The sequence below is a fragment of the Zingiber officinale genome, chromosome 1A (genome assembly GCF_018446385.1).
Source record: "Zingiber officinale cultivar Zhangliang chromosome 1A, Zo_v1.1, whole genome shotgun sequence".
In the NCBI taxonomy this organism is placed as follows: domain Eukaryota; kingdom Viridiplantae; phylum Streptophyta; class Magnoliopsida; order Zingiberales; family Zingiberaceae; genus Zingiber; species Zingiber officinale.
The window spans coordinates 190730880-190800627 of NC_055987.1; the positions used below are offsets into that span (position 1 = coordinate 190730880).

General features: G+C 36.5%; 7 protein-coding genes across 13 annotated transcripts; 3 read left to right on the plus strand and 4 right to left on the minus strand.

Moving 5' to 3' along the window:
- Window positions 1-1336: 1336 nt before the first annotated feature.
- On the minus strand, window positions 1337-2238 carry LOC122008678. Its single transcript, XM_042564505.1, has 5 exons — window positions 2175-2238; window positions 2026-2090; window positions 1854-1943; window positions 1677-1772; window positions 1337-1375 (listed from the first exon to the last, which is right to left on the minus strand). Exons 1-5 carry the CDS (start codon window positions 2236-2238, stop codon window positions 1337-1339), a joined length of 354 nt encoding a protein of 117 aa, XP_042420439.1.
- An 11114-nt stretch (window positions 2239-13352) lies between these two features.
- Window positions 13353-15164, plus strand: LOC122013731 (anthranilate O-methyltransferase 1-like). 4 transcript variants are annotated; one of them, XM_042569961.1, is made up of 5 exons: window positions 13353-13519; window positions 13621-13732; window positions 13825-14232; window positions 14315-14584; window positions 14675-15164. In XM_042569961.1, the coding sequence occupies exons 2-5, from the start codon at window positions 13643-13645 to the stop codon at window positions 15020-15022; spliced, it is 1116 nt and encodes a 371-aa protein (XP_042425895.1). In that variant the 5' UTR covers window positions 13353-13519; window positions 13621-13642; the 3' UTR covers window positions 15023-15164. The 4 variants fall into 4 exon arrangements, with proteins under 4 accessions (XP_042425895.1, XP_042425904.1, XP_042425910.1 ...); XM_042569970.1 differs by having other exon boundaries at window positions 13360-13519; window positions 13621-13736; XM_042569976.1 differs by having other exon boundaries at window positions 13415-13523; window positions 13621-13736.
- Window positions 15165-19133: 3969 nt separating this feature from the next.
- LOC122038849 (pre-mRNA-splicing factor CWC25 homolog) lies at window positions 19134-22683 on the minus strand. Its single transcript, XM_042598804.1, has 4 exons — window positions 22447-22683; window positions 22065-22200; window positions 20504-20665; window positions 19134-20215 (listed from the first exon to the last, which is right to left on the minus strand). Exons 1-4 carry the CDS (start codon window positions 22632-22634, stop codon window positions 19337-19339), a joined length of 1365 nt encoding a protein of 454 aa, XP_042454738.1. The 5' UTR covers window positions 22635-22683; the 3' UTR covers window positions 19134-19336.
- Window positions 22684-29312: 6629 nt separating this feature from the next.
- On the minus strand, window positions 29313-33267 carry LOC122038850 (ADP,ATP carrier protein 1, mitochondrial-like). 2 transcript variants are annotated; one of them, XM_042598805.1, is made up of 4 exons: window positions 33168-33267; window positions 30356-30878; window positions 29889-30260; window positions 29313-29779 (listed from the first exon to the last, which is right to left on the minus strand). In XM_042598805.1, exons 2-4 carry the CDS (start codon window positions 30860-30862, stop codon window positions 29483-29485), a joined length of 1176 nt encoding a protein of 391 aa, XP_042454739.1. In that variant the 5' UTR covers window positions 30863-30878; window positions 33168-33267; the 3' UTR covers window positions 29313-29482. The 2 variants fall into 2 exon arrangements, with proteins under 2 accessions (XP_042454739.1, XP_042454740.1); XM_042598806.1 differs by having other exon boundaries at window positions 33107-33252.
- Window positions 33268-39219: 5952 nt separating this feature from the next.
- LOC122013755 (transcription factor bHLH130-like) lies at window positions 39220-41160 on the plus strand. Its single transcript, XM_042569984.1, has 6 exons — window positions 39220-40039; window positions 40110-40318; window positions 40403-40531; window positions 40620-40685; window positions 40759-40827; window positions 40896-41160. The coding sequence occupies exons 1-6, from the start codon at window positions 39601-39603 to the stop codon at window positions 40953-40955; spliced, it is 972 nt and encodes a 323-aa protein (XP_042425918.1). The 5' UTR covers window positions 39220-39600; the 3' UTR covers window positions 40956-41160.
- A 1825-nt stretch (window positions 41161-42985) lies between these two features.
- LOC122038852 (G patch domain-containing protein 11-like) lies at window positions 42986-46547 on the plus strand. 3 transcript variants are annotated; one of them, XR_006127956.1, is made up of 5 exons: window positions 42986-43140; window positions 43244-43783; window positions 44737-44802; window positions 45472-45707; window positions 46139-46516. XR_006127956.1 is itself a non-coding variant. In XM_042598808.1 (4 exons), exons 1-4 carry the CDS (start codon window positions 43042-43044, stop codon window positions 45529-45531), a joined length of 765 nt encoding a protein of 254 aa, XP_042454742.1. In that variant the 5' UTR covers window positions 42986-43041; the 3' UTR covers window positions 45532-46547. The 3 variants fall into 3 exon arrangements, 1 of the variants encoding a protein (XP_042454742.1); XR_006127957.1 differs by having other exon boundaries at window positions 46154-46516; XM_042598808.1 differs by having other exon boundaries at window positions 45472-46547.
- An 88-nt stretch (window positions 46548-46635) lies between these two features.
- On the minus strand, window positions 46636-49357 carry LOC122038851 (squamosa promoter-binding-like protein 14). Its single transcript, XM_042598807.1, has 3 exons — window positions 48414-49357; window positions 47400-47536; window positions 46636-47322 (listed from the first exon to the last, which is right to left on the minus strand). The coding sequence occupies exons 1-3, from the start codon at window positions 48746-48748 to the stop codon at window positions 46793-46795; spliced, it is 1002 nt and encodes a 333-aa protein (XP_042454741.1). The 5' UTR covers window positions 48749-49357; the 3' UTR covers window positions 46636-46792.
- Between the last annotated feature and the right edge of the window lie 20391 nt (window positions 49358-69748).

Sequence of the window (69748 nt, forward strand, 5' to 3'; positions counted from 1 at the left end):
CATGTACCTCTTTGGAGCCTTTCAAACCACCATATGATTCATTCAAACCCTTTTTCTTTTTGATGTAAATGTCTGCTCCTTGAGCTCTATCTCTAGCTTCCTCAACCTTACTAGGAAGCTCGCGAAAGCTTCCGTAAGAATTCACCAATCTATCAGCTGGAAAACAGTTGATTGTAGGAACCACTGTCAACGGAGTGCTAAGATAAACACCCTCCATACAACATGAAGTATTTTCATACTGCAATGGTTGAGCCACTGTTGCATTTGCTGATGGAATACAATCTGCAAGCATTAAAATATCAATCATCACTACCTAGGTCTGTTGTGTGATCATGATGCATCTGTAAAGAGTAAACTAATACTGCCTCCATGAACTCTTGAGAAATCATCATCAGAACCAGATTCCAAGATACTGACAGAATCAAACCATGCATCTTCCTGGCATATCACTGTAAAGAAGCGAAATCAAGAAATAAAAATGTTGTGTCTTTACCTCTCTGAACCACTAGCATCCATCTGAGTGTGATGCCACTGCAACTGAGTGAGATGGACTATCATATTAGAAGCATTGTGTTAATAAAGAAGCTTCACCTTGTATATACAAATACATTTTTTGTTAAAAGGGAAAAGAATAAATATGACTTGGCATTTGATATTTATTAAATGATGTAAACACAATCTTGTGACATAATAGACTAGTACACAGTTTTTCTTAGGAAATAATAGCATGTCATGATGTTATTTAAATTCCATCCAGAACTCATATACTGATCCCTTAGTGCTCATACCTTTGCAGAGGATCACTCTTTGAGAAAGCCACTACTGAAAACCCCAGTGTCAAAATCAGCACCATAAAGAACCTAACCAACCAAAGTTAGCATATGAGTTAGAGTTCTACCTGGCTGCAGGTTCTGGTCGAAACCAATATATGAATAAAGTTTCTAATATTAAGGTATGGAAACAACAAAGGTTCAAGGAAAGAAGAAAGTGGATACAACACATCAAAGTTGTGAAGCCAAATTGTGAAATAAATCAACAGATGAAAATGCATAATGATTATGTATATCTGCATAGAAAATATGGTGGCACCTCAATCTCTTCTGTTGGTCTTTCCACTATCCGCCAATATTCACCTTCAATATCATCATCGGAAGGTTCCTGCTGGCAGGACCCTAAAACAAATTCTGCACTTCTGCTAAAATATTGTCTCTTGAACTCATCTGCATACGTCTCAAAAGATTCCATAGTGAAATTTGGACCAGGTACAAATCCAAACCTCTCAACATTGTTACAACAATTAGATTATGCCTTATCCTCTTCATTGGTATTCTCTGTTTTAAGGGTCTTTCTTCTTCCCCTCATAAAGATATGACTTCTGCACAAAAAAGGAGAAACATAACCCACAATATGTTTTAACTAACCCCTCACTTATTAATTTCTAAAATGATTGTCCAGGTAACATACCTATAGGATCATCTATCTTCCGTACACTGAAGAAAACAGAATTCCCATAAGGAGGAGTTCTCAAGATTCTAAAAAATTGTTGTTTAGCATCATCTTTTGACAAGTGTTCTTGCAAGAAAGCACAAATATAAATAAGCAATAAGAGATAATGATAAATATTAGATAAAGAATATTTTGCCAAGATCTTTTCTAAGAATATAGAAGTGTGTTACTTGATTTACAATCAAGTCAACAGCCTTCCTAGCCACCTCTGTGTTTACTGGGAATTGATTCCCATGAAAATTTGACCTTCTCTTTGCAAGCACACCCTAAACATCGATGGTAAACAATAGATTAACAAATGTACAGCATAAACATCATCTAGAAAAACACAGTATACTAGTTATTACTTGTCTAATTGAAGATCTGGAATCCATGAATCCCTGTAGCATGGTGTTACCATGGGAAGGATTCCTATTCTGAAAGCCTTGGTGTTTAATCTAAAGTCAAGGAATTTTGTCATCAACTGTTTAATAATTTGAAGGAAAATAAAACTTTCCTGGCAAGAATATATTCACTCACAGGAGGCCTCGGAGGTCTTTTCCCTTTAGCAGAATTTTTCTTCGACATTTTAATAATATCATCCACAATAAATGTGCGAATCGTATTAGGACTATGTTATTCAGATAGAATAACTTCAGATGCAACGGAAAAAGTACTCGGCATACCTAAGCTCATGTTCATCTTCTTCTTAGTCATTGCAATTGCCTCTTTTGTTAACGCCTTTGTTGCCATCTGCACATCCAAAACTATGAAATTAAGAAGCAATGCCCCTCCAAAATATAATATGTAGGATCTGTTGGTTGCTACTCGGAAAACCTATAGGTTCCACTGTACAAAAATTTTGTACAAAGGTCTGAACCTTTTCCTAGCTACCATGTGTTCTTTTAAATTTAATTTTGGATCGCCTGCGGAACTTAACACGTTTGATCCAAAACTTAATCTATTTGTTCTTTTAGGTTTTGACTTGGATCTCCTGCGGAACTTTACACGTTCGACCCAAGTCTCCTTAAGTTATTAATTCCATTAAATATTAATTTCCATAATTGGTTCCCAGTACTGACGTGGCGAGGCACATGGCCTTCTTGGATATGGGAGCAACCACCACCGACTAGACAAAACCTTTTATAGAAAGCTAATATTTAATTTCCTAAAATAACTTTAGGTTAACCAAAGAGAACAATCAAATCACAAGGAAAAGAAAAAACAAAAGAACACAGCATCGAAAAACATATTCGAAATTCTAGAACGTAAGCCTCTTGTATTTGGTATTATTTCCATAAATAACTAGCATGATGCGGAAATAAAAATTACTAGTTATACCTTGTAGAAAAACCTCTTGATCTTCTACCGTATTCCTCTTCTAACCTCGGACGTTGTGTGGGCAACGATCTACCGAGATGAGAAACCACCAACCACCTTCTTCTCCTCCAAGCAAGGTTCGGCCACAAAGGAAAACTTCACCAAGGAGAAAAACCAAAATACTAACCAAGCTCCAAGAGATGCTAGCTTTCTCCTTCTTCTTCTTCTTCTCCAAGTAGTATCCGGCCACCACAAGAGCTCCAATGGAAGGGAGATTCGGCCACCACAAGAGGAAGGAGAGAGAGAGGATGGCCACCACCAAGGAAACAAAAGAGGGAGAGAAATAATAGATGTTGTATCTCTTGAAGGCACCCTCACCCTTCTTTTATATTCCTTGGCCTAGGCAAATTAGGAAATTTAATTACAATAAAATTTCCTTAATTTCCTTGACATGATTTAATTGAGAAAAATAAAATAAAATTTCCCCAATTAAAATCAAGTGGCGGCCACATCAATGAAAACAAATTGGACAAGTTTTAATCAACAATTAAAACTTCCTAATTTGTTTCCAGAAATTTTAAAAAATAAAATTTCTCTTCAAATCTCTTCATGGTTGATAAAAAGGAAATTTCTATAATTTTAATTTTACAACATGTGAATAATTTTAAAGAAAATAAAATATCTCACCAATCTACAAATAAGGAAAGAGATCTAATCTCTTTCTTTAATCTTTTGTAGATCTTTTACAAGAGAGATATTTTAATTTTAATTCTCTTTAATAAATTATATCTTCCACATAATAAAAATTAAAATTAAATTTCTTTTTTAATTTTATTTGGCCGGCCCTACTAGCTTGGGTTCAAGCTAGGGCCGGCCACCTAATTCCAGCCCTAGCTTGTTCCCAAGCTAGCTTGGCCGGCCCCTATTGGGTGGGTATATAAGGTGGGTATAGGTGGGTATAGAACTCTATAAATAAGAGGCTACGATAGGGACCGAGAGGAGGAATTAGTTTTGGTCTCCCGATAAAATTAAGCATCCCGTGTTCGCCCCGAACACACAACTTAATTTTATCAGTAATAATTCATTCCACTAGAGAACTATTATTGAACTACCGCACCAATCCCAAATTACATTTTGGGCTCCTTCTTATTATGAGTGTGTTAGTCTCTCTGTGTTTAAGATGTCGAATGTCCACTAATTAAGTGAGTTACTGACAACTCATTTAATTAATATCTTAGTCCAAGAGTAGTACCACTCAACCTTATCGTCATGTCGGACTAAGTCCACCTGCAGGGTTTAACATGACAATCCTTATGAGCTCCTCTTGGGGACATTCTCAACCTAGTATCTCTAGGACACAGTTTCCTTCTATAATCAACAACACACACTATAAGTGATACCATTTCCCAACTTATCGGGCTTATTGATTCATCGAACTAAATCTCACCCATTGATAAATTAAAGAAATAAATATCAAATATATGTGCTTGTTATTATATTAGGATTAAGAGCACACACTTCCATAATAACCGAGGTCTTTGTTTCTTTATAAAATCAGTGTAAAAGAAACGACCTAAAATGGTCCTACTCAATACACTCTAAGTGTACTAGTGTAATTATACAGTCAAGATAAACTGATACCTAATTACACTACGACCTTCTAATGGTTTGTTCCTTTCCATTTTGGTCGTGAGCTACTGTTTATAATTTATAAGGTACTGATAACATTATCTTCTGCATATGACACCACATGCTATGTTATCTACAATATAAATTAATTGAACAACTACAAACAAATGTAGATAATTTGACCAAATGTGATTCTTTATTCAAGACAAATGTTTACAAAAGCTTAGGCTTTCAGTATACACTCCAACAGGATCAACCATAAAAAAGAAATTACTCATCAACGAAACAATTGATAAAATGAATTAACTCAAAGAAAAAGTCGAAAGTTTCAAGTTAGGAATCTCCAAGTATCAATAACAAGAAAAGAAACTGTAACACCAAAACAAACTAGGGCCAAATGCATTGCAATAGAATTGAAAGAAAACTCACCAGATCGCAGAGAGGTTGCTGTGAAAGATTGAAAGGAGGGAGGAATTCCTGAAGATCCGTCGATTTTAGTGACACGAATTCTAGGGGTTCATCTGCTACAAGTCGTGAAGGGGTGATGGGTTTAGGGCTTGGAGAGGAAAGGAGAAGGGGCGGCAGGTTTAGGGCTTGGAGAGGAAAGGAGAAAAAAAATGTGAAGTAGGTGAAGAGATCGACGAAAATGCTTAGGGATTGAGAAGATCAAGGGGGGAATGCGGCGGCAAAAATTTTCGAGGAGAGGGAAAGAAAAAACGCGGCGGCAAAAAAATGGCGAAGGGAAAAAACGGCGAAAGAAAAAAACAACTGTATTCAATAACACTTAATAGACAACGGTTTTCAAAAACCGTTGTCGTAATCTCAAAAACATATGCACATAGACAACATTTTTTAAAAACTGTTGTCATAGCCTTTAAAAACCGTTGTCGTAGCCCCGAAAAAGCATAAATAGACAACGGTTTTTAAAACCGTTGTCGTAAGCTAAAAAAAATGCTAAAAGACAACGGTTTTTGTTAAAACCGTTGTTAAAAGGCAAAAAGACAACGGTTTGGCATAAAACTGTTGTCGTTTGAGTGTTGTTAAATGGGGATTTTCTTGTAGTGATTGAATTATTTCGAGCAGTGGGCACCAGAAATATATTGGATGGACGCTATGCCTTTGGGAATTGTCATCGCATCAAGGTACAATCTTGTACTTCATACATTTGGTGAGAATATTGGGAGTTGTTTTACTCACTTGCCATTAAGAACTCCTCCAGTTCCAAACCAAGAGCGTCGAGAAATAGCTATTGCTCATATTGGCAATCACTTCGTACAAGTTTTCTTATATCCTCATTATCCTGTACTACCAATTCCAATTTGGTGGTGGCAACATTCTGTTGGTGCGGTTAGCACTAACGGTCTAACTCAGGTTTTGATGAATGACAAATCAGGTTAAGTTAGGTTTGTTGTTGTCTGACACTTTTATCAAGTGTGCAGGAAAAGTCCAGCTAGGTCGACGGGCTGACCGGATAGCTGGCGAGAAGTCCAAGCGGGTCGACGGGCTGACCGGACGCTTGGCGAGAAGTCCAGCTAGGTCGACGGGCTGACCGGATAGCTGGCGAGAAGTCCAGACGGGTCGACGGGCTGACCGGACGTCTGGCAGGTAAGTGAGGTAAGTCACTGGAGGGGAGTGACTGTGAGGACGCGTTCCCGGGAAGGGGACATTAGGCGTCGATCCGGCTTAGATCTATTTCGGATATCTAAGTCGAGATCGTGACTAGATTCCGGTCTCGGAAAGACGGAATCTAAGTCATACTCTTTCTTATCCATCTATTGAACTTTAACTGTGCTAACAATCTGTTTTACAGGGATACATATTTGCCTCGGACTAACCCTGTTTTGCAGGAAAAAGGAGCTTTCTGAAACAAGGTGGTCCGGGCGCCCGGAAGGCAAATTTCATCCAGCCGAGTCGTCGCCACGTGGAGCATCATGGTTCGTGCAGCTACGTCACGTTCCAGGCGCCCGGAAGGGATCCAGGCGCCCGGGACAGCATATAAAAGAAGCCCCAGGTAGGAGCTTCAAATAAATCAAGTCTGCACTGAAAACTTACTGCTTGCTCTGCTGCTCTACGCTCCTGCGACGCCACGAGGCTATTCCGACAAAGCGCTTTCTTAAAGTCTAACTCTTCTTCTCTTGTCGGTATTTTATTTCTGTCAATTCTTGTACTTATTTGTAATCTTCATTCGAATTGATAGTGATTGCCCAACGAAAGTACTCACGGAGTACGGGCCTTCGAGTAGGAGTCGTCACAGGCTCCGAACGAAGTAAAAAACACCTGTGTCTATTTTAGTTTTCCGCTGCGTTTATACTCATCTTTATCGAATCGATATTCACCCCCCCTCTATCGAATCCAACGGTCTTACAAGTGGTATCAGAGCAGGTACCGCTCTGATTTGGTGCAACCACCAATCAGACAGGGGGTGGAAAATTTTTTTCCAAACTAATATTATTATCTTTTTGGAAGATTTTTTTTCCCGTTGCACTTAAAATCTAAATTGGTACAACACCAACTTAGAGTTTCTATTTTTCCCCGCACTACTAATCCAAGACGAAGTCTTGGGATTTTCTTTTTCCAGTTAATTTAGTGTGTGCAGGATAAGATGTCTCAACAAGAAGGCTTCAGCACAGTACGTCCTCCCCTATTCAACGGGGATGATTTTTCGTACTGGAAGAGGAGAATGGAGGTCTACATGAAGACAGACTACGACCAATGGATGAGCGTTACAAAGGCTTACAAAATTCCAGTAGACAACTCCGGGAAAATAGTAGACCCTGAAGAATGGACAAATGATTTAAAGAAAAAGGCATCAATTGAAAACAAAGCCATCAATACTCTACACTGCGGACTAACACGAGAAGAACTGAACCGGGTCGGACCGCATGAAAACGCTAAGGAGCTTTGGGATAAACTGATTGAGCTGCACGAAGGAACAAGCGACGCGAAGGTAACAAAAAGAGATTTGCTGTTAAACAAAATTTTTAATATAAAAATGCAGGAAGGAGAAACGGCAAGTCAGCTCCACGCGAGGGTCAAAGATATCCTCAACGGTCTCCACGCGATAGGCCACCAAATGGAGAACCGAGACTTAATAAGGTACGCGTTAAATGCTTTTCCGCGAAATAATTTGTGGGCATCAATTGTAGATGCCTACAAAATTTCAAAAAATTTATCTAAATTAAAATTGGATGAACTCTTTGTGAATTAGAACTTCATGAGCAAACTAACGCCGGGGTCGAGAAAGGTGTAGCTTTATTTGCAGGTTCCTCTAAAGAAAAGAAGAACAAACCCGAATCTGAAGAAGATTCCGGTCAAGACTCTGAAGACGAAGAACACCTGGTGAACCTGGTAAGGAAAATGTTCACCGGAAAAAGAGAAGCTTCAACAAAAAGGATCTCGGATAGCCGACTCAAGAAATGTCACATGTTTGGATGTAACAAAAAGGGCACTACAAGAATGAATGCCCAAGATTGAAACTTGACAAATCAAAGTCAACAAGAAGAAAGCCCTCAAAGCAACATGGGACGATTCCTCCTCGGACGATCGCAAGAAGAAAGCAAAAGCACCAAAGTCACCTCGCGCTGCGAAGCTGAAACGGAAGACGAATCGGAGGAATCGGAAGGCGGGTCCGAACCGAATCAAGCCACGAGTCCGCACTTGTTTCCAAGGTTCCGAAGAGGTATACCTAAACTTAAATCGTAAATTCTTTAGAATTATCTCGTGTTTAAATAAAAAAGTAGTTAAGTTGGAAAATGAAAATAAATCGCTTCTTGAGGAAAATCAAAACCTCAAGGAACAATTAAAAAATTCGAATCCAACTCAAGATCGAACACTTGAGGAGGAGAATTTATCATTAAAAAATGAAATTAATAAGTTAAAAGAATTGTTGGAAAAATTCACAACAAGATCTAAAAATTTAGATTTAATTCTAAATAACCAAAAGGCATGCTATAATAAAACCGGACTTGGATATAAGTCAAACTCAAACAAAACCTTTAAATCATTATTAACCCAACACAAAGCAACTAAACAAGCTTGGGTCCCGAAAGCGTGCTTAACCACGCAAGTAGGACTTAATCAATTCTATATACCTAAAGATAAAATACATTATATAAACTTGAATAAATCAGATCAAAAACTAAAATATAAATTTAACTTAAAATCAAAATTCAAAACTCAACAAAATTTAGATTATCACCAAGTTGATTATAACTATAAAAAGAATCGACACAAACCCAAAATCTAAATTAATGGCCAATAATTCAGGGGGAGGCTCCAGAATAGCTGGCACCTCCAAAACTAACATACCCGACAGGGTAACCCAAAACAAACTAACCCGGCAGGGTAATTAGGATTAGTTAAAGAGAGACCAAGTTTAACTTGACTCATGGTACTGGTGAAGTTTTTGGATGATAGTACGTTAGGGAAGCTTGGGCATCGCATGTCTAGAAAGATATGGCTTCGATCTGGTGCATTTGGCCAAGTGGAACTGACCGAAGCTACCCTTAAATGAATCCTAACCAGTTAGACCAAGATTTAGTACTAAGTTCCGTGGATAGGACTATTCGGAAAACTTCGAAAGGTTGGTTACTTCTAATGATGTCCATGAGACTCACCAAGATTAGAAGTTTATCCGAAGAATGCCTATTTGTGGAAACCAAAGCTAAGTCTGAATCTAACACTAGTTAAACCAAAACTCTATAATCAAACCAATTTCATCTCACAAAACCATAGGTTTCCCTGATTGATAATATAGTTCGGGTGAGATGAATAAGGCTTTAAAATTAGTTTCAAAATTTTAAACTTAAAAATTAATTTCAAAACTTTAATTTTAAACTTAAAAATCATTTTCAAAATTTTAACTTAAAAATTTCAATTTTTAACTTAAAAATTTCAATTTTAAACTTAAAAATTAATTTCAAAACTTTAATTTTAAACTTAAAAATTATTTTCAAAATTTTAAACTTAAAAATTAATTTCAAAATTTTAAACTTAAAAATTAATTTCAAAACTTTAATTTTAAACTTAAAAAATTAATTTCAAAACTTTAATTTTAAACTTAAAAATTAATTTCAAAACTTTAATTTTAAACTTAAAAATTATTTTCAAAACTTTAAACTTAAAAATCATTTTCAAAATTTTAACTTAAAAATTTCAATTTTTAACTTAAAATTTTCAATTTTAAACTTAAAAATTAATTTCAAAACTTTAATTTTAAACTTAAAAATTAATTTCAAAATTTTAAACTTAAAAATTAATTTCAAAACTTTAATTTTAAACTTTTAATTTTAAACTTAAAAATTAATTTCAAAACTTTAATTTTAAACTTAAAAATTATTTTCAAAACTTTAAACTTAAAAATCATTTTCAAAATTTTAACTTAAAAATTTCAATTTTTAACTTAAAATTTTCAATTAATTTCAAAACTTTAATTTTAAACTTAAAAATTAATTTCAAAACTTTAATTTTAAACTTAAAAATTAATTTCAAAATTTCAATTTTAAACTTAAAAATTAATTTCAAAATTTTAATTTTAAACTTAAAAATTAATTTCAAAATTTTAATTTTAAACTTAAAAATTAATTTCAAAACTTTAATTTTAAACTTAAAAATTATTTTCAAAATTTTAAACTTAAAAACTAATTTCAAAAATTTTAATTTTAAAACTTTTCAAGATTTAATTTTAAACTTAAAAAATTAATTTCAAAACTTTAACTTTAATTTAAAAATTATTTTCAAAATTTTAAACTTAAAAATTAATTTCAAAATTTTAATTTTAAACTTAAAAATTAATTTCAAAATTTTAATTTTAAACTTAAAAATTTTCTGATTATAATTAACTTAATCTGACTAACCTAGTGAACGCTACTATCTTCTGATAGTTAGTTAGTACCTAATTGGTTAGACAGCTGGTTAGAGATAGGTATCAAATTCAGGGGGAGAAATATAACTATTTAGTTTGCCAAATTGAATTTTAAACTTAATTTTGAAAATCGAAGTTTAAAAACAACTTGTTTAAAAACTGACTTTTTCAAGTATGTTAAACCGCTTTTGAATCTAATACCTTTTTGAAAATTTGATTTTGGAGAACAAATTTTATAAACACATTCTAAAAATATGTTCTTACTTTTACCAAACTCCTTTGAAAACTAAAAGTAAAGATTTAAACTTAATTTCACTTTGAAAATTGTCCTGAGTCTAGTTCTTAAAAATTTGATTTTACTCAATTTTGACAATTTGATTTGAAGGAAAAATCTTACAAAATTTAGTTTACAAACTAAGCTTCTCAAAATTATTTTTCTTGATTTTGAAAAAAAAAAAAAAAGATTTTTTCAAACTTAGTTTTGGAATTTTGGTGTTGAAAACTTATGTTTATATAGCATTTCAAACTTATGTTGAAACTTGTTTTGAAAAATTTTTTTTGAAATTTAATCCTTATACACTTATGTTTGAAAATTAACCTATCTACACTTAGCATTTTTTTCTAAAAACTAAAAGCTAATGCTTTAAACAAGTTTTCAAACTTTAGACTCCCCCAAGTCAATTTGATCTTTTCTTGGATTTAAAAACTCAGTTATTTTTCAAAGTCTTATTGTTTTCAGTAATTATCACTATGTTTGGTTACCCTCGTTTTTTGATGTATGCCAAAGGGGGAGGGTTAGGTTGGTTAAGTTAGAGCAACTTAATGCAAACTTGAAAAACTAACTTAAACCTTAAAAATCATGCTTGATTCTTGCATATTTTTTTATCACTAACTTAACCAGGTTGTCATTCCATCAAAAAGGGGGAGATTGTTGGTGCGGTTAGCACTAACGGTCTAACTCAGGTTTTGATGAATGACAAATCAGGTTAAGTTAGGTTTGTTGTCCGACACTTTTATCAAGTGTGCGGGAAAAGTCCGGCTAGGTCGACGGTGCCGGATAGCTAGCGAAGTCCAAGCGGGTCGACCGGACGCTTGGCGAGAAGTCCACTAGGTCGACGGGCTGACCGGATAGGCGAGCGGGTCGACGGGCTGGCCGGACGTCTGGCGGTAAGTGAGGTAAGTCACTGGAGGAGCGTGGACGCGTTCCGGGAAGGGACATTAGGCGTCGATCCGGCTTAGATCCATTTCGGATATCTAAGTCGAGATCGTGACTAGATTCCGGTCTCGGAAAGACGGAATCTAAGTCATACTCTTTCTTATCCATCTATTGAACTTTAACTGTGCTAACAATCTGTTTTACAGATACATATTTGCCTCGGACTAACCCTGTTTTGCGGAAAAGGAGTTCAAAAAGGTGGTCCGGGAGGATCCGGGCGCCCGGAGGTCCGGGCGCCCGGAAGGCAAATTTCATCCAGCCGAGTCGTCGCCACGTGGAGCATCATGGTTCGTGCCGCTACGTCACGTTCCAGCGCCGGAAGGGATCCGGACAGCATATAAAAGAAGCCCCAGGTAGGAGCTTCAAATAAATCAAGTCTGCACTGAAAACTTACTGCTTGCTCTGCTGCTCTACGCTCCTGCGACGCCACGAGGCTATTCCGACAAAGCGCTTTCTTAAAGTCTAACTCTTCTTCTCTTGTCGGTATTTTATTTCTGTCAATTCTTGTACTTATTTGTAATCTTCATTCGAATTGATAGTGATTGCCCAACGAAAGTACTCACGGAGTACGGGCCTTCGAGTAGGAGTCGTCACAGGCTCCGAACGAAGTAAAAAACACCTGTGTCTATTTTAGTTTTCCGCTGCGTTTATACTCATCTTTATCGAATCGATATTCACCCCCCCCCCCTCTATCGAATCCAACGGTCTTACACATTCATCGTATGAAGCTAAAGGATGGGTCACTCGTTACAGGACACGAGCTCATTTGTGGTACGAAGTAATAGGTGCACCACCACCAAATGCATCGGGAGCAGAATTTGGAGGCAATATTGATTAAGATTTCTATTTTTATATGTTTTTATGTTTTTTTTGTATTATTACATGTACTCTTCATTTGGAAAAAATATGTTTGTTCCTAAGTTATGAATGTGTTCATTATTAATTGATTGTATTTTTAGTTTTAAATATAAAGTAAAAATAAATAAAAGATTATAAACATATAAAAAAATTATTGAAAAAAATAAAATTGATAAAAAAATTGATAAAGAAATTGATTAAAAAAATTAATAAAATTTAAAATTTAAAAAAATCAATTGAAAAAATATAAGTATTATGAAAAAAATAATTAATTAAATTAATTAAAAAATAAAAACTAAATAAAATTTATATAAAATTGGAAAATAAAGTATTGATAAAAAATAATAAATTAAATTAATTAAAAAATAAAAACTAAATAAAATTTATATAAAATTGAAAAATAAAGTATTGATAAAAAATAATAAATTAAATTAATTAAAAAAATAAAATTAAATAAAATTTAAAATATAATTGTATGAGAGTTATTTTTAAATAAAATTAATTAAAAAATTAAAATGAAATGAGAATTAAATGAAATAAAAAAAACAAAAAAAATAAAGAGAAGGTTACATACGTCTTTTGGCAGGGAGAGAGAGGGGAGGTGGAGGGGGTGTGCGTTGACCGGGGGTAGCAGCTCTCACCTACAAAACACATGCAGAAAATGAATTGAATCCGTCTTCTTCTTGAGAAAACAGTTTTTGCAGGAACGGCACAGAATAATTTTTGCTACACGAGAAGAAAACAATTTTTTTTAAAAAATAAAGTGAAAGAAAGAAAAATCTTAATAGGGAAATCTAGAAAAATATTTTCTAGATGAAGGAAAATAAAAAGCTTTAAATTTTGATCAATTAATTCAGTGGCATGCTTAATTGACTAGATGAATAGTCAATATGACAACGAAGGTTTGAATTGGCCTTTAGTTGTTTGATTAGTCAACATGTAGCTCCTTCTTTGCCTTATCTTCACTTTTTTTTTTTCTAAAGAATTTCAATATGATAATATCTTCTCAGTTCTTTGCGTTATTTTCAATCCTCTTACTTGGATTGCAAGCTAAAATGACATCTTGGATTTGGAGGACTACAAAACCATCCTTAGCAAGTATACGACGAAGAGCTTCTTCAGTCAGTGGCTGTGCCGGAGACTAATATGTCGGTATCTTCTTCTCTTCTTTTTTTGGGAGTTTTTTTGGAGTTTAGAATCTACCAATTCTCGTCATATATTCACAATAAACATGGCTTGGATATTGTAGAGCTACTTAAAGAGCTAGCAACATGGAGGCTAGGCGAGGAGAGGTTAAACAGACAGTTCAAATGGTTGGAGGGGATGGAGAATATAGCTATGCCGCTAATTCTTTGGGTCAAGTTAGTTTTGATGTTTTAACTTTATCTCAATCTTAATTATTTTGGTCTGATTTCTAAATAAATTGATATATGTGTTCATGTTTGTGATTTAGAAAAAGTTAATTATTATGACAAAATCCATGTTGGAGAATGCCATAGAGCAAATGTTCAAGACACTGCTCCTTAAGAGAATTACTATTGTCGATCTCGGTTGTGCTTCAGGCCCCAACACCTTGTTAGTGCTCTCTCAAGTTCTTGACATTATCAGTAAGTTACATGAACAATCAAAGGAGGAGACACTTCCAGAAATCCAATTCATCTTGAACGACCTACCATCGAATGACTTCAACAGTGTGTTTCAATCCTTGGAAGAGTTCAAAAAGAAGATTAAGGAAGAAAGAGAAAACCTACTTATACCATATTATGTTGCAGCTGTTCCAGGGTCATTCCATGAGAGACTTTTTCCTTCTTCGACGGTTCATTTCTTTCACTCTTCCACTAGTCTCCATTGGCTATCTCAGGTCAGCTAATTAGCTTCTTTTTTTTATTAAAATAGATTGATATTTTTATTTTTTATTATTGATAAAAAAAATAAAATTATAGGTTCCTAAAGAACTTGAGATCAGGACACAAGGTATTTCACAAAGCAAAGGAAATATTTCCATCACAAGGACTAGCCCCCCTTGGATAGTAAAAGCATATCAAGAACAATTTCAAAGAGATTTCTCTATATTTCTTAAGTCTCGTTTTGAAGAATTAAGTGTTGGAGGAGGAGCATGGTTAACATTTCCCGGAAGAGATCATGTAGATGGTGACTCATTAAGCCACCTTTCTGAACTATTAGCAGATTCCCTTAATGCGATGGCTGAAGAGGTACCCTTAGCCCTTAGCTATTTGAATTTGCAATTACTAGTTTCGATACAAATAAATATGGAACTGAAATGGTTAAATTTTCAAAACTAGGGGATCATTTCCAAAGCTAAATTGGATGCTTTATATTTTCCGTTGTACGTGCCATTGTTGGAGGAAGTGAAGTCAATAATTCTCGGTGAAAGTTCATTCCATATAGAACAAGCACACTTGCTAAGCAATAACATAGAACTTTACATTGTACAAGATGGGAAGAAGATCGCAAACAGTTTTCGTGCCGGGATTGAATCCTTCGTTGCCCATCACTTCGGGGATGCCATCCTCGATGAACTATTTGAAAGATTTGCTGAAAAAATTTCAAGGAGCATTCTTGAAGAAAAGCTCACTAAGTGTAATACATTGAATATTGTCATTGTGTTGAAGAAGAACACTCCACAATAATCATCTAGTGGATGCATTATAAGTAAGCAAACAATCAAATTGTATCAGTAAAATTTACATCCAAGTTCCTTTTCTTCTTCGTCAAATTAGTTGTAATCTTTAGTTATTGATGGAATAGGAAGCATGTTGTATTCGAGTTTTATCTTTTGTTTGTCAATCAAACATGGCTTCTTCTTTTTCCATTTAGTTAAATATCATAACTAAATCTTCCAATTTCAACTTAAGGATGTGCATATTGAATTTACTAAAATTCAGTTAGCGTTTAGATTAAAATTTATTATGAGATGGAGCGACCCCAACAAATTAGAGTGTCTTCAATCATAATCGTCTCATTTATAGAAAGTAAGAATATATCTATGCCGCAAATTCTTATACTCAAGTTAGTTTGAATATTTTTAACTTTATCTCAATCTTATTTTGGTGTGATCTACATGTTCATGTTTGCATTTAGAGAAAGGCAATTATCATGACAAAATCCATATTGGAGAATGTAATAGAGCAAATTACCCTTGGTTATTTCAAAATTAGGGGATAATTTCTAGAGCTAAATTGGATGCTTTCAACCTTCCATACTACTCGCCTTTGTTGGAGGAAGTGAAGTCAATAATTCTCGATGAAAGTTCATTTCACATAGAACAAGCACACTTGGTAAGCCACACTTGGCTCGAGTTTCATGATCCCACATAGTTTGATATTGTACAAGATGGGAAGAACATCGCAAATAGTTTTCGTGCGGGGACTGAATCCCTGTTCGATCACCGCTTCGGGAATGCAATCCTTGAGGAACTATTTGAAAGAATTGCTGAAAAAATTTCGAGGAGCATTGTTGAAGAAAAGCTCACTAAGTGTAATATATCGAATATTGTCATTGTGTTGAAGAACACTCCGAGATAATCATGTATGTGTGTTGGAGGACGAATGCATCAAATACTCTAAATATATATTTTACCTTAAATTTTACATTTTACCTAAAAAAATCCCTTGTAGCAGATACCCTACTAGTTCCTTAAATTTAGATTCTATGAACAATAACTCCCTAAATTTAGGGAATGAAAACGCTACCCTAAACATTAAATGAATAATAAAAAAGTATAAAGGAGAGAGAAATAATAATAAATAAATAAAGATATGATAAATTATAGAGTAGTTGGTATGCCATGCATTGAAAAGAGATTCTCTAAATTTAATAAAGTTGATGATTTACCTTAAATTTTAGAAATATTGATAGGGAAACTGATGTGGATGCTCTTAGAAGGGATCACATAAACAATGAATCGTATGTTAATCCATACTTAGGAAGTATTAGCCAAGACCCTAAATTCAATTTAGGAATAACATACTCGACCAGTTAATTGAAAGATAGATACACTGACACAATCTCCAAAGGGTGTATTCAATCTTGAATTTTTAATTACTTTCGATGACTTTTATGAATTTTAAAAGTCTAGATGTATTTAATATAGACTTTTATAAACTTCATAAAAATTTAGTGATATTCAAATTAGATTTTTATAGAGTTTTAAAAAGTCATGTGGTATTGAAACTTGACTTTTTAAAACTCTATGAAAATCTTTTGCTATCCAATTTTATGGTTTCTTTTAAAATTTTCTAGGTATAAACTTTAAACCCTTGGTAAACTTTAAAAAATAAAAGAAAAAGTCATCTATTTTTCTTTGAGATTTCTATATACTTTTAACTCAACATATCTCTCTCTTTAGATCTTTCTTTTTTCGACCGTTGTCGTCTTTTTTTCCCTTCCTCCACGGTTCTACCTCTTCCTTACTCCTAGATCGACCTCCTCTACCGTTGGATCTGAGCTCCATTTGTTAATCAAGCACTCTCTTTCCATTTCCTCGGCTCTTCTTCGATTTCTCTCTCTCGCATGCAAGTGAACGTCTACAAATTAAATATGACTCATTTGCATTTATTTATATCGTTAAAAAAGTATTTAAATGTGTGAAATAAAAAAATTGCAAAAATGATCAGGGAGAAATTCTACATTTATTTATTTATTTATTATAATTTTTAAATTAAAAAAACATATATGAGACTAATTTTTTTTAATGATATGTGATGGGAGTGTTAGTTAATGACTTATAAGATATTACTAAATTATAAAATCTATACATTTCGATGAAAAGGTTTATAAGTTAATAAGTTAAATTTAAAATAATTATATTCACGAAGTGTAATATATGTGTATTGATTTGAACATTAATATAATGATGTTAATGTGGAGACTAGATATCTTAATCCATAAAAAAAAAGTAGACCAAGGGATGGACCACTCATAATTACGGCTGAATCGTGACCGCAATCCTGTCATAATTAGTTGCGATCCCTCCCTGAGTTCATCGTCCCCACCACCATATTATAGTTTTGGTTCAAGACCAAGTTGTCGGGCACTAAGCGGGGGGGTGGCTTCCGGTCGCCCGCTCTAACCCAAATTATAATCTGATGAAGACAATGAACCTAGGGAGGGATCGTAATCAATTGTAGCCGGATCGCGGCCACGATCTGATCGCAATTACAAGTGGTCCATCTCCTGATCCATTTTTTTTGTGGACCAGAAGATCTGCTCCGCGATCTGACTGCAATTGCTAGTGGTCTATTTCCCTTATCCATTTTTTTATGAACCCAGAGATATGCTTCCGTTAATGTGTGGGTGTTATAACACTCATCCATATTAATTTGTAATACTATTCGAATATACCTCCCTCCATATCTAAGGGAACGGCACTAGAAGGGTCAATATTAATTCAAGAATGTTAACAAATGAAGATACTTTCGGTTAAATCTCAACACCTAAGATCAATATACTCCCACTTTCTCTAACAATTTTCTCAAATGATTTAATGCTCAAGAATTATGAATTATAAGACAGCTCCGCATTAATATAAGATTAATGCCTAATGACAGTTGATCCCATATAATCGGATGAAAATTTGATTCTAACTCAAATGTTAATTTTATTAATTAACACCCATAATTTTTTTTTGAAGAAAAAATATCCAACAATCTTGCCTTCTGTTCAAGTATAATTACCCAATCTAAGTCTCGCCTGTTAAATAGGAGAAAAATTCACTTTAACTCTCAGAATTTAGAAATTAATCTTTTATAGCAAAGCTTCTATTACTAGCATTTATTGGTACTTCATAACCTAACACTGAAGATTATCTGTGTCAGGGTGCAATATTCTGTATAGCCTCTTCAGATGATTGCCCTTTCTTGTTAGCTATTGGAGATTCTAAAGGGAAATTGGAAGTAAGTAAACAACACTTCGAAAGAAGTAATTACTCTATTACTTGAAGCCTCTGTTAAACTAATAAGATCATCTGACAAGTGTTCCTTTGAAAAATGGAATTTAACATCCGTCTCACCAAAGAAACAAAACCAAACCGTTCTCTTTTCTCTCGTTAACAGTTGTGCACGGGACACCCTATCTGAACGAAAAATTGCCAATAAATTTGAAAAGAGAGGCGATGGAAGTAATCCATGTGGCATAAAGGTGATTCGTTTGTCCCTAGTGTCCCCGCTAACCCGTCTCTAGGTCAACACGGAGAAGATAAATCACGGGTGACTACTAGCCATTAGTGCAAATGACCAAGCGAGGTTATGCTCGGTCACGCCATGTTCGGTCATGCCGAGTTTCGACCCCAAGACCTCATGTGACAATACCCCATGTCTTAATCATCGCACCGCCCCGAGGACGGCGATGGAAGTAATCCAGCACCATCATCAGATTGAGCTTGGACTTGTTCAAGTTTGAGCTTTAAAAATGTGAGGATGTTTTGAGCAGATTTTTTTTTTCCTTTTCCTTATTATTTTAAATCTGTGTCACCTAAACAATTAAGAAGATCCCAGTTTTATTTTATATTTTTGTCGAATCGAAACGTATAGGATGGAAAGCACTTTTCAGTTAAGTGACAAATTTCTGAATTTATTTTTTAATTACTATCTACTTCATATATATTTACAGCCTCCGCGTCCATCGGCATCTCCATGCCTAGAAGCCACTGGGAGCAAAGAGGCATTTTTACCTTGACATTCCCCATCCACTTGGATGGGGATGGGCACAAAGACACGTATGCACACGTAATCAAAGAGAAAATAGATGAAAATGCTTACCTCTTATTTACATCCATTAAGTTTTTTCAGTAAAAGGAGTGTTAAGAGTAAACACAAGCAATCTGAAAACGTTTGTTTTAAAACATTTGCAGCTATCTTCCATACACAACCCAACAAGCGTCGGGCACTATCGAATTGCAAGAGCCAGAACAAGCTTGCATGAAACAATATGGTCTTTCCGATTTATCACCGCCGGAATGCATTGCTTTCATGGGCTGCAGAACCTCCCTGTGAGTAGTGAGCTCGACGACGCACACTCTCTTCTATAGTAGCGCTCCCCCCTTTCTCAGTTCCATAAATGCTCTTCTGAGCTGCATCCAGAAATGTCTTGCCTCTTGAAAAGCCTGATCTCGTTGCTTCGGCTCTGTCTTCCTCTGCTGCTTTCTTCAACCGTTTAGACCTTTGTTCCTCATGGAGTTCCGCATCCAGCTGCATCTCTCTTAATCGAGCTTCTCTCTCTTCCTCAGACATCTTTGGCACACCTCGACGACGATTATTGCCAGGCAGCTCATTCAACTTGTTGAATTCCCTGTGTTTGTCTTCCATTCCTCGTTCAGAATCAGGCTGGTGATGTTCATATGCAGAATGATTTCTTGTAGAATCATCCTGATGATTGTATTTTGAATAAGAATGGACTCTGGACGAGTGTCTATCACCCCTTCGACGATCTTCTTGTTGATGCTCAAGCAGTGAATGCTTTTGCTTATCTTCTTCCTCGCTTTCAGTTTGCCTTCTTGAACCTGAAGTATACCTGGGAGAATATCGATCACTCTTGGCATATTTATGTGGGTGATATTCAGATGTTAGATGATCACTGTTTCTTTTTCTTTCTGCATCTGAATTATTTCTTGACAGCCATTTGCCATGTTTAGACTTTCCTTCTTCATTCTTCATGGATGTTTGACCATCTCTTCTTTTCTCTTCCTGGTCATCCCTCGTGTCATCAGAATCAGAATGATGTCTCGATGAATGCTTCTCAGACTTTGACTTACTGTGACGATGGCTCTTGTGCCTTTTCTTTCCTTGTTTCTCCTTATTGTGTTTCTTGTCTTTCTCAGCTTCTGCCTGCAAAATCAAGATAGTTAATGTCACAACCTTATTGCGAAACGTAGAATCTGTTGTAAGAAAATGAATTTACAAGGAAGCAACTATATAACAGAATTCCATGACTTTTAAGAGGAAAATTTAGTTAATGTCCCAATGCCAAAGGGATGTAATAGTTTAACTTAATGGGAAAAAAAAGGTCATTGTTGGCATGAAAAATGATACAGAAAAGATCATTTGGAAAATTGTTTGCAGCATTAATCGCAGCTAGCATAGAATAATCATAAAAGCATTGAAACAACTGCTTACAGATTTCTTTATCATAGCCATCTTGATGGGATTATTCTTTATTCGAGCAAGTGCTTCCTGCTCACGCTGACGAATAAGGAGCAAAGGATCAGTGTGAAGTTTCCTCCATGCATCGTTTGCGGACTGTGGTTTGTCCTCAAACAAAGCTCCAAGAACACCAGCCTGATAAATTTTGAGATCTTATCATATAAACAATAGCACGAAAGATAAGTAGATGAATGCCTGCATACAATCAATTGATCTATATTTTGTTTAAAAATATACAGCAGCACAACTTTTTTCAATCAGGAACAGATGCACCGAAACAAAAGAAAATCAGCAATCAAACTCTCCAGCAAACTAGGTGCAACATAACAATCACAATCACAATAATAATACAAACTCTCCAGCAAACTCAGAAATGAAATGTGTATGTGCCAACAAAATAGAAAGAAAATCAGCAATCAACACGTGGCACCATCTAAAATACATAGTGTAAACCAACTCAGTGCTTTCACATCAGCACCACCCCTTAGTTTATGAATCTCACAAGGTACAAGCGCAAGGCATTCAGGCTTATTATACCTTAACCTATTATGCTATTGTTGGAGGACATCCAACCATGCTTCAGAATAACGTACCTATTGGAAGAGGTATCTCAGAAATTCCCAACAGGTTATCTTTCCTTGCTGGGTTCATCAGCATTCTCTCGAGAATCCATCATCTTAATTCCGTATGCTGTCTCACTTTCAGTCTCTATTGGCAATCCTTCTAAGCATCTCAACAGCTACCTCATCCAATTGGCCAAAATTTATATCCTCAAACCACTAGTCACTCTTTCATGAATGATCTAACATAGTTCTGATTCATCATCTATGCAAAACCACCAAAATACCATAGCATAGTATTAGAATTAGGAAGGCCCACCCTCATTAATTGTTTGCCAACTAGAAGAGCATGTGGAATCCCTTGCCTCGAGAGAACTTACCTTCACCATGAGAATTCCTATTTCCTATATGAGCATGATCATCTAGCCTACTGTTCTTGCAGCACCACTGTTGTCTGGACTTCCAATCAAAGGCATTTTTGTTGCATCAGTTCGTACTCAATTGACATATCAACTAATGTGTCTCCAATCAAACCTTTGCTAACCCAACTGTGGTAGTTAGAACATAAAACCTATTTAAATAGTCATATATTGTTCAAATTTCAAGAAGAGAATGATTCCTTTAGCAATTAATGTTGCAAACGAAGCAATTTTTAACATGAATATGAATGATGAGTAATTTGGCAAACGCAAGTTCTGTTTTGTACTGGTATGCCTATGGGAACAGTGTTAATCATTGTTGCACAACTTGACGCTCTTACATGAGATGAAATTAAAATGGTTAAAACAACGGTTATAATTTTCAGTCCTTAAATATATTACATAAAATCAATAAAGTGCATAATGTCCATTTGCCACCTAGAAGCATCAATAACAGGATACTAATACTAACACATACATGGAATATCCTCTGTTAGTTCACATCCCAACAGAACTGCATGGGAAAAGCATAGAGCATGGGTAAAAGGATTGTACCTTGGAGGAACTAGCCTCTGCTGCTGAGGCACTCGAGGCTTCTGCAGGTGGTGCTTGAAGTGCCTTGAACCCGTCCGAATTCCCCTTGCCCACCGCTAACCCCGACTCATATAGAAAATCCAATCTTTCCTGACGCCTAATTATCAAACCAAAAAACAAATTCATAAGATTAACAAGAAAAGATGCTTGTTACTTAAACAATAAAATAAAAACCTAATACCATGTCGACGAACCAAAAATCAGCAACGCAAAACCCTAAATTAAACAAACCCTAGAACAGCGATATCAGAAGTCCTAACAGCAATAACCAAAGAATCAAACAAAAAAAAAAAACAATCATCGAAGCAAGAAGCCGAGGGAACCAGAGACAGGAAGCACTTACGGGGCGAAGCCGCCCTGTTCCGAGAGGTGGCGTAACTCGTCCTTCTCGCGCTCGTCCTGGATCTGCTTCCGGAGCTCCTCGAGTTTGCGCTGCTCGGCCTCGTGCTTTTGCTCCGCTTTCCACACGTTCTCGATGTTCCTGAGGCTCCCCGTGTGCCATCCCTTCTTGTTAAGAAACTTCAACGCCATCTCCTCCGACTGCTTCTCCCCCTCCTCTCTGATTTTATCTCCTAACCGGCTAACCCTAGATTAAATAGGGTGAGCTCGGTTAATTCGGTTAATTGAAAACCGATTTGATTTAATAACTAACCCAATCAAATTAAAATTGAATTAAAAATTAATTATTTCAATAAACATAATTTATTTTTAAAAAATTATATATATATATATATAATTAATAATTTAAATTTGATATTTCTTTTATCTTAGATTTTAAAATAATAAAAATTATAAACAATATTAAATATAAAATATTAAACAAATTTTATAAATTATATATAAAACTTAATAAATAAAATTTTATTTGTTTTGTTCCAAAACAAAGATATCCATGGAGGTAAGTTCGTCCTATTTAAATATTCACGATAAAGCTGTATTGGATTCTTTTTTGGATAGACCCTTAAAGGAGAAGAAAGACAGGAATGCTAACATACGTCTATCTATTCTCTAATTCACCTGTCCCGATCCGTTTTGGGAACGTCCAATGCCAAAGTCACTGAATGGGTAAGTCATCAATCTCTAAAACGGATTATGTGTTGGTACAATTTGCACTATTGATATAACTCGGGTTTTGATGACTGATAAATGGATTAAAGTTATAGTGTTTTGTGATCTAATTATTTTACCAAGTGTGCAAGAGTTGATAAGTCTGAAGGACCTGACACCATGTTAAAATCCAGCTAGGTTCACGAGACCGATAGCTAGTGGGAAGTCCAGATAGGTTCGCGGGACCTGACCACTAATGCGAAGACCTGGTGGGGTCAAAGGCAAGTCGAATGACTGCAAGTGGTAAGTGAAGATAAACAACTGAAGGAGAGATCCAGTGGGGATGCGTTCCCGATTGAAGAAATTGTAGGTGTCGGCCCAACTTAAGTCTATTTGAGAAATCTAAGTTGAGACCTTGACTAAATCCTGCTCTCGTGGAGACATGATCTAATTATACTCCTATTTTATTAATATTATGCTAACTTTGTTTTGTAGGATAAATATATTTTTATTTGTCTGCACTAACTCCTTTTTGCAGGAATTCAAAGGCTGGAAAAAGGGAGTCCAGGCGCTCGGAGCTGGTCCAGGAACCCGAACTAGTGTCGCCTGTGCAGGTGCCGCAGGCACCCAGACAGTTCGGGCGCCCGGAGTTGGTTCAAACGCCCGAACCAAAAAAATTATCCTGAAACTGAGTTGGAGCGCGTCGACTGATCGAGCCCACGTCAACGGTCCAAACACCCGGAGGGGTCCGAGCGCCCAGAAGTCGATAAACTTCGCGAATGAATCTTAAACGAGAGATCGCTACGTCAGTAATTATCTAGGCGCCTGAAGGGGTTTTAGGCGCCTGGAATGGGCTTATGTAAGGGTCTTCGACCAGTAGCTTCAGAACATCAACTACTATAAGTTTCATTTTTATGTGTTGCTCCGAAAAGGCTCCGACAACACCGAAAGACTTCTCCGAAGTTCGAAGAACGAAATATTCCAATTTCCTTTCTGTTTGTTGGTAACAAGTAAATTCAATTCTTGTAAGTATTTGTAACTAATTATTCGAACTGATAGTGATTGTCTAACAAAAGTGATCGGCGATCGCAAACATTAGAGTATGAGTCGTCACAAGCTTCAAACCAAATAAAGCCATATGTGTTAGCATTACTTTCTGTTTTTATTATTCCGCGGCGTAACTGTTTTTAACTCTCGATTTTTAACGAACGATATTCATTCCCCCCCAGGGGCATAGCCACCTTAAGCAGAGGGGGTGCGACCGCCCCCTCTCACATTATATATATATATATATATATTCCTTGTCATTTTTAGTAGTCGACTCATCACCATTCATTGTCGAAAATAGGAATTGAGGAAATATAACGATTTAAAATATTAAGTATTGAATTTTAAAATTAAAATATATAATAATAAATGGATGAACTAAATTATAAGATACGAAGTAAGGAAGTTAAATTAAAATTGAATCGGGTTTGAACTAAATCCAATAGGTGGATACAGAAATAAGGATTATGTTGGTTTAAATCGAGATTGATTTGAAGTTGAGTTATGACCAAACCAAATTTAATGTTTAAATGAGTCTGATCGATTTAAAAGGAATTAGGATATTTTTGATAAAACTTTCATTTTTTTCTCTCTTTCATCCCTACGCACATTGCAACTCCTTCATCCATTCCTCGATTTTATTTTTTTTTTCTTTCTCTTCTTCCTCATTTGCTTCTTCTCCTCTTCTCCAATGTAAATAAACCTATAATTTTTTCCACTCCTCTTCTAAAAAGCACAAGAACTCTATTTTCTTCTCCTTTCTCTTCTCGATAAGCAAGAAATGCAACACCAATTGCTGTCCTCTTCCAACAACAAAATTGAGTAGCCCTCAACCCCCATATCTTTTTCCTCTTCATGTATTTGTTAGGGTTTTGTTGGCACCACAAGAATAGTCATGTTTTGTCTTACCTTGCTCTCTTTGTGTTGTTGTTGAGCTCACTAAAACTAGTTGAAATTGCTAACGTTAAAGGTAAAGTTCCCTTTTTTGCTTCTTTCTCTCTATCTTATATTTTTTATTTTTCTCAAAAGTAATGGTCTTCCAAAAGGAGTAAGTTATTCCCTTTTTCTTTTATGAATTTTTTAAAATTGCCCCTCCTGATAAAAAAATCCTAGCAACCCCCCCCCCCCCCCCCCCCCATGATCCTACACTATGTAATGTACTTTATCTGGTAGGTTATGGGTACTAGTGGGTATTTTACCAAAGGTTTTTATCAATCTACATTTGTATGATTCCTCTTGAATCATATACTCGGGGGTGGGTGCGGAGCGGACGATTTCTAAACGGACTTCTCATTAATTAGAGGGAGAAGATCGCTAAAATTTTGTTCTTGCGCTCGTCCTGGATATGCTTCTAGAGCTCCTCGAGTTTGCGCTGCTCGACCTCATGCTTTTGCTTCACTTTCCACACGTTATCGATGTTCTTGAGGCTCCCCACGTGCCATCCCTTCTTGTTAAGAAACTTCAACGCCATCTCCTCCGACTGAGCACAGATCCAAAGGATAGACCACTACATCCATTGGTTGATTGAGATGGATCCCACCTATTAAACAGGGGGGATCCATCCCCATCAACCAATCAACTTATATGGTCCATCATATCTGGACAGCAAATTACGATCTAGAGGATCCTAGCTCCCTCCAACTATTGATTCTCCCCTCCTCTCCTCTCGGCTTTCTTTCCTAACCCTAGATTAAATAGGGGTGAGCTACCCAGCCTAATTAATTAAAAACCGATTTAATCAATTTAATTTTGACTAACCCAACTAAATTAAAAATTTGTTAAAATTTAATTAAAAATTAATTATTTCAATTAACATTGAATTAACTGAATTAATTTAAAAATAATAATAATATATATAATTTAAATTTGATATTTCTTTTATCTTAGGTTTTAAAATAATAAAAAATATAAACAATATTAAATATAAAATATTAAACAAATATTATAAATTATATATAAAGCTTAATAAATAAAATTCAAATTTTATTTTTTTTTATAATTTCGATTAATCAAAATTTTAAATTAAAAAATGAAATTCAGCAGAATTAACTAATATTTTCAAAAATAAAAATTAAATTTCAAATTGATGGAACTGAATTTCTAAAATAAATTGATTTGGTAGATTTGTTTTTCTGTTTAACCAAATATGTGTACATCCTTAGATATCGTTTTCCCCTCTCGCCTTATCAGAACTGGAAAATGAATTGGGAAATGGGAAAAGAAACGAAAATAGAGTAATGCCCATTTGCAAAATATATACAAGTAAGCAAGTCACGTGTGTATGAACTATTAAAGAACTTAAATTTATTTGTCGTTAGTATTGAAAAAACTTAAATTTATATATTAAGTTGATAATTTATTTTTTCATATTCGTGAGGTATACGGGTTAAAAAGAATTAATTTTTAAAAAAAAATTATATTAAATTAATTAGAAATATTATTATTTTTTATTTATGAACGCATCCTATTATAATGAAATAATAAGATAGATGTTATAAAAGTAATGAAATGATACTGAATTTTTTAATATGTTATTAGTTTTAATGAATTTTTATCTATTATTAATGAAAGTGAAATGGGAAAAAAAATATTTTTTTTTATATTATTGTAGTTGATTTAGTTGCATTTATTTTAAACCCTATATCTAAATAAGAAGTTTTATTGAAAATATTAATTTTATATTATGATATTTTAATTCCATTTAAAAATTTGATTCTATTAAGATTATGCATAGTATCAGAAATTATTTATATGATATTTATCAATATTATAATATAAATATAGATTAGAAATTAATATATCTCAAACATATATAAAATATAAATAATAATAGTAGGTTTTTAAAATTTATTAAAATATAATTTTTATTAAAAAAACAGCGTACACTAGTATGTGTAGGATCATAAAGTCGCTAGGGAATAAATAGTATTTTCGAAAATCAAGAGTTAAAACGAATTATGTAGCAGAATAAAAAAAAAGAAAACTAGAAGGAAAAAGATAAGCACGTGCTAATATAAGTAATTTTTTACTTGATTTGGAGTTTTCGATGACTAATATTCCAAGGTCTGTACTCATCGAGTGCTTCCATTGGGCAATCCACTAATAGTTCGAAAAGATACAATAATAAATATAAGAACTACATATGAAAGATTATCAACAATAAAGGAAAATAAGTAAAGCTTGATGTCCGGTTGTCGGTGGAGCGTTACAGCGTCATCGGAGTCTTTTTGAAGCAGCGCTAAGGAAGGAAAGTCGTAGCAGGTGATTTTCTGAAGCTGCTGGTCGAGGACCCTTATATAGGCTCAATCCGGGCACCTAGAACCCCTCCGAGCACCTGAACCATTGCTGACGTGATGATTTCTCGTCGAAATTCATCCACAAAGTTTATCCACTTCTGGGGGTCTGGACCCCTTCTCGCGCCTCAACCCCCTCTGGGCACTTGGACCGTTAACGTGCGTTTGGCCAGTCGTCGCGCTCCAACTCAGCTTCTTGATAAATTTTCTGATCAGGGCACCCAAACACCCTTTTTTCCAGCCTTCTTCCCTATAAAAAAGAGTTAGTCCAGGGCAACAAAAATATGTTTATCCTGCAAAATAAAGTTAGCACAATACAGTAGAATAATAGTAGTAATTAGATCCTCTCTCCTCGAGACCACGATATAATCAAGGTCTCAACTTAGACTTCCCAAATGGACCTAAGTTGAACCGACGCCTATAGTTTCCTCAACCGGGAACGCGTCCTTACTGAATCTCTCATCCAGTTGCTTATCTCCACTTACCAATTGCAGTCACTTGATTTTCCATTGACCCACTAGGTCTTGCTGTTAGTTGTCAGGTTCGCAGACCTAACTGGATTTTGGCCGGTTGTGAGATCCCGCGGACCCAACGGGACTTCCAGCCAAATATCAGGTCCCACTGACCTATCTAGACTTCACACTAGCTATGAGGTCCTGCGGACCTAGCTGGATTTCAACATAGTGTCAGGTCCTCCAGACACATCAACTCCTACATACTTGGTAAAAAGGTTAAACACACACCACATCTAACTTTAACCTATTTGTCATACATCAAAATCAGATTATTAGTACAACATGTACTAATAGTATGCCCAAGTTTCATACTGAAACTTGAGAATTATTTTATAACTTCTTTTGATTTACTGAAGCGGATAACTTATCGGATGTCGATATTCTATGGTGGTGGTCATAGAAAGCTCAAAGTTTTCTCATCCTCACCATCATCGCAAAAGAAATTTTAACTTATCCAGTGTTAACCGTTATTGTAGAACATGCGTTTAGTGCCAAAGGTAATATATCAGATGAACAACAATCTATTTTATCTCCCGACTCTTTGGAAGTCCAAGCATTAATTGATGATTGAACAAAAGCCGAAAAAAAAATCAAGAAATATAATTTTTAGATAACAAAGTAGAAGACTTTGATACTGAAGTAACGAACACTATGTGAACAGAAAATAGTAGTGAGTAATAATGTTATTTTCTAAGATAAAAGAGTAAAAAGATAAAAGGGCTATGTAAACTTTGACTCCTCTATATCCTAACAAGATACATAGACAACTTAAATAAGTTTTATATATTTTTTAATAAATTTATCATTTTAATTTTTTTTTAATATAATAATTTTGAACCTCGACGAATCGTGAATCAATGATTCCGAATCGTAAACTATAATCTTTTTGAACGATGAACTTAAGGTTAAAGATCCATATATTAAGAACTATTAAACTATTAGTTTCAAACTATTGAACCATCGATTTTGAATCGTGATATGATTCCAAGTTTGATAAGTTTTATTTGTTTGTAATGCAGTAAATCAATTTGGATGGAGTTAAATATCCTATATGTAACATTCCCATGGTTCGTGAATACTTTTACTATGAATTTGAATATAATAATCTCTCTCTATGCATCAGTCTCCGTAAAATTACAAGATTTAGAACGGTAGCATACACGCACATATTTAATTTTCACTCAATTCATAAATCAGCTTAAAATGCAAAATGAGATGGAAATGACACATGGAAAACAATATCAGCATCTTAACACTTTGATAATGAGTTAAGGTGACCCATAATCCTGCCATGGCGACAACAATCAAGAAACAAGGTATCCAAAAATCATAAATTAACCGTTGGTTCCGGAGAACAATAACATCTCTCAACTGAAAAATGCTAGGAGAATCTCCCATACTACCAAAAATTATTCAGTTCTAAAACTTTCTGACAGAATTCGTCATCATCTGAAGAAAAAAAAAAGAGCAGCTTTCACTACGCACCGCCAGATCCGTACTTCTTGCCGAAGACAATCAACTGCAGTTTGTCATAACCGGCAAGCACACCGGCACCGGCGACCGCACGGAGGATATTTGCACCGGCACCCTTGAAGAGGGACTTTGGGCCTTCTTTCTTCAAAATCTGAGAGAATGCATCCAAGGAGCTCTTGTACTTTACGGCTTCTCCGGATGTCATCATCATTCTTCTTCTAACCGTGTCAATAGGATACGATGCAAGACCAGCACCGTTGGTGATCAGCCAACCCAAAGCGAAACTCGCGAAGAAACTATCCTGTAATTCAAACACGAGAAATAGCTCATCATTATATAAATGACAGTTTTGGAAGAATAATGCAAGTTAAATTGCTAAGTATATTGATGCACATCTAGACAAGAATTACCTGCAAACTTCCAGTGAGAAGCACTGGCTTCAACGAGTCGTACATTCCAAAGTACAGACCTCGGTACACTATAATCCCGACGCATGAAATGTTAAATCCTCTGTACAATCCAGCAATGCCATCGGATTGCAAGGTCTTCCGGTAAACATCGATAAGGCCATTGAATTGTCGCTCTCCCCCTTTCTTTGCTGCCTTGGAATCATTCGCAAGGCGAGTTCGAGCATAGTCCAAAGAGTACACAAACAACAAGGAACAAGCACCTGCAGCACCACCTGAGCCAAGATTGCCAGCAAACCACTTCCAGTATCCATCTCTGTCTTTCTTAAAGTTAAACATCCGCTTGAAGTAATCCTTGAATGCAAAGTTCAATGCCTGGCAACAAGAGAAAATAAATCCAGTTATGAAGCAGCACATCAATAGTTTACCAAGGATTATTTGTGTTGCAGAATAAACGCATACGAAAGTACCTGAGTCGGGAAATAACGAATGACATTTGCAGTGTTTCCTCGCCACAAAGACAAAGCACCTTCTTCTCTAATTGTTCGGCCAAAACAATCTGAGATTCCCTTGTAAGGTTCAGCGAGCCGACCAGCCTTGATCATTTCATCCTGATTCTGGATCAGGAGCTTCACTCGTTCAATAGGAGCAGCAGCTGTCTTGGAAACAGCAGCAGAAACTCCTCCCATTAGGAAATCAATAGCAAAGCTCTTGAATCCTTTCTCGGCAGGAGCCTGAGCAAAAACAGGAGATACAGAGACAATAGCAGGAAGCCCATTGTTACAACTGGCAACCTGCACACTTGGTGTCTGAATCGCCCCATTCAGATAGTTTACAGTTGTAAATCGTCTCTCATACACAGCAGGATTATACAAGCTACGTCTCTGAGATAGCACATCTTGCGAAATTCTGGACCTGAGATGGAGTTGACCAGACAATGCCTGCATTGAAGTTGGGTGATTGATCTGATCCGCCATGTTGTAATCAAAAGACCTGCACATCAGCCACAATCGAAATCTTTCACGCTTTCCAAACATAAACCAATGATTCGGTAGCATAAATTAATTATGCCAACAATTTCCATCTGTAGCAGAACAGAGGTGATAAAAAAAATGTGCATAACAAGCCACTAAACTCTGGCTTCTTCCCGATCTAATTCAGTCAATTATATTAGAAAAGGTAAGGAACCAAGTTGGTGAACACCCTATAATGTATCACCCTAAATATAGATCAAATATGAAGTCACACTAACAAATCTTAAAATAACAGAACTAATTACTCAATAATTTCAGAGGACCATCAATAATTCTATACAGTTGGAAATGCCAACCAGAACTGCAAAATATCATATAACATCAACGCACAATCTGAGATGTACTATATATCAAATATTTTATGCTACTGTGTTGTGCGTCCTGCCCTCACTGCTCAATGTACTATGTTCGGCCTTCATATTCCAACAACAAAAGGAATGAGAAAATTAACTTCAAGCATTCTAAAATTAGTGGTATTGAATTCTAGTTCACACTGTTTAATTGGTTTTTCCAAAAAGGTGATAGTTTCTGAATGTCACACGGAATCATAGATTATCCTTTTAATAGTTCAAATTCATTCTAGCATGAAACCAGAATCCAAAGACTATGTTCACAATATGTCAAGGTAAAAGCATATTTAGGTTGGGTAATTTGATTATGCACCACAAGCTACAATAACTCTAAATGATTCAATACTGAACTGGATAATAACAAAAAAGAAATGATACATTAAAATAAGCATATGAAGTTTTCAAAAAAATGATCCTCTTATCATAGAAGTAGACAATTGATTGAAGCAAGGAAAATTTGCTCTTTGTTGAATGTAAGATAATATGACGTTGACAAGATAAAATTTGAAAACCAAAATGACTAATTGAACACGAACCCCATAAATATTCATTTGGCAACTTTGTTAATTTAAAGGTCAGAGATTAAAACAAATGCAGATGGGAAATTTTAATGATAAGTTTAATAATAGGTACATCATTTCCATAATAAAAAAATTGAGGCATGCGAGAATGAAGGAGAGGCAATAAGCATGAATGGAAGAAAGTGCCTATAAAGTATAAACCACAAAGGCATGAAAAAAATCATGCTGAATCCATTATAATTTTAACAATGTATTTATTTAATCTTGCTTTTTCCAACAAGTCCTTCGATCCTAAAGTATTCTAGCATGAATGGAAGAAAGTGCCTATAAACACAAAGGCATGAAAAAAATCATGCTGAATCCATTATAATTTTAACAATGTATTTATTTAATCTTGCTTTTTCCAACAAGTCCTTGGATCCTAAAGTATTCTTGATACTTGTCTAAATTTAGCAATATTTTAGAAGTGAACTATTAGGTTTGGTTTACATTTGAGTATAAAGATAGAAAGGGGAGGGGGGTGAGAGAAAGAGTAAGATCACACACAAAAAAACATGAATAAGTATTTGCTACTCAGATAACAGATATATAGTTTTATATTGCCTACCCACCCTCCCTCTCTCTTTGCCCTTCCGAGTTATCCACCCAAGTAAACTCAGTCTTAGTTAACTTACTGCAAAAGTCTGATAGACAATAAAAGATCGATAAAATAAACTAGCACACGTCTAATACTGAATAACTCCGCCACTCTATTTGAACCACATACTTGAAATTACAAACGACACTTAAAATTCTAAGATAACAAAACTGAGATGCTAGATTAAGAAAAGCATGGAACTAAAACAAACTACAAGCCTGGAGATCTATGGCGCCTTTCAAGATCTGAGTGCTATAATAAAATCTTTCACAAGCATATAACAAATGAGATCAGGCGCTGTGCATGAACTAAATTGCTAATGTGTATTAAAAGAGCGCACAGAAAACACTGCAGATCTACCAATCTCAACAATTTGAGTAAATGAAATGTACGATTAGAGCGACCTTCTCTAAAACTAAAGCAAACAATTCATAATCTGCGCGAATCGAACAAAAATGACCGCTAAAAGGCACGATCATAACCGATCTAGAGGAGACCTATATATCGGGACGTGGGAATGGCTCAAACGACGACGATGCCTATTAGATAGGCGCAGAATTCGCAGAAAACAAATCGATCAAGTAAAACCACAAGAGGAACCTAAAAATAACAATCGATCCGCTCAGATCTCCCATCGATGACCACAAAAATGAAAAGGAAATCAGAAAACAAAACCTACATCAGATCTAAAGAAACATAGCAGACAAGGGTCGATCTAAACGGAGGATTCGGGCTCGTACCCTTCCACGGCGCCTCCCTTCCCCCTCTTTTCTCGACGCACTGTGAGAGGAGGAGGACGCCAAGCGAGAGGTGGAAAATGGCGGAATGCCAGCGTATTTACTGGCCCTCGCTCACCTGGACCGTTGACGTGCGGAACACTATGTTGTCCGTTCGATCTAATCGGAGGGCAGAAGAGCGGTGCAGGTTTCTTCGTCGGTCGTGATAGCTGGGGCCTTTCTTTTACTTGCCATTGGCTGGCTAACATGGGCCCACCCTTACTTACCAATAGAAGGGCTACATTGTTACGTTGACGGAGGAAATGGACGACCGCGATGGATTTATCGTTTGTTTTAGGAAACAATTCGTTGTACGGGGAATTTCTTATTTATGAAATTGCTTAATCACTTACTTAAATTGGACCTCTAATATTGTAAATTTACATAAACTGGACCTCCAAATTACAGAGTCCCAAATTAAGCTACTACTATTTCTCGGACGAAAATATCCTTGAGGTTTCATGGTCGAATGATTTTTTAACGGCAATTTACCAAAAGTTATAGGTAGAGATTTAAATTTATCAAAAGGTGTATGCTACTTTGGTATTTACTAAAGAATGTATTTTTTTAAGTGTATTTTCTATTTTATCCTCCTGACAATTTGACTTTTTCTATCGTTTTCTTTTCTTCACTATATTTCTCTCTCTCTTCTCTTTTTTTAATCAGCAGAACATATGGATAACATTAGTCAATTTTTTCATAACATTTTAATACATTTGAAGAACCAAAAATAAACAACGAATAGCATATTTGAACTTCTTGCACATCGATAAGTGAGTTTCGATCAAAACCCACTGATGGACCTAGAGAGCTCCGATTGCACCCATTTCAGTTTCTATGGATTTTTAAAATTACAAGGAGTTCAAATATGATGTCCATTATTTATTTTGGCTTTCCATAGATGTTAATATGCAAAATCAAAGAATCAGCAAAAAAGCTCACGTTGGGCCTGATATGGAATCATATCAGACCCAATGTGGGCCTGATATCATTCCATATCAGGCCCAACGTGAGCTTTTTATCGATTCTTTGATTTTATATATTAATATTTATTAAAAGTTGAAATAAATAATGGACATCATATTTGAACTCCTTGCAATATGAGAAATTCATAGGAACTGAAATGGGTTCAATCGGAGCTCTCTAGGTCCATCAGTGGGTTTTGACCAAAACCCACTGATGGACATAGAGAGCTCTGATTGAACTCATTTCAGTTCCTATGGATTTCTGATATTGCAAGGAGTTCAAATTTGGTGTCTCTTATTTATTTTGACTTTTCATAACTGTTAACATGCAAAATCAAAGAATCGGCAAAAAACTACACATTGGGCCTAATATGAACTCATATTAGGCCTAACGTGGCCTGATATGGAATCATATCAGGCCCAACTTCCATATTGCAAAAATTCAACAGCCTTTTCTGATAGTCGTGGTTTACATGTGACCCGGTAATACTCAATGCACCTTTTACGGATTGAGTTTAGAGATTATACATGCTTTGTGTATATGAGAAACAATAAAAAGATTGATTATGAGAAAAGGTTGTCGTTGTGGTAATTTCTCTGATTGTGACAGCTGCAAAACAGATAACTAACTTTGGTTATAACTAGATGATTAATTGTTCAGGTGCAATTTAATCATTTGAGATTTTAACTGAGCTTAATCCAACAAAACAAGAGGATAGTAAATTAGTTTAAACTTGCATGTTAGTCCGATCCTTACATCATTCAAACAACCACCTTTCACAAATTTTCAAAGCTTTGTTTTATTTTCCCTCTCTTTTTTTGTTACCAAAATTGAAGGTATTTAGAATGGCTAATAAAGTGCATTTTTAAAGTTTAGGATGTAACCAATTTTGTTAATCTTTAACAAAAACTTACTAATTCATTCAGAATGAAACATATGAATCTTACATACCAATATTTTCCTGTGCGGAAGAAAACATACTAGAAACTGAAATATACAACAATAAAAAGATTAAATTTTTGCAACATGGAAGTTGGGCCTGATATGGAATCATATCAGGTCCACGTTGGGTCTGATATGATTCCATATCAGGCCCACGTTGGGCCTGATATGAGTTCATATCAGGCCAATGTGTAGTTTTTTGTCGATTCTTTGATTTTGCATGTTAACAGTTATGAAAAGTCGAAATAAATAAGAGACACCATTTTTGAACTTCTTGCAACATCAGAAATCCATAGGAACTGAAATGGGTTCAATCTGAGCTCTCTAGGTCTATCAGAGGGTTTTGACCAAAACCCACTGATGGACCTAGAGAGCTCCGATTAAACTCATTTCAGTTCCTATGGATTTCTGATGTTGCAAGGAGTTCAAATATGATGTCCATTATTTATTTCAGCTTTTAATAGATATTAATATATAAAATCAAAGAATCGATAAAAAAGCTCACGTTGGGCCTGATATGGAATGATATCATGCCCACGTTGGGCTTGATATGATTCCATATCAGGCCCAACGTGGGCTTTTTTGCTGATTCTTTGATTTTGCATGTTAACATCTATGAAAAGCCAAAATAAATAATGGACACCATATTTGAACTCCTTGTAATTTTAGAAATCCATAGAAACTGAAATGGGTGCAATCGAAACTCTCCAAGTCCATCAGTGGGTTTTGACCGAAACCCACTGATTAACCTAGAGAGCTCCCGATTGCACTCATTTTAGTTCCAGTAGATTTCTGAAATTGCAAAGAGTTCAAATATGTTATTCGTTGTTTATTTTTGGTTCTTCAAATGTATTAAAATGTTGTGAAAAAATTGACTAATGTTGTCCATATGTTCTGCTGATTAAAAAAAGAGAAGAGAGAGAAATATAGTGAAGAAAAGAAAACGATAGAAAAAGTCAAATTGTCAGGAGGGTAAAATAGGAAATGCACTTAAAAAAATGCGTTCTTTGGTAAATACTAAAGTAACATACGCCTTTTGATAAATTTAAATCTCTACCTACGCCTTTTGGTAAATTATCGTTTAAATTTTTTAAAGACTAACGTTTCGCTTCATTATCTTCTAAAAAATAGTTTAATTATAAATTTTAATTCATCAAGTTATTTCACAACTTAATAAAATATAATTAAGTAATTGTATCCCTTTTAAATTTTGAAAAAAATCATTTGTAAACTAATTGATACAGTGCATAATAGTAAGGCTTGATCATTAGAAATCAAGAGTACGTGATAGTCAGAAGTTAAGAGAAGATGACAGTTAGAAGTCAAGGGGATATGGTAGTCAGAAGTCAAGGGGCGTGGCAGTAAGAAGTCAAGGAGACGTGATAGTCAAAAGATGGGGACAAGCAAGGGGGACCCTCGGATGCTATCAGTCGTATAATGCCAGGTCGGGATTCACAGATCAAGAATGTAGATATGCAGCATGGGGCACGATCAGGGGGAAGCCTGACTTGTTCTTATTGGTCAGGTTTCTTTAACTCGGTTATAGGGTTTAGAACAAATCTGGATAGAACAAAGCAGGGAAGCCTGGTTCTCTGGATAGAACAAATCTCGGCCGGCTAACTCTTGGCCGGCTCGAGCACCAGCTCTCCACTGCTCTTTGCTCCTCAAGACTTAGGCCATGGGTCATACCTGGCTGATTATCCGGAGCTGCTCTACTCATACCCGGTCAGGATAGAAGATGCTACAGGACAACTAAGTCTGGAAATCGCAACTGTCTGTTAAGGAAAATAACTGCTGTCTTTCAGGGAATATTCCGATGGTCCGTAAGCACCTACAAAGGGAGTTTTCCTCCGGCCTACTGGAGCATGCCACGTGCCCCCTGTCACTCGGCAAGTCCTGACACCAATTCTCTGACATACGTCAGTCTCTAGAAGATACGCACTATCATATAAAAAGGGAAGCTCTCTCCCTTACGCGGGTACGTGTACTCACACATTCACACTTGTCTTCTACTTTTCTTCTTTATACACTGTTCATCTGGGGAAAAAGTATTTGACTTGAGCGTCGGAGGGTCCGCGTCGAGATTTTTTTCCCTGATTTTTGGTCTCTAACGTTTCGTGTGTTTGTCTAAGCGTGCGCAGAGCTCCAGTCCCGCCGGCTCCAACACCGGCACCCGTCAACGCCACGTTGAGGCCCTCTCCCTGAAGCTCATACGAGCGTAGCATCCTAATCGTCTCTTTATTAGCGTTAGTAATATCTCATCCGACCTTCATCTAACTCGGATTTCGAACAGGATCACTAATATCTGCCTTATTCTCATGAAGTAAACATGGCCTAAACGTTGACCATTTGATCTCTTCCATGCGCTTCCCGCCACGTAAAACGCAAATCTTGTTCATGGATGATAACAAGAACTCGAAGACGAATTTCTTCCATTTTTATCGCGCCCTATTATTCCTCAGAGTCACAGAAACAACCTATAAAATCCCTTCCTCGCCTCAGAATCTCTCAGGTCTGCACAGATTCAATAACTCTTTCTTCATCCCTAATCATATTCCTCGAATCCAATCGATACTCCTCCATATTTAAGACAAAAATGGAGATGAGGAAGATCGCCTGTGCCGTCCTCTTCGCCGCCGTCGCGGCCACTGGCGCCATGGCCACCGAGGCCCCCGCCCCCGGCCCCGCCTCCAGTGCTCCCTCGTCCTTCTCCGCCGGATCAGCCCTCGGCTTCGCCGTTCTCTCCTTCGTCGCTTGCTACTTGCAGTAAGAGCAGGGTCGACCTGATCTCGATCGCTCGTCGATGGCGTCGCTGTGTCGTTGAATTTGATTGAAATGAATTGGTTAATTTGTTTGTTATTGCTGTTTATGAGCTTCTAGTGGAACTCCAATGAGAGGTTTTCACGATAAACAAATATATCTCTATAAAAACAACAATAATTTCAGTTCTTCTGTCCTCTAAATCTTGTGCACAATGATATCTCAATCTTGTGCATTTGTAGCAACGAAAACAGGCCGGCCCCCTTTTCTAAGAGATAAGGTTTGATTCAAAACAATCCTTTGGCATCCTTCCCAATTGTCTTCCTGCATGTTCTAATGCCTTGTGGAGCCATAAAGCAGCTTTCAGATATATCGATCGATCATCACAACGTCAGGAATCCACTTTAAGCACTGTCTAGGAGCAGCAAATCGATTTATCGTCCACATATCTATCTGTCGACGTACCCATGCCATGGGTGCAGAAATGCAGTTCGCTTTTAAGATAAGAGCAATGGAGCATCTGCAAGAATTCGGGAATATGAGAAATATTCTGCTAGGAAGAAAGAGATCAGATCATATATCAGCATGCAGGAATGGCATACAATTCCATAATTTGGAGAAGCTGATTCTTTGATCACTTAGCGGAATGTAAGAACACATGACTACAGCTCCATTATTGCACCACTCAGTTACTGAATTATATGTCTAGTAATATTCACAGTTCCATTCGATCTATGAATGGACTGCTGATTCCATCCCATCTTGTTCAGAATAACTAAAACACGCATGAATTATGAGAATAATGAGAGGGGAAAAAAAAATCATAGCTCAGAATAAGAAGACAGGGCACATGTTCTTAAGGAACAAACTGGAGCATATATGTGAGAATAGGATGCCCTGCTCCCAAATATGCCTTTCTGTAATATATCATGATCCTGAGCCAATCGATAAAATGTTCCTTGGTTCCTTTTCCTATTCAGATTCCTAATTCCTATGGCGTCAATCTCTTGATGAGAACGGGCTTAGGAACTTCGATCTTGCAATATGCCTTTTGGCTTCGCCTGCAAAATGCCTTTCTAAAGATATCTTTTGACAGAACATTATTTGGAGTAATTTCTTTTCATCCAACAAGAAAGCAATGGAAAGAAGTTGTTCTCTATTCTCATCCCCAATTAGAAGGCACTTTTAAGCCATTAAAAGTCAGCGCAACATCTCTTAAATCGACAGCCAACGAGTTCTTCAAATTTTCATCATTATCCAATCACATAATTCACACCAATAAATTACTACTTCATAATTGAGGGCAATTTCGTCACCTCATCATTATAAATAGCAATCAGTGCGGCGGCTATTTCGCTCCATCGTCGTCGTCGTCGTCGTCGTGGTTTTAGAAACAGAGATCGAGACGGGAAAGTTGAGATTTTTGTATCGGTTCTTACCCAAAACTTCCGGCCAAGAATTAGTTTTTAGTGCACCTTTGAATAGGTTTGCCGAGTTGCTGCCGCCAATTAGGTTTGATTGCTCGAGCTGTTGCCCATTTCGTGCGAAAAGTTGCTTCTTTGAGCTTCTTCAATGGCGAAGAGGAGGAAACAGGAGTCGTCGTCCGTTTCAAAGCTCTTGCTGTTTCCTTTTTAATCGATTTCACTCTGCTCTGTCTTTCGCCATAATTTCGAGTCCGAGAATCGAAGTAGAAGAGGAATCTGAGAAGCAGACAAGAGAAGAAGCACTCATGTACGGATCGCCGCCGGCGAAAGATCTCAACTTTCCTTACCCCGCCTCCGCCGCCGCTTTCGGAGGTCAACGCTTGGAACATCCGGAGTCCGGTCAACTCCACCGCCGCCACCAGATGAGCTCCAGCCTTCTCCGCTACCGGTCGGGGCCAATATCGCCCCTCCCCAACAAGCTCGACACCGAGACCGAGACCCTGTTTGCTCGGTTCTTGGGGCCCGACGAGGACTCCAGATGCGGCGGCGCCACCTCCTGCCACCTCGGCTCCCTTTTCCCTCCCCCGCCGCCGTCACTGCAGGAAGTCAACGGGCAGCAGCAGGCCAGAGGATTCCCCTCATTTGCTCCAAAGAACATGATCACTCACCAGCACCAGCTATTGGATGCCGAACAAAACAAGAACAGCTCCGCCAATCTCAGTCGGCAAAGCAGCTCCCCCGACGGTACAATTCCCAGTTTAATCTTTAATTTAATTTAGTTTCTGCTGTTCTAACCATTCAATTCCTTCCACAGATTACGGAATTATAAAAGGAATGGGTGGCTTCATGATGGATTCAAGGCAAAGCTCAGTCACCTCACAGCTTTCCGACAACAACTACAAACATTCCGGTGGCAACTCCGGCAGCCGGACTATTTCCGCCTCTGGCTTTCCGGCGGCTTCCTGGGATGACTCCTTCCCCCTCTTAAACAACAACACCAGCTTCACTTCACTGGAATCCAAGGTGATCGCTTAATTACCTTCATCTCAGCCATTGTATGTCAACAAACTTTTCTTAACTGTGTGATGAATCAATCCCATGCCACAGTTCCACTCGCCCAACAACTCGCCGGCGATGACCACCATCGAGAAGTTCTTACAGTTGCACGATGCGGTCCCTTGCAAGATCAGAGCCAAAAGGGGCTGCGCCACGCATCCCCGGAGCATCGCCGAGAGGGTAACACTTAACAAATACACAGTCTGAGCCTTTGCTGATCATAACCTGATAAAATCCTTCATGGGCGATCTGTTTCTGAAATGTTCAGGTGAGGAGGACTCGCATCAGTGAGAGGATGAAGAGGCTCCAGGAGTTGGTCCCTAACATGGACAAGGTAATTAACAATCGATCAAGAACATATATGTACCTCTAATCTCATCTTTCTAACTGGCGCTTCAACTTTACAGCAAACCAATACCGCAGATATGCTAGATTTGGCCGTAGACTACATCAAAGATCTGCAAAAACAAGTCAAGGTGTGGAGAGATTCTGTAAAATTTGACATTTCATCTGCTCAGTTCTTAGCTAGGAATTTCATTTGCAGGCGTTGTCTGAGAGCCGATCCAGCTGCAGCTGTTCAGCTAGCAGGCAGAAGCATTACTGATGAAAAAAGAAAAAATTTAATTAGGTGATCAAATAAAAAACAGTGAAGATTATAGGTTTATAGTAGCCAATCCATAGATATATAGTAACACAGTTGGCCACAATATATGTTTGTGTTTGTTGAATGTAATCTATCAGTTAACTGGAAGAAGAACATTACAAGTTTGGTAACATTGCCATAAATGGCCTAAAGTATGCCTCAGATGGCTGAAATAAGTGCCACAGACATGTTTTTCTTGCTAAAAATAGCAAAAGACATGGATGAATCTTCATAATTTATTTGTGTGTGGCGTGATGGCATACGAACTGATCATGGTACACAACATGAGGCTTCAATCCTCCTGTCCTAAATCCGAAATTCTAATCCACTTCTGTTACAAATTTATTATTTTATCTTGACTAATAAAAAATTATCAAAATATTTTTTTTAAAACTTTATGGATATTTAGGAAAGCATAGCAATGTTTTTAAAATCTCAATAATAAAAAGTAAGTTGATAAATCTTGACCTTTAAAAATTATATTGGATTTGTAAAATTGATAAATTATAAATTTTTTTGTTTCACCAGAATTTTCAAAAGACCTTTTAAGATTTAATATGTCAACTTTCTATTTTACTATCATTATTCCTTTTAATTGTCACTTTAATTGTTGAAGGAGACATTTTTAAAGTTAAAAAAAAATTAAAGGGGTGGTTTTGTATTAATGAAAGTTTGGGTGAAATTGGACAAATCGTCTATTAAGCCCCAAAACAATGGTACAGCGTCCTTTTAATTTCCCCAACTACGTGAGGATCAAATCTTAGCATGATGAATTGATTCATACTTTTTTTTAATACACCCTTGATCTATGAGTGCTAGACTAATAGGTCCTCTATTGAGAGTACTTTCTGATTTATTTTAATGATAGCTAAAAAAAATTTATTGGACTAGAGAGATCATCAGTGTAAATCAGGGATGATAATGTCATCCAAATTCGATGGAGGATCCAATATATTACCTGAATGAGGAGGATTCACGTTCAAAAATAAATTTTTTAATCTCTCTTGGATGCTTTATTCTCTCTCCTGGGTCCTCGGGGTCATGGTACCGCGGTAGGACATTCAGATTGTCATCCAGACACCCACGGTTCTAATCCCAGTTACGATGTATTTATAGAAATTTTTCTTCTAAATGAGGGACGTAATCAAAGGATGTTGAGCTTCTGGACTGATCGCCATGTGTACTTTCCGATTTACCCTGATGTCTGATGAGAAATTTCGTGAGACCGAGCCGATCATCCAAGAATAATCAATGAAATTAATTAGAATTATCATTTTTTCTCTCTCTCCTAGGTGCAAATAGATGTAAATTCTTTTCTCCTATATATAAAATGGTGTTGATTTAGGGAAAGAAAAAACTACCACTATGGTATTAATTTGCGGAAAACAACACAATTATGGAGCTAGTTTGTGAAGTTGTTCTGGTTTAAAAAAAGAAGCACCATGGTGAAGCAGGTTTAAAAAAAAATAGTATCACTGTGGTGTTGATTTGTACAAATCAAGTGTTGTTTTTCACAAACCAATACTATTGTGGTATTATTTTTCACAAACTAGCACCAAAGTAATCTTATTTTTCGCAAATCAGTACTATTTTTGCATGCAGGAGAAAGAAGAGAGCAAGTAGATGAAAGAGAGATTAAAGAAATTTATTTTCTTTAGCATATTTTGATTGTGCGTCTTATTTGGAAGAAAATTTTTTATAAATATATTATTAGTATAATCAAACTATAGATACTTAGATGATAATTTAAATATTCTATCATAGTACCATAGCTCGAGGATGGGGTATCCTGAATCTAATGACTATAGAAATGAGGATATGAAATTGGATCCGAACTCAATCTATTGCAACAATGCCAATTAAAAAATAATAAAGAAAATAAGAAGCAGTTTATTAAGCTAAAAATAAAGCCTCAGTGTATTTTTCATTAAAGCCCATGTTTTGTTTTTTGGAGAAGAAGGCCCACGGAAGAAGCCTATATCAATGGGCAATGGAGCAGCCATCAGGATTCATACCTTCCTCTGTTCCTTTCACTCGCCTCTCAGAGATGATGGCTGGTCGGCACGGAGACGACGGCGAAGACGATGATTACATGGGCGACCTCTCCCTCTTCCTCCCTCCCGACCTAGACGTCGATCCCAACAAGGTCAAGCTTTAATCAATCCCTTGTTTCAATCCCTACACTTTCTTGTTTGGGGGGAAAACTGTCTTTAACCCTAATTTTTGTCGCCGGCTTCCGTTTCACGTAGAAATTGACAGAGAAAGTGAAGAATAACCCTCCGGCTCCGAATCCGAAGTCCAAGTTGCCGAAGGGACGTAGCTGGCAAGAGCAGCGGCGGCTCGAGAGGGAGAGGAAGCAGCGGGAGGAGGACGAGCGCACGAGGGCGAGCCTGGAGGAGGCGATTCCGGACTCCAACGTGGGGTTCAGGATGTTGAAGATGATGGGATACAAGCCCGGGTCGGCGCTTGGGAAGGACGGTGGCGGGATGGCGGAGCCGGTGGGACTCCAAATTCGGCGGTCCAGAGCGGGAATTGGAGTGGAGGAGGATGCTGCGAGGAAGGAGAGGGCGGAGGTTGAGGGGAAGCGGAGGAGGGAAGAGGATATGATGGCGGAATTTGGAACGAGGCAGAAAACGCAGTGGAGGAGCAGGAGGGTTGTTTGGGATTACAGGAAAGGAGAGGCTGCTTTGGCACAGTTGGAGAAGAGGGAGGTGGTTGAGCCCCCAAAGGATAATGAGAATGAAGAGAAGCCTGAAGAGGAGGAAGAGGAAGAAGTGATCACTGAAGAGGTAAAAGTTCTGACCTTTCTTAGTGCATATTTTTTTTTGTATTAAGATCAATTCTGCAGAGTTTTTGTACATGATTAAGGGACACTTGAGAAGTTGATATGAGCTCTGTAAAATCCTTGAGACTTCATGAATTCCTCAGATTCATAACAAACTTTAGATAATGTAGTGATGGAAAAGTTCTATTTATTGATAAATTGTATATGACTGGTCATATTGATGATAATCACATTGTGGATGCTTCTAGTAATGTAATAGATAAACTGTAAGTGACTCTTATTTGATCAAGGTGACTCCATAGTTAACATTGTCACTGAAGGGCTAGTTGACTAAAACATAGGTGGAGTAAGTTAGATTACCTTTTCTACTGTTGTCCTAATTCTCTAAGTGTAAGAGGCTAAGGCATACTCTTTTGTCAAAATTTCTCCTATTTTTTCCTAATTGTAGTGCATGTTGGATATTGCACCATAATCCACAAGGTATGAATATCATTAATGTGATCGTTTATGCATGTAAGAGTGGGTGCTGCATCATGGCAGATTTTGAGTTGGGTCCAGCATGAATCAGTTAGGTGTTGGTATGAGTCATTTGGATTTATCAAGTAATTGGAATTATTCCCTTAGATGTAGGAATGTTAAAAAATTAGTTGTGAGTTGGGGATAGAACAAGCAAGTTTAAACCCAAAATAGGTCTTTTTCTTTATCCCTTTATGTTATGGAATGTACAATAAAAGTGATTTATTTACTTAATGCAATATAACTGCACGCTAAGAGCATATAAGAATTATTATTATTAAGGAAAAAAAGGAGGTAACATTTGATGTTTTTGTCCTGGCATTGGGAAATATTTTAATTAGCTTCACTGTTTATTTAACTTTTCAAACTGTTTCTACTCTTGTTGTATTGACTAGCCTAACCTATTAACCTGTGTTGACTAGTTGATTCTTTTCCTTGCAGCACCTGTATGATATTCTAACAAAGCTTAGAGACGAGCACCATTACTGCCTCTACTGTGGATGCCAGGTCAGTGCAGAAATTGGAGCTAATATCATTTCTTGTTTTTCAAATATGTGCATGCTATGGATTCAGCAAATTGCTCCTTCGTTTCACTCAAATTTGTCCTTGCACCTGAAACCCATAGAATTTCCACTAGATATCCAGGCTTAAGTTTACGGCCTGCTATGAAAATTTTAAGATTAGTTTCATTTTAGACATAATTTCCTATTTTTCATAGTCCTCCCTAGTCCCTTGTACTTGATTTACGTCAAGTGTGCTTAGGTTATATTATTAAATCCAACTTCTGTAATGCATTCTAAATAGGTGGAACAAATATGGCTTGGCTTGTGTTTCCTAAATATTAACTTTGTCATCACAAGGTCTAAGAAAATAGAAATATTAAAACCAGATGCATTGCCTGTAATTTAAGGATCATCAATCTCAGTACATAAAGATCCTCTCGTTTCTTCATAAACATTTACGAGTTAATGTTTTACCATCTGGATCAACTTAGAATAATTCTACAATCTACAATTGATAAATTGAGATAAACTAGAATCTGAAATCCAGTAATCCACCTTGAGAAATGAGAAATGAGAAATGCCACTCTGATGCTTGCTACAACACTTGGATACACTTTTCTTACAACTGACCAAAGTGCAACTTAAACATCATCTTCTAATGTTCGTCGTGCAGTATGAGTCTGCAGAGGCATTGTCGATCAATTGTCCTGGATTAACAGAGGAAGAACACTGAGCACCAGACCTTGAGTTTTTTTTTTGCCTGCACCTCTTCTTTTTCGAAGACTTCAAAGTGCTGAAGCATCATCCACTGGATTGATATGGCAACCTGTGGGAAACAAATGCACATGCCCATTCATTCTTCTCGGTTGGTTGTCCCGCTTTTGAAGATATGTTCACGTTCATCTTCATGTAAGTCACAAGTTTGATGCATCTAACTTTGTTCAAAGTGATGGGCTCGAGCAACTTTTGACAGCCTATTTATGATATTTTATTTTAATTACAATTATTATATGTAAAATATTATTATATTAAAATATTTTTTTATCAACTTATCAAAATTATATAAATTTTATTAAAATTATTTTAATTTTTTTTTAACAGATACTTAACAGTTACTATAATATTGTAATTGGAATTTAAATAATTTTGATTAGAATATTTTAATATAATAGTATTGATTTTAATTAAGGAAAATAATTAATTATATTTTGAAATTCAAAAATATAACGAAGGGTTGATTTATTGATTTTTATAAAAGGACAATTTTTTAATCGTGCTGGGTCTGTTTTGTCAAAAATTTCTTTAGCAGTACAGTGCTGTCTGTTTGTTTTCTGACACAGGTCTGTCTGTCTTAGCACCCCTTTCGGTACTGTCTTGATCTTCTGCCAGCGAGAATCTTGATTCCGAAGGCCAAACAAATGCACTCTGCCAGGCCTTTTACAGATGCCTCGGCAGGAGCTAACCAGCCAGTTGTTCGAAATCGATTGACGGATTCATTTCAAAATATTGAGTAATATTCAGACTCTGAGGGAAGCATCAATTCGATGGCAATGCATCACATGGCATGTGGTCGCATCTGGGACATGTGTAAGCATGAGGGGGCCAAGGTCTGACTGCTCTGTCACCTGCCAACACTATTCAAGTGCAATGAAGTGTCTTTGAATTATCACAGCAGTTTTCTTGGAAGAAAATTCGAAAATTCTTGCTCGGTTGGCAAATAGAATGGATACTGAGAATGTCTTTGATCTATGACAGCAGTTGCTGTGTGTTTTTTTAGCCAAATCTGACTAGGCAAATAGAATAAGGTTTTATACGAAGAGGAACGATTAAAACCAACTGAATCACAACCCAAATGCATAGAGCTTCAATATTGCAATAGATAATTAAGCCAAAATCACAAAATTGTCATGAAGAAAATGGAGTTCATGACTGGCGGCAGTAGTAGAATCCAACTGACAAGTCAACAGCACTAAGAGAAAGGAAATTCATATGGTCTACAAAGACCGGTGGTGGATCATATGATCGGAGTGACTGTAACCGTTATGATCGAGGTACTGCCGACTTCCCTGCAGTGCTAGCTCGAGCTCGCCTGAAAAATTTCCAGTCCCGGGCTCAGTTTCATGGGAGGAGTGGCTCCGACTTCCGGGATCCCTGAAGCCCCAGGTGTTGGCCATGTAACTGTTGGAAGCAAAGGGATTGAAGCTGCTGGATGGAACTTGGCTTTTGCTAGTGTTATTGCCCCTTGGCTGAGTCGTCGATGACAGAAGAGAGAGAGCACAGCTGCCGTCCAAAGCTCCTGCAAGACAGTCACCGGCCGGTTGAAGTTCCGGCGAAGATAATAGAATCTGGTGGCCCGGAGAGCCTTGCAAGTATGGATGGGCTTCGAGCATCGGTGCAATCCCAGTCGATGGAGCATCTACCACTTGGTGCCACTGGTTGCTAGTCACCAGATTACCAGAGCAAATATCTCTTCCATTCTTCGGGTAACTGAAGTCCATTAGAAAGCTTCTGAATCTGCCGGGTTCTGTTTCAAATTGCAAAGGCAGCATCAATGCACACCAATGTGTCAATGAATAATATAGAAGACATGATGATTCTTACCGTCGAAGGATCGAGGAAACTGGCCGTAGCGCGAAGTGAATGGGCCGGTGGGCGGCTTCCTCCGGCGTTCATTGTGCCCTGCCAGACGTCTGCGGCAACTGCGTTTGCCTTGGTCGAACTCAGTTAACTGGTGAAACCTGTGAACGTATTGCGGCAAACTGATTTTTTACTCTACATGTGTTGATACAACACGACAATTAAAATATTTCACCTGATGAATGATGATCCTCACAAATTCAATTAAAAAGAACCTTGCAGCAATCGTTGGATATAACATTTCAACAAATATAACATTTCAAAGCAATTCTACTGCTGATTAAGAACTATGATCGGAGTAAACATCTTCAAACAAACCCCACACACCCAAAACTAGATGATATTAGATTAACTTAAGATGGTTCACATTTATCCACAAAGATATTTTGACAACCAAAATGCTTGCATCATAAAGGGTAGTAATTAGTAAAGATATCAATCTCTGAGGAAAAAAGGTTTAGGTGAACATCTTTTATGTTCGTAGCTTAATTGTTTCTAAACAAGCTCAAGTTGCCACAATATTAGTGTAGCTTGAGAAACATTCCTATCTAACATGCAGAATATTGAATGCAGTTCATCAGTGAAGTGTGGATGACAAGGCTGAGATGAGAAAAAAAAATTCTTACTTTGTACAAAGATATTATTTTTTTTAGAGAGAAAGAGTAGCAGAATCTCCCTGAAAAACTATTACGGAAGGCAGCAATCAGAGCAGTGAAGAAACGTATATTGTGTGGGAATTCACCACCATCGCAAGAAAGCAAAATCCAGCAAGGAGAGGTGATCCTAAAAACCCCCCAACTAAACAGAAAGCACGAAAGATTATTGTTTTTTCCTTGACCAAATCAATGGAATCGAAATCAGAATTAAGAAGTGAGCATAAACACGAAAGGTTTTTGTTTTTAGGGTTTTTGCCGAGTTTCCGCCGCCGAGGAGAGAGACGAGCTAAGTAGAAATGAGAATTGAAGAAGAGCACGAGACCTGCTGCACTGCTGACAGAACCTCTGCTCGATGCCGCCGACGATGACCTTAGGCGCCTTGGAATGCATCCCGCACACCTTGTGCCGGCAGTAGTAGGCCTTCAACCCGCTCAGATCCGCCTCGCATCCCTCGACTTGGCACCTCGGCGGCGGCGCCTGCTGCTGCCCTCCCCCTCCCAGCGCCACCCCCCTCGCCCTTCTCGCCGGCGGCACCTTATTGCCGCCGCCGCCGCCAGCTCCGTCCTCAAAGTAGATCTTTTTACCGAACATGAGCCCGTGAAGCGAGTCGTCCTCGCTGGCGCAGCCACCGGAGGGTCCGATCGAGCCGGAACTCATCTCCGCCGGAACAAAGAGGCAGCGAGCCTACAGCCCAACCATTGCAGAACGAACGAATGGGGGGAAGGCCGGTGGTGGGTTGCATAGTAATTAAAGAAGAGCGCAAGGACGGAATCGCAATAAAACAAAAATAGAAGGCTGCTCGAACAATTGTGCACGACTTAAAGCTGACAGCTGCCATTTTAGAATAGTGTGCAGCGCAAGGGCAGTGCAGCTGACACAGTGACTGAGGGAAAAGGTGTATGAGGGAAGGAAGAGAAACAGAGACACACTGTAATGATATTGCCATTGCACTTTAGATTTTAGGGTTGGACATGGGAACAAGACATTGATTCTCGAAATACTTTGCTGAAGAAGAAGGGGAAGGAACAAGCTTTAGCATCTAAAAATTTTGAGGTTGTTTCTTGTACCGATCACATTTGGGGTTAGGCAGGCAGTCAGGCAGGAGGAGGAGAAGAAGGTACCCCTGCAGGCTTTTGCTTGTTCTGGAACCACCAAGTGCAAGTACGTTGTCGATGAGGAAGATTGCTGGGATCTCAATACTTTTTTTTTGTGTGTGTGTTTAGAGAAAGGAAAAAAACATCGTCTTCCATGTCTTCGCATATTTCACCTTTCCAGGCCACCATGCATGTCGAGCGTGCTGTACAAGCGCAGGAGGTTGTTTCTCGAGCGAGCAAACATTGTAAAATAATGGCAGCGAGCATGAATTGTCAAATGTCAATTGGATTTCTGTAGGTGGGTACAGTCGAGTGAGACATGGCGCAGGGACAAACCATTAATGGGTGCTCAGTGACCACTGCAGCAGCAGCAGCAGCAGCAGCCAGCCGCGTGGCTGTGAAACTCTTATTTATGATGGAGAAAGTGACCGATTTGAAAAAGACAAACGGAACTAAATTTTTATTAGATTTGTTGGGAAATTCTCTAGAGAATCCTAGAAAATCTGAATGAGTGAATGACAACATATTAATTGCCGGTTATCCAACCTACAGCGTGGCTAAGATGCTCGCTTCATTAGTAGCGTTCCTTGCAGCTCGGTACCTTTCTTTGTTTATCATCTTGTTAGATACAAAGTTGTCGAGGAAAATGATGTGATCACGATATTCCATGGTCATCTTTTCGTTGTCTCCTAAATTTTTCCTTTTTCTCTGTTTATTCCGTGAGAATGAATGAGAATGGAAAGGAAAATAACGAAGGGAGGAGGAAGAGAAAGCAATAGAATGATTCAATGCTACTGTTAAAAAAAGAAAAGAAGAAGCAATGCTTCGACATGATAAATTATCATACTAGTCTCATAAGAATTCACAACAAAAATTAAACCGTCGTTAAATTTAATTATCGACCAATTAGTAGTGGATATATAATGTTGTTGACTTTTCTATGGCAGTTTGATTTAGTGACAAAATTAAATATTTGATTATTAAAATTATTATAGAATTAAGAATCAGTCATTAAATTTGGTGATCGAAATATTTTTTTTTAAAAAATCAGTCACTAACTACACCATATGAACTTTCCTCATGCGGAGGCGCATTGGAGCACGAGAAAATATAGGTTATTTAACTGTCGTAAAATATGAACTCTATATAAATTCTCTAAGATATGAAGTTTGGGCCACGGATAATGAAAAGGTAAAAAACTGACTTATTGATTTCATGGAGACCTCTCTTATGAACTGATATATTCGTCTTCCTACTGTAAAAGATATTTGAGAAGCTGTGGAGAAAATTTTGTATGATAACTTTGACGAAACTCAAATCTTTGAATTGAACAAGTGCTTTGAAGCAAAGCAAAGTAAAATGGCCGACCTATACCTACCTAATACAACGAATTGGTGATCATATTCCAGGAGATCGATTAAAGGGTGATCTCTCAGAATAATGATGTTGCAGTTGTAGTCCATGAGACTTCAATGATGTCTCGATTGCGTGTTCATATGTTTTTGAGTAGACTAGATTCAGAATATGATCAGGTGTGTGGAAAGATCCTACGCAAGGAACCTAAATTCTCCTTGGAGCAAAGTTATGGTTACATCCGAAAAGTGCAATATGAGAAACAAGTTATAGGGCATTCGTATTTACTGAATCCTCTGTTCTGGCTATTCAGAGAAGAGAAGTTGCTCCTTCTCGTCGTCCAATAGGTAAATCAAATCCATATGCAATAAGAAGTGTAATGTTTGTGGAGAATTAAGTCATAGCAAGGAGAGATGTTACGAAGTGATTAATACTTATCGTGATTGGTGGAACTTCACCGAGAAGCCACGAAGAATATAAGCAAGGTGGCCATTGCTACGGCTGGGAATGAACATCTTGATAGTGCTTTCGCTAATATAGCACAATCATGTATGAATGATACAATTATTTCGAATAGTACATGGATAATTGATTCAGGTGCATCTAATCATATAACAAATGACCCTAACATTGTGAAAAATCTTAGAGCTTCCCCTCAAAATTTTGTCTCTATTGTTGATTGTACTCCAACTCTGGTTAGCGGAGAAGGTTCTATTGTGTTATCTGATACCCTAACTCTTGAATCCGTCTTAGTTGTTCCATCACTATTTTATAACTCATTATTTGTTTGTCAAATTATTCTAAAATTTGCATGTATTATAACATTTTATCCATCTTTCTATGTGTTTCTGTTGAGTTTTAATTCACATTATTCCTTATGCTTTTAGTCCCACATTGCTAAGCCAAGAAGGTTGGAAGGCCTTATATATGGAGTCCTTCCATCCATGCTTAGCAATGTTAAGGGGACTTACACGCATGCGCGGGCTGAGACCAAATCAGGTGGTTTCGGGGGTTCGAGTCGGAAATCCATAAACCGGGCGCGACGCACGCGATCATCGCGGGGGGGGTTTACAAATCCCCAGCTCCTTGGCCTCGCGCTTGCGGACGACCTGGTCTGTTTTTGCCAGTTTGGTGACCTGGTTTATTTTTGTTGGTCCGGTTTGGTGACCTGGTTTATTTTTGTCTGTCCGCGTTGCGTGAGGATGCGAAGCAGCGCACCCGCGCGTGAGATGAGGAAGCAGAAGCAAAGCGTGCGTCACTTCCTCTGCACTGCTTTAAGTGTATAAATACACTTCCTCTGCTCCTTCTCAACTCACTCCGAAAAAAGCAAAGCATTCCTCTGCTCTCTGCTTTCTTCTTCTTCTTCTTTCCAAGTTCTGAGGCTTGGCTCTGCGATCTAAGGTTGAGTTCGAGTGCGGCGTTCGTCTTGGAGTGCACCTACGAACGGCGCGAGCGGTTGTCGGATCTTGGGAGGATTTTGCCGGAGAGCCTCTGCACCGTGAGCGGCAATAAATTCTCTAAAGACAGTCGGCAAGCCCGACGCTTCAACCGGAGATACACAAATTCTTAACCTTACTCTTATTACCGTTTATTGCATGCTTGTCATTTATTGGTGCAATTATAGATTACTGTGTTAGCGTAATCATATCACAACAATTTTAGAGAATTTATTGTAGCATTAATAGACATGATGAATGATAGGGTAATGGGGTCTGATGAGACTAGCACCCAACCCGAAAGTTTTTCGGGCAAAACTTCAGACGTTGGCAACAACGGATGAAATTTTGGCTTATTACGCTAGGACTATTCTCCGTTATAGAAACAGATCCTCCTTCACCTGATGAAGAGAAACCTGCCTATAGTGTTGCCTTACAGAGGTTTAAGCAAAGAGATTATCTTTGCCATGGGAGGATCCTGTCTGCCCTCTCAGACGCACTATTTGATGTGTACTGTTCAACCTCTTCAGCTAAAGAGCTGTGGAAATCTTTGGATAAAAAATACAACTCTGAAGATTCTGGTTTAGAAAAGTACACTGTGGAAAAATTCCTAAACTTCAAAATGGTTGAAGGCAAATATGTAATTGAGCAGACACATAAATTCCAAGTTCAAATTCATGGTCTTGCCGAAGGAGATATGCCCTTACCCGAAAAATTTCAGGTCTTATCAATCATCGAAAAATTGCCTCCGAGTTGGGAAGATTTTGGCATGACTCTTAAACATCGGAGAGGTAAAATCTCTCTAGAAGATTTGATGATTGCCTTAAATATCGAAGAAGAACATCGGAAGCAACATAAAAATGATGATACAAGAATGCCTATGGATTTTATTCCAAAGGCAAATGTAGTAGTCTCATCTGACAAGAAGAAATTCAAAAATCAGAAAATGAAGAACAAGATGAAACCCAAACCAAAGGTTCAAAAGAAAAATGTAACCAAGCCGTGCTGGGCATGTGGACAAATTGGACATTATGCCAAATTCTACCCTAAGCGAAAAGACAAGGAGAAAAACCAAAGCAATATGTCCAACATCAAGGCACAAGCAAATGTCGTAACTGCTAGTGACGACACCAGCAATAGGTTTGTTACCTTCAAACCCGAACTAAACTTGATCTATCAACCTAATGAATGGTTAGTTGATACAGGTGCAAATGTGCACTGTTGTGCTGATCGCTCTGCCTTCCTTACTTATCAGGTAATTGAAGGTACTTCCATAACTATGGAGAACCATTCTGCAGCCAGGGTGTTTGGGATAGGACAAGTTGACCTGAGGTTCACCTCTGGAAAAGTCCTGTCACAAAGTCCTGTCATGTTCCAGCGGTCCGTCGGAATTTGATTAGCGGGTCAAAGTTAGTCAGTGCTGGTTATGAGTTGAACTTTAAATGTAATAAAGTTGTAATATCACATTTAGGAACCTTTATTGGAAAAAGTTACCTTAATGAAGGTTTATTTAAACTCAATGTAGAAAATGCTACCTTAAATAAATCTACTGATATTGGTTGTTCATATAACATTGAGTCTTATGATATATGGCATGACAGATTAGGACATGTCAATTTTAATACCGTGAAAAAGATGATGAACTTAGACATGATTCCTAAGCATGCTATAAATGATAAGAAAAAATGTGAAATTTGTGTGTAATATAAACAAACCCGAAAACCCTTCAAATCAATTGAGAGAAATTCTGATATTTTAGAATTGATCCATACTGACTGTTGTGAGTTTAACGGTGTAATAACGAGAGATCATAAAAGGTATTTCATTACCTTCATTGATGATCACTCTCGTTATTGTTATGTTTATTTGCTGAAAACTAAGGATGAAGCTTTAGATAAATTTATGATTTTTAAATCTGAATCTGAGAATCAAACAAATAAATCTGTTAAGAGGTTAAGGTCCGATAAGGGTGGAGAGTTTACCTCAAACCTGTTTCAAAAATTTTGTCAAGATACAGGTATAATTCATGAGGTAACTGCTCCATATAATCCTCAATCCAACGATATAGCAGAACGAAAAAATCGAACCCTTGAAGATATGATTAATTCCATGTTAGGCAGTTCTGGGTTACCTAACTTCATGTGGGGGGAAGCTCTATACACTACATGCCATGTGTTAAATAGAATCCCCATGAGGTCTAGGGATAAAAACCCATATGAGCTTTGGAAAGACCGGAGGACAAATTTGAAATACCTTAAAGTATGGGGGTGCTTGCAAAGGTACTAGTACCTGAACACAGAAGGAAAAAACTTGGTCCAAAGACTGTAGATGGTATCTTTTTGGGTTATGCTCAAAATAGTATTGCATATAGATTTCTGATTATTAAATTTCTAGAATAGATGCAAATACTATTGTCAAACTTCGTGATGCTGCATTTTTTGAGGATATATTTCCTATGAAGACAAGAACACCTCAGTCTATATCTAGTATTCCTACTAGAGATAAGTCTGCTTCCGAAGAGGCCCCATTATCCGTAGAAGGTATACCTTCCTCAAGTCACTCTAGACTAGATGAATCTAGTGAGTGTACAGAATTGAGAAGAAGTAAGAGGCAACGTGTGTCTACGGATTTAGGCCAGGACTTTATCACCTATAATATAGAAGATGACCCTGTGACATATAGAGATGCTATGGCTTCTCCTGAAGCTAAGCACTGGAAAGAGGCCATTAAAAATGAAATGAACTCTATTATCTCTAATGTCACTTGGGAGTTGGTAGATTTACCTCCTGGGTGTAACACTATAGGATGTAAATGGGTGTTTAAAAGAAAACTAAAACCTGATGGGTCAGTAGATAAATTCAAAGCTCGTCTAGTTGCTAAGGGATTTAAACAGAAAGAAGGGATTGACTATTTTGACACTTATTCTCCTGTTACTAGAATTACTACAATCCGAGTGTTGATAGCATTGACATCTATATATCATCTTGAGGTTCATCAAATGGATGTCAAAACGGCATTCCTTAATGGAGATCTTGAAGAAGAGATATATATGGATCAGCCTGAGGGACATGTAGTTTCTGGAAATGAGAATAAAGTCTGTAGGTTAGTTAAATCTCTTTATGATTTGAAGCAAGCTCCAAAGCAGTGGCAAAAAAAATTTGATAGTGTTATGCTATCATTTGGCTTTGAAATGAATGACTCTGATAAATGTGTGTATGCTAAAATGAAAGGTGATAGTTGTATTATCTTATGTTTATATGTAGATGATATTCTACTTTTTGGTTCTAACCTTTCTATTATTAATGAGACTAAGGTCCTCTTAAGTGGTAAGTTTGATATGAAGGATATGAGTTATACTGACATGATTTTAGGGCTGAAGTTGACTCGATCAACTGATGGAATAGCAATTTCTCAGTCACTCTATATTGAGAGAGTATTAGAGAAATATGGTTATAGCCAAGTTAAATCTGTAGTCACACCGTATGATCCTTCAAAAACTCTCCACAAGAATAAGAGTGGTGTGACAGTGTCTCAATTAAGATACTCACAAATAATGGATAGTCTAATGTATTTAGCAAATTGTTCTAGACCTGATATTTCTTTTGCTATATTGAAATTGAGCAGGTTTACCAGCTGTCCGGACAGAACGCATTGGGATGTATTAGACAGAGTACTCAAATACCTAAAAGACACTATATCCTTGGGCTTGTGGTATGGGAGATTCCCTGCAGTCCTGGAGGGATATAGTGATGCTAGTTGGATAACGGACACTGCTGATTGTAAAGACGTTACTGGTTATGTCTTTACACTTGGAGGCGGTGCAGTTGCTTGGAAGTCTGTTAAACAGACGATTATAACCCGTTCTACATCTGAGGCAGAATTGCGTGCTTTGGATACCACAGTAACTGAAGCTGATTAGCTAAAGGGTCTTCTTTCTGAAATTCCCTTGATGATGAAGCCAATACCTTCTATTTCAGTACACTGTGATAATCAAAAAACAATAGCTCAGATTAGAAGCTTCAAGTATAACCAGAAACAGAAGAGACATGTACGAATACGATTAAAGTCTATTCGTGAGTTAGTGTCTCTTGGAGTGGTGTCATTGGACTTTGTAAGTTCAAAGGACAATATTGCTGATCCACTCACTAAAGGGCTTAATTCTGAGAAAATCAAGAGATCCAGTAAGGGAATGAGACTGAGACCTATCCTGAATTCATCTATAGCAGCAACCCAACCTATCTGATTGGAGATCCCAAGAAGTAGGTTCAATGTGGTATAAACAAGCTATAAGGATGAATCGTAAGCATCAAATTGATTGAGATATAATCTCATAGTCTCTTCCCTGGATAGATGCTTGACTGCTAGTAAGGATGAGCTTAGGAGCTCTTAATGAGTTCAAGGTCTTAATGACAAGATGCTTGCAGTACATCCTTGGAGAACTCACCTATGTAAGTGTAACTGTGGGGCCGCAGTGTGGGGGGTCTAGGCAACTCTACTTAGCACTTATGAAACAAGATTCAGTGGCATGACCATAATGCACCAAACCAGAAGGATTCAACCGTCGCCAGTGATGAGTTGTTACCAATTGATCTTCACATATAAAAGGTTTAAGATCAAGACTCAGTTCTCTTCAAACCTATGTAAATAAGATTGGTGTACTTAGGTGAAAATTCAAACCGGAAGGTATTTTCACTAAAAGCTCATTGCAATCAAGCCTCAGAACTTATCTTTATTTTCGACTAAAATAAGTTGAATTAGTGGGGGATTGTTGAGTTTTAATTCACATTATTCCTTATGCTTTTAGTCCCACAGTGATAAGCCAAGAAGGTTGGAAGGCCTTATATATGGAGTCCTTCCATCCATGCTTAGCAATGTTAAGGGGACTTACACGCATGCACGGGCTGAGCCCAAATCAGGTGGTTTCGGGGGGTTCGAGCCGGAAATCCATAAACCGGGCGCGACGGATGCGATCATCGCACGCAGGGGGGGTGCAAATCCCCAGCTCGTGGGCCTCGCGCTTGCGGGCGGCCTGGTCTGTTTTTGTCAGTTTGGTGACCTGGTTTATTTTTGTTGGTCCTGTTTGGTTCTGTCCCTCACACCTGGTGGTTCGGTTCTGTCCGCGTGAGGAAGCGAAGCAGCACGACGGGAGGATGCGAAGCAACGCACCCGCGCGTGAGATAAGGAAGCAGAAGCAAAGCGTGCGTCGCTTCCTCTACACTGCTTCAAGTGTATAAATACACTTCCTCTGCTCCTTCTCAGCTCACTCCGAAAAAAGGCAAAGCATTCCTCTGCTCTCTACTTTCTTCTTCTTCTTCTTCTTTCCAAGTTCTGAGGTTTGGTTCTGCGATCTGAGGTTGAGTCCGAGTGCGGCGTTCGTCTTGGAGTGCACCTACGAACGGCGCGAGCGGTTGTCGGATCTTGGGAGGATTTTACCGGAGAGCCTCTACACCGTGGGCGGTAATAAATTCTCTAAAGACAGTTGGCAAGCCCGACGCTTCAACCGGATATACACAAATTCTTAACCTTTCTCTTATTACCGTTTATTGCATGCTTGTCATTTATTGGTGCAATTATAGATTACTGTGTTAGCGTAATCATATCACAACAGTTTCAGGACATTCGATTCTTGGTTATGGTGTTAGAAGGGGGAAATTGTACTACTTGGCTTTAACATAGACCGGAGAGAACTATAAGCATCTTTTGGGATAAGCTAATCAGGTCATAAGGGTCGATAATGCAAAGGCAGTGATGTGGTTATGGCATCATCATTTACGACATTTGTCCTTTAGCTATCTTAAGAAGTTACAGCCTCATTTGTTTTTGGTTGTTAATAATTCAAAATTTCATTGTGACATTTGTGAACTGGCAAAAGTCACCATATTTCATATTCACTAAGTATTAATAAATGTTCTATTCCTTTTATGAAAATTCACTCTGATGTTTGGGGTCTTGCAAAAATTCCTTCATTTTCTGGAGCTCGATATTATGTAACGTTTATTGATAATTGCACTCGCATAACATGGGTGCCATTACTTAAACGTAAGAGTGATGTGTTTGGAATATTTACTAATTTTTACAAGATGATGGTGACACAGTACCAACAATCCATCAGAGTGTTTCAATTTGACAATGATGAAGAGTTTGTAAATAGCCTTATGATTGAGTTTTGTCGGTCAAATGGAATTTGTCATCAAACCTCCAATTATGGTACCCCTCAATATAATGGTTTAGCAGAACAAAAGAATAGGTGGTTGTTAGAAGTTGTTCGTGCTTCCCTGTTTGGTATAAATGTACCTCGATCCTATTTGGGTGAAGCAGTGAAATCAGTAGCATATGTTATTAACCATGCTCCCTTACGAGTAATTGAGTTCAAGAATCCTCATCAAAAGCTTCATACACTTTTGTCCATCTCTTCTATGCCTAATTTGGAGCCCTGAGTGTTTGGATACATTGCTTATGTCCACATACCAAACCACAACGAAGCAGGCTTGATCCCTGTGCAAAGAAATGTATTTTTGTGGGTTTTACATAGTTCCAAAAAAGGTACAGATGTTACGATCCACTCACTGACAGAATGCACATCTCTCTTAATGTCTCTTCCATGAATCTGAGCTATATTACTCAAGGGGAGTTTCCTAGTCTTCTCTTCAGGGGGAGGGCGATAGGGATGGGAATCCTCGTCATATTGTTAATATTAATGTCTTTCAAGAATTGGAATACTTTGAGGAACAATTTGAAGTTCCTGCAATAGCTAAGACTATTCCCATAGCAACAAAGAATGACTTATCTCGAGAGATAAACACTTCCAATGGGCAGACAATCAACCACTTGGTTTCTGATGATCAATTCTCTCATGAGATAGAAACAAATGATCAGGATGTATTTGAAACTCATGGCATTCCCTCATCTACATCAACAACTGAAGATCTTGTTCAGAATGATCCACCTCAGGTACCTTTAACCTCTAATAAGTCTTCTAGGTTAGAAAGTGTTGAACTTAGGAAATCACAAAGAGTTACTAAGGGAGTTCTTAAAATGCAAAATGAACCAAACACCAAAGCCTGAGCTAAATACCCTATAGCTAACTAGCCTAACTTTATATCTCACCATAGGCTTTTTAAGTCACATGCACTTATTATTAATCAATTATCTACTATATCTATTCCTAGTAATATGCAGGACGCATTAAAGGATCTAAAATGGACAACAACGATGAATGAAGAATTGGAGACTCTTCGAAGGAATATTACATGGGAGGTAGTAGACAAGCATGTTGTAAAGAAGACTATAGGAAGTCGTTGGGTGTTTAATAAGCTTAATGTAGATGGAACTATTGATAGATACACGGCAAGATTGGTTGTCAAGGGGTATTGTAGTGTTCAAAACCACTTATTTAATTAAGGAGATTTATTAGATTAAATTACAATTTAATTAAAATTCAAACCTATTTAATTAAGAAGATTTATTGGGTTAATTATAATTTAATTAGAATTCCAAATTATTTAATTAAGAGGATTTATTTGATTATTTCAAATTTAATTAAGAATTTATTTAATCTAAATAGATATAGTTAGTTAGATTTAATTAATTAAGTTAGCTTATATTTATAGAATTTGAATAGATTAATTAAGAAAACGAGTGAATATAAATATATAAAATTTAATTAAAAACTTATTTATGTATATAAAAATTTATATAATCCATGTATATAAATTTATAAGACTTAGTAAATATATAAATATTTATATAGCCCTAGATATAAATTTTTATTATGAATAAAATTTATAAAGACTCGTGTATATAAAAATTTATATAAAGTCGGTATATAAATTTTTAAATATAAAAAGATTATACATGTCTTAACATTATAAAATTTATAAGACTTTTTATATAAATAAAAATTTATATAACATAAAGATATAAATTTTTTTTATATGATTTAGCAAGTATATAAAAAGTTATAAGACCTAGTATATAAAAATTTATATAAAGTATGGATATAAATTTTTATTTAAATGACTTGGTAAATATATAAAAATTTATATAACCATGAATATAAGTTTTTGTTATGAATAAAACTTATAAAGACTTAGTGCATATATAAAAATTTATATAATGTAGGGATATAAATTTTTATATATATAATAAAAAATATATATAATACTAAACATTATAAATGTTATAAAACTTAGTAGGTAGATAAAATTTTTTATAACATATGAATATAAATTTTTATGACTTAGTATAATAAAATTTATATGACTCGGTGGATAAAATTTAGACAAAGTCCTAAGCTTCATCTTTTAAAAACCCCTACCTCCAACAACCCCATCTCCTTTGATGTGCCACCGGCCCTAAGGAGATTCTCTCCTCCCCTTTATTCTCCACTGGTTCTAGAGCTCAAGGGAAGACAAGAAGAGGAAGTTAGTAGCTAAAGAAAAATGCATGTTCCCTACCTTGTTAATGCACTAGTTAGTTTCTATGTGGTTGAGTGTGATCGATGTCTATAGCCCGGGTGTTTAATGTGAAGCTTAAATGTAGATGGAACTATCGATAGATACATGGCAAGATTGGTTGTCAAGAGGTATTGTAGTGTTCAAAGTCACTTATTTAATTAGGAAAATTTATTAGATTAAATTACAATTTAATTAGAATTCAGATATATTTAATTAAGAAGATTCATTGGATTAATTATAATTTAATTAGAATTCAGAATTATTTAACTAAGAGGATTTATTTGATTATTTCAAATTTAATTAAGAATTTATTTAATCTAAATAGATATAGTTAGTTAGATTTAATTAATTAAGTTAGCTTATATTTATAGAATTTGAATGGATTAATTAAGAAAATTGGTGAATATAAATATATAAAATTTAATTAAAAACTGATATAATCCATGTATATAAATTTATAAGACTTAGTAAATATATAAACATTCATATAGCCCTAGATATAAATTTTTATTATCAATAAAATGTATAAAAACTTGTGTATATAAAAAATTATATAAAGCCGGTATATAAATTTTTATATATAAAAAGATTATACATGTCTTAGCGTTATAAAATTTATAAGACTTAGTATATATATATAAATTTATATAACATAAAAATATAAAAAAAAAATTATATGATTTAGTAAGTATATAAAAAGTTATAAGATCTAGTATATAAAAATTTATATAAAGTATGGATATAAATTTTTATTTAAATGACTTGGTAAATATATAAAATTTATATAACCATGAATATAAGTTTTTGTTATGAATAAAACTTATAAAGACTTAGTGCGTATATAAAAATTTATATAACGTAGGGATATAAATTGTTATATATATAATAAAAAAATTATACAATACTTAGCATTATAAATGTTATAAAACTTAGTATGTAGATAAAATTTTTTATAACATATGAATATAAATTTTTATGACTTAGTATAATAAAATTTATATGACTTAGTAGATAAAATTTAGACAAAGTTCTAAGCTCCATCTCTTTAAAATCCCTACCTCCAAAAGCCCCATCTCCTTTGATGTGCCACCTTTGATGTGCCACCGGCCCTAAGGAGCTCCTCTCCTTCCCTTTATTCTCCACTGGTTCTAGAGCCCAAGGGAAGACAAGAAGAGGAAGTTAGTAGCTAAAGAAAAAGGCATGTTCCCTACCTTGTTAATGCACTAGTTAGTTTCTATGTGGTTGAATGTGATCGGTGTCTATAGCCCGGGTGTTTAATGCGAAGCTTAATGTAGATGGAACTATCGATAAATACATGGCAAGATTGGTTGTCAAGAGGTATTGTAGTGTTCAAAACCACTTATTTAATTAAGAAAATTTATTAGATTAAATTATAATTTAATTAGAATTCAGATCTATTTAATTAAGAAGATTTGGATTAATTATAATTTAATTAGAATTCAGAATTATTTAACTAAGAGGATTTATTTGATTATTTCAAATTTAATTAAGAATTTATTTAATCTAAATAGATTTAGTTAGATTCAATTAATTAAGTTAGCTTATATTTATAGAATTTGAATGGATTAATTAAGAAAACGGGTGAATATAAATATATAAAATTTAATTAAAAACTTATTTATGTATATAATCCATGTATATAAATTTATAAGATTTAGTAAACATATAAACATTTATATAGCCCTAGATATAAATTTTTATTATGAATAAAATTTATAAAGATTTGTGTATATAAAAATTTATATAAAGTCGGTATATAAATTTTTATATATAAAAAGATTATACATGTCTTAGCATTATAAAATTTATAAGACTTAGTGTATATATATATATAAATTTATATAACATAAAGATATAAATTTTTTTTTATATGATTTAGTAAGTATATAAAAAGTTATAAGACCTAGTATATAAAAATTTATATAAAGTATGGATATAAATTTTTATTTAAATGACTTGGTAAATATATAAAAACTTATATAATCATGAATATAAGTTTTTGTTATGAATAAAACTTATAAAGACTTAGTGCGTATATAAAAATTTATATAACGGATATAAATTGTTATATATATATTAAAAAAATTATACAATACTTAGCATTATAAATGTTATAAAACTTAGTATGTAGATAAATTTTTTTATAACATATGAATATAAATTTTTATGACTTAGTATAATAAAATTTATATGACTTAGTGGATAAAATTTAGACAAAGTCCTAAGCTCCATCTCTTTAAAACCCCTAACTCCAAAAGCCCCATCTCCTTTGATGTGCCACCAATCCTAAGGAGCTCCTCTCCTTCCCTTTGTTCTCCACTGGTTCTAGAGCTCAAGGGAAGTCAAGAAGAGGAAGTTAATAGCTAAAGAAAAATGCATGTTCCCTGCCTTGTTAATGCACTAGTTAGTTTCTATGTGATTGAGTGTGATCGGTGTCTATAGCCCGGGTGTTTAATGCGAAGCTAAATGGAACTATTGATAGATACACGACAAGATTGGTTGTCAATGGGTATTGTAGCGTTCAAAACCACTCATTTAATTAAGAAAATTTATTAGATTAAATTACAATTTAATTAGAATTCAGATCTATTTAATTAAGGAGATTTATTAGATTAATTATAATTTAATTAGAATTCAGAATTATTTAATTAAGAGGATTTATTTGATTATTTCAAATTTAATTAAGAGTTTATTTAATCTAAATAGATATAGTTAGTTAGATTTAATTAATTAAGTTAGCTTATATTTATAGAATTTGAATTAACTAATTAAGAAGATGGGTGAATATAAATATATAAAATTTAATTAAAAACTTATTATGTATATAAAAATTTATATAATCCATGTATATAAATTTATAAGACTTAGTAAATATATAAACATTTATATAGCCCTAGATATAAATTTTTATTATGAATAAAATTTATAAAGACTTGTGTATATAAAAATTTATATAAAGTCGGTATATAAATTTTTATATATAAAAATATTATACATGTCTTAGAATTATAAAATTTATAAGACTTAGTATATATATAAAAATTTACATATCATAAAGATATAAAAAAATTTTATATGATTTAGTAAGTATATAAAAAGTTATAAGATCTAGTATATAAAAATTTATATAAAGTATGGATATAAATTTTTATTTAAATGACTTGGTAAATATATAAAAATTTATATAATCATGAATATAAGTTTTTGTTATGAATTAAACTTATAAAGACTTAGTGAGTATATAAAAATTTATATAATGTAGGGATATAAATTTTTATATATATAATAAAAAATTTATACAATACTTAGCATTATAAATGTTATAAAACTTAGTATGTAGATAAAATTTTTTATAACATATGAATATAAATTTTTATGACTTAGTATAATAAAATTTATATGACTTAGTGGATAAAATTTAGACAAAGTCCTAAGCTCCATCTCTTTAAAACCCCTACCTCCAAAAGCCCCATCTCCTTTGATGTGCCACCGGCCCTAAGGAGCTCCTCTCCTTCCCTTTGTTCTCCACTGGTTCTAGAGCTCAAGGGAAGACCAGAAGAAGAAGTTCGTAGCTAAAGAAAAAGGCATGTTCCCTACCTTGTTAATGCACTAGTTAGTTTCTATGTGATTGAGTGTGATTGGTGTCCATAGCCCGGGAGCTCACCAAAATCTACGCGGTTGAGTGTGACCGGTGCCCATAGCCCGAGAGCTCACCCAAATATACGTGGTTGAGTGTCACCAGTGTCCATAGCCCGGGAGTTTACTAAAATCTATACGGTTGAGTGTGACAGGTGTTCACATCCTGGGAGCTCACCAAATTCCATGTGGTTGAGTGTAACCGGTGTCCTTAATCCGGGAGCTCACCTACCTCACGTGGTTATGCTTATGTTTATGTTTATGTACATGCTCATGATTAAGTATATTTTTATGTGTATGTTTATGCCATGCAAGTATGCTTATGTCGCTGCTTATGAACATGCTCACAATCATGTCTATTATTATGCCAAGTTCATTTACATGCTTATGTTTATGCTTTCATATTTATGTCGATGCTTATGCTTACGTTGATGGTATGTTAGTAGGAAGGTCCTCAGTTACCTAGAATGTGGTTTCCCTTAGTACACTAGATTATATACCCTAACTATAACATAATGTTGGTCCCTTTGGAGGCCGGCAAGAGGGGAGGGGTGAATTGCCATACAAAATAAAACTCGAACCTTTCTCGGATTTCAACTATATAATGAACACTTGTAATAAATAAATAAAAGAGACTAAGTAAAGAAAAGCAGACACCAGAGTTTTACTTGGTTTGCAATCAGGAGATTGCTAATTCAAGGAATGTAAGCGCACTATCTGATTCTCCTCTGGGCGGAGTAGCCTCTTTATAGCGTTGACAGCACAAATGAAAAGAACAGAATTGAAAGCACAGAAGGAATTGATTACAAGTTCGTTCAACTGATCTGTGCAAACCAGTGCTATATTTATAGCACTGGTCGGGGCGCCCCGAAGGGGTTCCGGGCGCCCTGGGGGGATAAAACTTTATCCCCCAACGTTCAGATCGAGTTTGACTCGATCTGGTCAAAAACCTCGTTCCGGGCGCCCCGGATGGTTCCGGGCGCCCCGGACCCCAAAAGTCAACTCTGGTTGACTTTTTCCGTCCGGTCGCTCCGCTTCGGTTCAACTCGTCTCGGTCCGGGTCTTCTATTCCGGCTCCACTAGCTTGGGTGATCTCGGCCATCCGGAATAGGGCTCACCCGAACCCATGTTCCAGCCTTCTCCTCGAGCAGCCTTTCTTCCTGGTTTCTCGTCTCTCGAACGCCGCGCACGTTCTTCTCGTCCACCGGTGTACTCTTCCGCGGTCACCTCGTCCCTCGGACGCACCGAGCCCGTTGGCTCTCTCCCCGTGCCGTCCTTCTCGCTAGCCGCGTCTTCCGCTCGACTTTCTGTGTTCCTAAGCTCCTGCACACTTAGACACAAGGGTTAAACAAACGCAGGACCTAACTTAGCTTGTTTGATCACATCAAAACACCTTGGGGTTCCAACAATCTCCCCCTTTTTGATGTGAACAACCCAAGTTAAGTTAGGGTAACCATATGCAATAAAAACGATTTATATTTCAATAAGGCCAAATATTTTTCATTTGAAAAATTATAGTACCTCCCCCTAGACTTAACATACTTCTCCCCCTTTGATCACATAAAAATTGGGGTTATAAATAAGTCTAAGGTAAATTCAAACAAAAGCTTTAAGTGTAAAATATTTAATAATGTCTAAGTAAAATTCAATTTAAAGACACTCTTCAGAATTTTTCTTTCGAAAAAAAACATTTAAGTAAAATATTTTTCAGATAAAACAATCATAAGTGTTAAAAAAAAATTTAAGTTTGAAACTTATCTCAGCATCCCAAAATTTTTTTTTCTAATTAATTGAAAAAATTCTAAGTTAATATTCATAAGAAACAATTCTAAGTCAATTTTTTAAAAAATTATAAGGCAATATTATCATAAAAAATTCTAAGATAACTTAAAAAAAATTTCTAAGTCAATTTTCATAAAAATTTCTAAGATAATAAAAAATTTAAGAAAATAAAATATTTTCTAACACAAATTGAATAACTCTTTTAAAGCATCAAGTAATTTAAATTAATATTTTTTCAGTTAGTCAATTAAACTTTTCATTTCGATACTTGGCTTCCAGGTCGTGGCGAGGCACTAGGCCTTCTTGGTTATTGGAGCAACAACCACTTCCTTAGACAAAGCCTCATAAAGAAATTAGTTGTTTAATTTTCTTGCTGAAAATGCTATGTCTAATTTTTAATTTTAAATTAAATAGGTTTTTGGAACCCAATAAAGGTTCCTACCTACAGGATTAACCAAGTATTTCCTAGGTATATAGATTTTTGATATATTTCTAATTTGATTTTGATGAAATCTATAATACCAATTTAAACCTCCATAATTTCTAAAAGTATAAATATTTGAACCATTAGATTTTTTCAATCTTTCTATTTCTTCTTTTAGTTTTTCATTTTCAATTTTCAATTTTTCAAAATCCTCTATAAGACATGATTTTGCCAAAATTCTCTTTGTTTCTAAAATTTCATTTTCTAATTTGGCATTTTTATTTTCTAATTTATACATGGATTTAGTCATAGCTTTGATACCAAAGTAAAGTTCATCAGGAGGTAAGAGGCATACCTCACTTACCATATCAGACTTGAACCCTGAATCTCCCCCTGCTTCGCTACTTCCATCTGAGGTCGCTCCCCCTTCATCGATGCTGGGTTCTGATGTACTTTGTCCTTCGTGGCTTGCCATCAGTGCAATCCCCGCATATTCTTGAGCTTCTGATTCAGATGAAGAAGTGTCATCCCAAGTTGCTTTTAGGTTGTGTTTCTTGGGTGTCTTCATTTTAACCTTCTTGAGTTCTGGGCAGTCTTCCCTTAGGTGTCCCTCCTTCTGACACTGATAGCACCATACCTTTCTTCTACCTTTTTGATTCTTTTTATTCAGCATTTTAAATTTATTAGATCTAAAAAACTTTTTAAAGTTTCTTACCATGCACGCTTCTTGATCGTCTTCGGAGTCTGACTCGGGTTCATCCTTGTTGGTTGCGTTCAGCGTTATAGTCTGGGTTGTGTCCTTTGATATCTCTGCATATCTAGTTTCGTGTAATTCAAGGGTAGAAAACAACTCTTCTAAAGTACTTACCTCCAGGTCTTTTGAGATGTAGTAAGCATCGACGATTGATGTCCATTCCGGATTTCTTGGAAACGCATTGAGCGCGTAGCGAATAGTATCCCGATTTGTTATCGTTTCACCAAGATTTTCGAGACCAGTAACTAGTTCTTTTACCTTTGCATGTAAACCGGCTACTTTCTCACCTTTCTCCAGACGAATGTTCATCAGTTTGTTGCGGAGGATGTCCCTTCTAGCGAGCTTTGTTTCGGACGTGCCTTCATGGAGTTCCAAGAACTTCTCCCAAAGTTCTTTAGCAGATAAGTAGTTTCCGATGTGGTTGACCTCTTGAGGCGGTAACACGCTCAGCAGGTGATGTTCCGCATGGCTGTTTGCTACCGACTCATTCTGCTCCTTCTTTGTCCAATCGCTCTCTTCTTTTTCTTTTCCATCTTTATCTATTGGAGCTACAAAACCATATTTCATAATAAACCGAATTTCAAAATCTGTTTTTAGGAATACCTCCATACGACGCTTCCAGTCTGCGAAGTTCCCCTCGAATTTTGGTGGGACGATACTTGGTCCGACCATCTTTGTTGCTTCGATCGGCGGTTAGTCCTCCTGAAGCGCCTTGGCTCTGATACCACTTGTTGGTCCCTTTGGAGGCCGGCAAGAGGGGAGGGGTGAATTGCCCTACAAAATAAAACTCGAACCTTTCTCGGATTTCAACTATATAATGAACACTTGTAATAAATAAATAAAAGAGACTAAGTAAAGAAAAGCAGACACCAGAGTTTTACTTGGTTTGCAATCAGGGGATTGCTAATCCAAGGAATATAAGCGCACTATCTGATTCTCCTCTGGGCGGAGTAGCCTCTTTACAGCGTTGACAGCACAAATGAAAAGAACAGAATTGAAAGCACAAAAGGAATTGATTACAAGTTCGTTCAACTGATCTGTGCAAACCAGTGCTATATTTATAGCACTGGTCGGGGCGCCCTGGGGGGATAAAACTTTATCCCCAACGTTCAGATCGAGTTTGACTCGATCTGGTCAAAAACCTCGTTCCGGGCGCCCCGGACCCTAAAAGTCAACTCTGGTTGACTTTTTTCGTCCGGTCGCTCCGCTTCGGTTCAGCTCGTCTCGGTCCGGGTCTTCTGTTCCGGCTCCACTAGCTTGGGTGATCTCGGCCATCCGGAATAGGGCTCACCCGAACCCATGTTCCGGCCTTCTCCTCGAGCAGCATTCCTTCCCGGTTTCTCGTCCCTCGAACGCTGCGCACGTTCTTCTCGTCCACCGGTGTACTCTTCCGCGGTTACCTCGTCCCTCGGACGCACCGAGCCCGTCGGCTCTCTCCCCATGTCGTCCTTCTCGCTAGCCGCGTCTTCAGCTCGACTTCCTGTGTTCCTAAGCTCCTGCACACTTAGACACAAGGGTTAAACAAACGCAGGACCTAACTTAGCTTGTTTGATCACATCAAAACACCTTGGGGTTCCAACACATAATACGATTTTGAATTTGCTGAGTCTCTCGACTCACAGATTTTAACCTTTTTACAGACGATGGAGCGAACGAGACAAGAGCTATTGACCAGTGAGCCAGCTTGGGGCAATGACAGTACAACCCGAAGATCTTCCAGTTTAGTTTCTGTATTATTTTATGTTTTAAGAACTATTTATGTAACTTCGCTGAATTGAGAACCCACTATGAAAGTATGTGGAAGTGACGTCTGCAATTATATTTATATGAATTGTTATGAAAGAAAATGTAAAAAAACTAGGGAAGTTATAGATATACACGACGCCTTTGAATTGATTATGAGGAGACTTTTGCATATGTAGCAAAGATCAATACTATCCAAATTTTATTTCATTTGCAGCAAATAAAGATTGGCCTTTACACCAACTTGATGTGAAGAATACATTTCTCAATGGAGATTTGGAGGAAGAGGTATACATGAATATGCCCCCTGGCATGAAGAATAAAACAAAAGATGTTGGTAAAGTATGCAAATTAAAGTCTTTGTATGGCCTAAAACATCTCCCCCCCCCCCACCCCCCAGCTTAGTTTGGAAGATTGTCAATGTCCATGAGAGCCTTTGGGTACAAACAAAGTAATTCTAACCATACCTTGTTTATCAAACACAAGAATGGTAAGATTACAACTCTAATTATGTATGTTGATGATATGATCGTTATAGGAGATGGTCCAAAAGAAATAAATGATTTGCAAAAAAAACTATCGAAGGAATTTGAAATGAAGGATCTTGGACAATTGCAGTATTTTCTCGGTATTGAAGTTGCAAGGTCTAATGAAGGAATTTCACTTTGACAAAGGAGGTATGCTCTTGATCTGCTTGCTGAAACAAGGGTGTTGGACTGCAAACCAATGGAGATACCCGTTTAGATGAATCATGGACTCTCTATTCTTCCTGATCGAGTCCCTATTGATATAGGGAGGTTTCGACATCTCTAGGAAGGTTAATTTATCTTTCTCATACTAGACCTGATATTACTTACGCTGCAAGTGTTGTTAGTCAGTTTATGCATTGTCCTAGTGAAGAGCATATGGTTGTTAGTTAGTTTATGCATTGTTCTAGTAAAGAGCATATGAATGCACT

What these genes read in the sequence shown, in the direction of transcription:
- LOC122038849 (XM_042598804.1), bottom strand. Translation starts at nt 22,634, where the DNA reads ATGGCGTTGAAGTTTCTTAACAAGAAGGGATGGCACACGGGGAGCCTC. An exon ending in GAACAGGGCGGCTTCGCCCC is followed by an intron (nt 22,201 to 22,446) that starts GTAAGTGCTTCC and finishes TTTGATAATTAG; the next exon opens with GCGTCAGGAAAGATTGGATT. An exon ending in CAGAGGCTAGTTCCTCCAAG is followed by an intron (nt 20,666 to 22,064) that starts GTACAATCCTTT and finishes AAAATTTATCAG; the next exon opens with GCTGGTGTTCTTGGAGCTTT.
- LOC122038850 (XM_042598806.1), bottom strand. An exon ending in TTCGTTATTTCCCGACTCAG is followed by an intron (nt 30,261 to 30,355) that starts GTACTTTCGTAT and finishes TCTTGTTGCCAG; the next exon opens with GCATTGAACTTTGCATTCAA. An exon ending in TTCTCACTGGAAGTTTGCAG is followed by an intron (nt 29,780 to 29,888) that starts GTAATTCTTGTC and finishes TTTGAATTACAG; the next exon opens with GATAGTTTCTTCGCGAGTTT.
- LOC122038851 (XM_042598807.1), bottom strand. Translation starts at nt 48,748, where the DNA reads ATGAGTTCCGGCTCGATCGGACCCTCCGGTGGCTGCGCCAGCGAGGAC. An exon ending in TTCTGTCAGCAGTGCAGCAG is followed by an intron (nt 47,537 to 48,413) that starts GTCTCGTGCTCT and finishes ATACGTTCACAG; the next exon opens with GTTTCACCAGTTAACTGAGT. An exon ending in GTTTCCTCGATCCTTCGACG is followed by an intron (nt 47,323 to 47,399) that starts GTAAGAATCATC and finishes AATTTGAAACAG; the next exon opens with AACCCGGCAGATTCAGAAGC.
- LOC122038852 (XM_042598808.1), top strand. Translation starts at nt 43,042, where the DNA reads ATGATGGCTGGTCGGCACGGAGACGACGGCGAAGACGATGATTACATG. An exon ending in TAGACGTCGATCCCAACAAG is followed by an intron (nt 43,141 to 43,243) that starts GTCAAGCTTTAA and finishes CGTTTCACGTAG; the next exon opens with AAATTGACAGAGAAAGTGAA. An exon ending in GCCTCTACTGTGGATGCCAG is followed by an intron (nt 44,803 to 45,471) that starts GTCAGTGCAGAA and finishes TTCGTCGTGCAG; the next exon opens with TATGAGTCTGCAGAGGCATT.
- LOC122013755 (XM_042569984.1), top strand. Translation starts at nt 39,601, where the DNA reads ATGTACGGATCGCCGCCGGCGAAAGATCTCAACTTTCCTTACCCCGCC. An exon ending in GCAAAGCAGCTCCCCCGACG is followed by an intron (nt 40,040 to 40,109) that starts GTACAATTCCCA and finishes TTCCTTCCACAG; the next exon opens with ATTACGGAATTATAAAAGGA. An exon ending in ATCTGCAAAAACAAGTCAAG is followed by an intron (nt 40,828 to 40,895) that starts GTGTGGAGAGAT and finishes TTTCATTTGCAG; the next exon opens with GCGTTGTCTGAGAGCCGATC.
- LOC122013731 (XM_042569961.1), top strand. Translation starts at nt 13,643, where the DNA reads ATGGAGGCTAGGCGAGGAGAGGTTAAACAGACAGTTCAAATGGTTGGA. An exon ending in GTCTCCATTGGCTATCTCAG is followed by an intron (nt 14,233 to 14,314) that starts GTCAGCTAATTA and finishes ATAAAATTATAG; the next exon opens with GTTCCTAAAGAACTTGAGAT. An exon ending in TTAATGCGATGGCTGAAGAG is followed by an intron (nt 14,585 to 14,674) that starts GTACCCTTAGCC and finishes TTTCAAAACTAG; the next exon opens with GGGATCATTTCCAAAGCTAA.
- LOC122008678 (XM_042564505.1), bottom strand. Translation starts at nt 2,238, where the DNA reads ATGGCAACAAAGGCGTTAACAAAAGAGGCAATTGCAATGACTAAGAAG. An exon ending in AAAGACCTCCGAGGCCTCCT is followed by an intron (nt 1,944 to 2,025) that starts GTGAGTGAATAT and finishes CCTTGACTTTAG; the next exon opens with ATTAAACACCAAGGCTTTCA. An exon ending in CCAGATCTTCAATTAGACAA is followed by an intron (nt 1,773 to 1,853) that starts GTAATAACTAGT and finishes ATCGATGTTTAG; the next exon opens with GGTGTGCTTGCAAAGAGAAG.